The 72,089-nt window shown below is 40.4% G+C and overlaps 1 pseudogene; it reads right to left on the minus strand.

Moving 5' to 3' along the window:
• Positions 1-23,284: 23,284 nt before the first annotated feature.
• On the minus strand, positions 23,285-27,733 carry LOC148041584 (uncharacterized; annotated as a pseudogene).
• Positions 27,734-72,089: the final 44,356 nt, after the last annotated feature.

Genomic DNA, 72,089 nt, shown 5'->3' on the forward strand with positions numbered 1-72,089 from the left:
GCGAGGCGAGGAGTAGTGGAGACGGTCTGTCTCTTTGAGAAATACTTGCCCACCAGCATGCTTACGATACAAATCCACCTTCTTGTCCATCTTGTAGACAAAGTGGAGATTGTTGGACCTGTCCATACATGATGGATGTTCTTCTTGGAGTACTTCATGAAAACCCTGAAAGGCTTTATGTGACAATGAGCTCGGCCAAAAGGTAGTATGGTTGAAGGTTGGTTGGTATCTAAGGCGCTAGCGCATATTTCACAATGGCTACCAATGGTGGATCCAGACAACGAAATGCTATGGTCACTGAAGGATGATGATAGAATGACTAGAGATGTGGTGGTTGGAAATGGGGTAGAAAAAAGAATGGATGCCTCAATGGAGGAGAAGTTGAATTGCTTTTGTATGTTGCACCATGTCTCTATGGAGACGTGGCTCGCCAAGTACCAGATTGCTAGGCAAGATCGAGAGGAAGCGTGAGCTGAATTCCAACGTAGTACACATTATCGACTGATTCGATATCTCGAGGGCATGGAGGAGATGCCGCGGTTCATGTCAACGTGATGGTTGCATGGAGCTTTGACCACAACGTCTCGCGAAGGGACAGAGGTCTTAATGGAGGAGTGGGAATTCTTGAGAGGATGTAGTCCAAAGGTGATGAGGGGTTTAGGATTTTTCGTATCTAAATTTTATATACGACATCTAATTTGAGTGTTTCAATGTACAGTACAAAATATATAGTGTAGCATGGTCACACGGACGACATTTTTGCGTGGAGCATATTGACAAAATGCGCTCCACAATGGACTATGGTATCAAGGCAAGGTTCGAGCAAGAGAGCTGGCGATGAGCAACAGATCCAAACATAGTTGTGGATAAGATGGAGTATTTTGGAAACTTGCAAAGTTTTGTTACGGTGGATTACCATAGCTTCTCCATGATATTATTCGATGTGTAGTGGTACTTGGAGAAGTTGGAGCAACAGTTCAACGAGGTCCATCTCGATTTCTCAAAATAGATTCCGAAAAAAAATGGGCGGATTTGCGTGACACCTTTTTGTTACCAGCCCATTGTGAACAAGTGCATGGACTCATTTGTTTGCTAATTGTATTACGACATGGTTTATGTCACAATGGTTTGAACTTTCTTGTACGTGTTTGTGAACACGTAATCCTCTATCCAAACCCTTGACAACCTCAATGGTAGTATGTTATACCTTCAACTCCCCGAAGTGCAAGAGTATATGATCAAAGCGATGTTCTGAGCATAGATGAAGATAATATGCAAATAGAGGGGTTGGTATTGCAAGGAGTGAAGGCTACCAAAATCTTGGAGCCAGCATCGGCTAACAATGATAGAAATACAGGAGTCTAAGAATTCTTTGAGAATGAGGTGGACTCATCCTTTTGTGGTGACATGTCTATCGACCTTTCAGTATATACGAAGTTGTGTCAGGAGATTGACATGGGACCATAGAATACTTCATACTTGGAGCATCCACTTACTCAATTCGTTGACCAATTGCTTATAAGGGTACATAAGATATACATTTTAAGTGAGATATTTTTTTAAAAGATTTATATTAATGTGCTTTGTATGATTTAAATTGATTATTCTAACATCATTTTTTGTTTGTGCAGGTGACATTTTCAGGATGAGTTGAGAGATGAGCGATGAGGAGTTACAAGATATCTTTACACGCATGTCTCCAGATCAGATTGAAAGATTCAAAGATATGGTAGACCCAGAGCTGTCTCGGTCTTCTTCAGGGTGCTCTGGTAGATCTACTTCAGTACGATCGGATGCTTCAGCTTTGAGCAGATGAGCTCGACGCTCCAGACTTGGGCCAGAGGGAGGGAGTGCTTTGGGGTCGCGGTCGACACGGGATACATGTGCAACTCCTCGCTCTAGTGGCCCTTCAAGGGAGTGTGGCTCAGGCTCAGGTGGATACTGTGGAGGCACAGATGTGGTGTCTCCATCTCGTCGTTCAGCTGGAGTTGCGTCACCTTAGGGATTTGTCACACCTATGGGGACGTCTACTTCAGTTACTCCGGCTTTTGCTCAGCCATCAGGTGGCACCCCTATGGATGCCACTCTGAGAGATATTACCTTGGTCGGTACACCAGATGCACAGGGGTCTCCTAGATATGCCCAGGAGTGTGGACGCAGATGGGAGAGGACCCATCTTAGGCAGACTCCAGGGGGATATGGATATCTAGTCGATGATAGGTCAGGAGCCATCATCATGAATGATGAGGAGAGGAGGGTGATGGCTTGCATGAGAGAGTTGTGCCAACAAGTTTTTCGGCACAACGTCTTAGATAATTGGAAGAACATACCGGAGGGGAGTAAGGACTACATAGTAGCATCCTTGCTTGGGGAGTTTCCGGTTCCAGCCTGAGTAGATAGATTTTCTACAGGCTGGATGATGGATTGCATGCGTGCATATATGTTACACACACGATCCGACGTATGCAAGGCAATCAAGAGTGGGGCTGCAAAGCCTGAGTGGTTAGATGCAAATGACTGGTGCCGACTGAGGGAGGAGGCTACAGATTCTCCAGGACGTTGGAGTCAGTAGCGCAAGGCGGTGAGGACACAACTCGAGGCCGGAGTGATCCATCATCTTGGGAGTGGCGGCCATAGGATATATTTGGAGGACTTTGTAATTTTTTCTTTTGTTTTGCTTTTTTATTTTTTTGCAATATCCTTTGTACTGACAATCATGTTTCTAACAGTTAGCATTTTGTTTTCTTTGCATCACTCAATTACAAATCACGATCCGACCAGCCTTGAGACTTGATATGCAGAGAGGCACAATCTCACTTCATTGATTGACCGATTGTATAGACGCAGTGGCCCTGTAAGTCACTCATCTTGATCTTTCTTATCCATAGTTACCATGTTTAATTAGAATGCATTATGGTATGGTGAACTGATGTGTTGTTTCTTTTTTTGCAGACTCCGTTGGATGCTCCTTTGCGGCGAGATGAGCTTTCAGTGGGGGCGAGGATATGTAGCTCGCCCTTGGATTCCTGGAGCTCACACACCTTTATTTTTGGATCGCCTGATCTATGTAGACATTTTCTATGTATTAGTGATATCTTGTCATGATTGTACCAATCGCTTATTATACGATCATGTATTTATTTCATGTATCAGTGTTATGATTTCAGTATACTTTTTTTTTGTTTGCAAGCGCATTGTACACAGTGCATATACTATTTTGTATGGCTGTAATAAAGCACACAATGCTATATGTGAAGCTGCCCTGCCACAATTTTTTTTTCCTTGTTATCGTCGCTATTAGCGTCGCAAATTTTACTGCTCGGTCGTTATTTTCGTCGCAAACCGTCGCTATCAGCGTCAATATCGACGCCAATACCAACGCTGATATCGACTACTACCATCTACTATGCGTCCAACAATCTCAATGGCTTTCGAGTCGTGTACAGCAATAGCGCCACCATGTTGCAAGACAATGCTAATGGTACCGCCGTGGAGGTATGTACGTCGTAAAATTACTAGCCAAGTTGTGGTGCATTGCTTTGATATTGCTATACGTTAATAGTACGTACTAGTACATCGACTATACGTTTGTTCACTGACGACGTGGACGTGAACGACTTTGGATATTGTGGGTTGACTTTGGCTCCAACTGGGTCGCAGCCCCAACGTTGACATCTCTCTAACCGTGGGTGAGAACAAGAGCATCTTCCATCCCGACTCCAACTACAAGGGAGTGCTAGTGATGGGCGTCTCCTCTGCACATGCGCCTAAACTAAAACCCTCTAGCATGAACGGTCACGTTGTTTACCCACAAATCCTTGACTTCTTCAGCCGTCAGGGTACCCATATCGATAGCCTAGGCTTCTACATCTCCGATCCTCGCTTCAAGTAATTTATAAGAAGCCGGCTCGCCTCTTTGTATAATTATGCCCTTGTGGAGGCATGCATGAATAAATAACTTCCCTTGTCATCTTGTGAATGCTAATTTGGAATTTCTTTGTTGAGAAATCCTCAATGTTTGAGCCACCGCAATGGGTAGAATACGACAGTTGTCTTTTCACGGTTCAACGTACTAGAAACTTCTAGAGGAATTAGAGACCGGTCACGCCCAAGGCCAGTGTGGGGAGCGGGACTGCACTACCCCCCCCCCCCCCCCCATTTCCCCCACTCGTCTAAGGGTTGCAATTAGTGTAAACAATGGGAGTGGGGGTTCCTTACCCCTCTCTTCCTACCACTTACACTTGCCAAAAATTGAGTGCTAACATTGGGTTATTAGGGTTATCGCATTTCATTGGGGGATGACATGTTTGCACGGATTAGCAACCAGTCAACACACTACACTTCTGATAGAAAACGTGGGACTGATTTTGTCATTTCTCATGACTATTATATAGCTGGGACATGGTGTGACCCCTATGTGTGGGCAAGCTAGAGACATGCAATCTTTCTCTTCTTCTATGCTTCTTCACAAGCGCAGTAATAGCTTCCTTGACATGTCTCCACTCTGTTTTCAAACCTATCTCTATAGTTTGATCCTCCAGCAAATCATCAAGATTTTCTTGAAGCTTAGGATCAGCTGCCTATAGAAACAATTCAATTTTATGACTTGCAAGAGCTTGATGTTCTACAAGATCCAACTACTCAAATCTACTTTCAAATTCTCTTAGCAATTCTATAGTGACAAAACCCTTATTGGGTTGTATAACTCACTCCTGAAAAGTCTTGCGTGCAATCAAACTGGTGTCCTCAATGTAAAACTCTTCCCTGAGTGTCTTCCTGAAGGATACCTAGTCAGCATCCTACGAGTATATTTAAGTAATCTGTACTTTCAGTTCATGAACAGTAACAGGTACAAAATACTAGCTCCATGCAAATTGAGCCACTCCAAAGATTTCCATCTTCTGAGCATAGGTATGTACATATGCAGATACATTCCTACCATTAAATAACTTCACCTCACGCTCAACTGCTTGTAAAGCATTCATCACAATACTTTTTGTTTGAGTTGAAGCTTGCATCACCTATTGTTGTTGTTGTACCTATTATTGATTCCTTTTGTCTACCTAAGAAAGGTGAGGTTTATATCCTATAGTGCATTGAAACCCTCTAAAATGCTACTATCTCTTAGAATATTGGAGGGACCCATTGTGTGTAAAGCAACATATATTTTTGTGGAAATAATCGAGGGCATTCCTACATTATATCATGGAATTAAAATTAGGGAGCACCACATTACCCTCTTGAGCTTGTAGGTAGTAGATTAGTTCTTAAAGCAACCTCAATTTCTCACTATGCAACTTGATTTGTGAGCATGTAGCCAACATTCCTTGTATGCATGCGTTTCAACCGTGCTTATAGCTCATCTAATATTTTCCATCAATAAAATGCCTAGATATTGGGTGATGGAGATGGTAGAAAGGGTGTGCTACTCAATAATACTTCCTTGTACCCTCTTCTGAGCTCCTAGGGTCCACTTAAGAGAACTTTTTCAACTTTAGGTCTTTGTGCACTATTGCAATTTAGATTTGCCTCCCATCCAATTAGAGAAGTCTATGCTTCTCTATTCTATAATACAAAAGTTGCTATAGCTAGAGAGGAGCATTTCTAGGGCATTTGTTTGAGACCTACCATTAAAGCCTAAGACTACCCATTCTATTCCTTATATTATTGTTCCTTAAAAATAGTATCATTTTAAAGTACAAGGAAATATTATGTTGAAGTAAATCAATGCATTTTATATACTAAGAAAATCGAGTCTATTTATAAGCATATTTCTACATGTATTCATGGATATCTATGTATAATTATGTCCAATGTGTAGGTGCTTAGATGTGCAAATAAAGTTTGGAACATGTTTATGCATATAACTGGGGTAAAAATACAAATGAGACGCACGTGTATAAATTTACCTATAAACACAGATATAGAGGTGACCTTAAAAATGTTTATATAATCTACATCGATATCAAGAATGCATTCACTATGACATATGAGGGATAGATCAGTGAAAACTAAAAAATGGAATGACATGTAAAAAGGGATTAAAATGTCAAGTCTGATGATCAAAATGTTCATTTATTTATCAATTGGAGAGAGTACCTTAATATATTTGATGGTATAGGCATGGAAATAAGCATTGGAAAATATGCCAAGGAATATTCATGCTTACATTGATGCATATATTGACAAGTATAGAAAATTATACTATCTATAACAAATGTATACGAGGATCTATCCCCTTTGTCCACATTTGTTATCTTGTCAGAGATGGACCACTTTTTTTGCAAATATACATAATGCACAATATGATTTGATAACATATTCTTTATGTAATTAAATTCATACTAATATATATTGGCAAGATACATATAGAAAATTAAACTATTTCCCATATGCACATACATAATGCCAAATGTTGCACATGCCTTGCTAGCACCTATGAAGGTCATACTAAAGGAAACTATTGTGGAACATGAGAATCCCCTCATGAAGATGTACATGTTTTTTGTGATTTAATAAGATGACCCTCTAGGTCCTAGATTCTCTTGATAGCTCCTTATATGAACTGGCATACAAAACATGACAAGTATGAGAATCATACCAATGATAATAAACACTATCACATAGGCCTCCATGTACATATGTAAGCACCTCATAATTTAAAATACCTTAATCCTAATAAATAACATATTAAACCCTAGCTAGAATATGGTTTTAGTATTACTGACTTACTAGTCTACATTTATAATATTGTTATTAATTTTCTACTCTATACATATTTGTTCATTCATTAGTTCATAAGTCATTAGGTATATTCAATAATGTATGTTTTTATTATTCTTAGTTGTATTGAATCTTATATATTCTAATTATTATTAGAGATCATTTGACATATTCAATTTCATATTAATAGGATCAATTTTAGAGTTTGACTTAATTGATTTACAATCACGAGGTAATTTAATTACTCTAATCAATCAAATATAATATAACGTAGACTAGGAGACATAGAACTACTTGACTTATAATTGTCCTATGATGTGTTGAGGTCTATATGATAATTGACATTCCAAATTTTTATGCTTTTTCTAAGTGCATGCAATAATCAAGAACTAATTAAAACTAATTAATCTTCATTTTACCCTCCAACAAGATAAGTCAATATGAATATTACTATAAGGAATAGTTATATTACACCTAAGATTTAATAGTAGTTCACACTCACTCACACACACATAGACACACACACACACATTATAGTGGTTGTAGTTTTGTATATATATTCACCTACCTACTATAAGAGAGAGGATGGGAGAGAGAGAAGGAAAGGAGAGAGAGAGGGTGAAGAAGAGATAGAAGAGGTGCAGGAGGAGAGATAAAGACTTTAGAGAGGAGAGAAGGAGAGAGAAATGGCTGTCAGCCACCATGGAAGGACAGGAGAGAAGGTGAAAGGATAGATGTATATTACAAATTGGTACCATGCCAATGTCATTCACACCTTTTATACCTAGGTCAGTGTGACACTAGGTATTTCCCTCTATTACAATCCATCCCCACTCAAAATAAAGTTTTTGTCCTCAAAAACAAAGATTAGACTTATTGGTAGGGCCAGGTAGTGGGCTACAGAGTACTACTTTGTACAGTGTTACAAGTGGGAAAAGATAGTTGGGGGGGGGAGGGGGGGGAGGTAGGGCTGAAATCATGTATGCACTGTGAGCATGAGGGAAGGTGTCTCAGTACAAGAAGATCACTAATTCCAAACCTCGGGATCAAACGGATAACCTGCATGGTAAGCATCACCAGTGTGCAGGTCATCCATACAAGTGTGGATCTCTGCACTGCCACCGGGATCAAAAGGAAAGTGGTGATCCCTTCCATGCAGTGGATTATCATTCATGAGTGAAGCTGGAATGACCATGACTGTTGACTTTTGCATCAAGTGTCTAATGAACATCATATCATTAACCTTGGCATGTGCATGGGTGCTGTTGGAAACATACAATACTACATACTTTGAAAATTTTCCTGCATCATTCCCGATGTGTTGCATGTCCATGATCCCAGCATTCTTGGTAATTACCGGGCATACAAACACAACATCCTTGGACTGAAGGGTCTCCTCATGGGGCTATAGTGGAATGTCCACTTGATCAATGATCTGCTCATGATCTTCATGATCCACTATGTCATCCGCTTGTTCGTCTTCCTCTTCATTGTTCTCGTCATCCAAAAACTCTAAAACAATTGCTAGTTTAGCATTCCTTTCACTACATGTATCCTTTTGATTGGAGGACATAGGCTCAACACATCGGTAGCATAGCCCTTGAGCATGCAGTTGTCTTATATCAGCATGGGTGAGAATCTTTCCTCGAGTAACATCATGCTGCACTTTCCTCAAGTAACATCATGCTGCACTTTCCTCGAGTAACATCATGCTGAACATAATTTTCTCTATGGTACTTTTGATGACCTTTCCATATGCACACTGCTGCCCATGAGAGTAAGCATGAACATCATACATATAGGCATTTGGTGCTGCCCAAAACCAGATGATGGCTGCTGTTCGTGCATGGATTGAAGCCCATATGGGGGCCCTGTGCTCTCTGAATGCATTCCATACAATCCAAAATTACCAACAATAGGTGATGCATGGTTGTTATTCACACCTAATATAACCATATCCCTTTAACAAGGTGCTGCTGGAGCATTGTAATAGCCATAATAGTCTAGATGCTTTGCATGCATTCCCAATCCATCTGGCAGCATATTGCTACCTATATATGACATTCCTTTCTGCACAAAAGCAGGCTGGCTATTATAGCCGCTACTCCAATATACATGCTTCTGCCCCATGATTCTCCATATTTTGAATGATTTCCCTTCAATTGTTCTCTAGAACAAAATCAAAGCCGATAGAGCTGTACCATGTCTACAAATGTTACAAAATAAAAACTAGAAGTGTTGGATCAAAGTGAAAACTTAGCTACAACCTTTGGAAACCAAATAGTTGGGATTTCAGATTAGAACATGCAGTATGAAACCAATTTCAGTAAAACTATCTCTTAGAGGTTATCATTGGGATCAATCCAGCATTGATCGAAGTTGATAGGAAACTTCTTGCTTTGTAGTAAGAATTAAAAAAAAAAATCTAGCAGTGTGTTTAGCACTGTGTCATTATGGTCAATCTGCAGGTAGACCTATGGCAGAACCAGCTATGGTGCCTTCTGGCTATGGTAGTTTTGGTGCCAGTGGTTCAGGTTTTGCAACAATCACCCCAACTGTAACTATAGGGAGTGCTTCATGCTATGATGATATGGTTGGCCAATAGTACAAGGAAAATACCTATTACACTCCGAACCAGCAAGGAGAGGGGTCTACAGTATGGATACTCGAGTGCTATCTCCCATGTGCTGCAAACAATCAGGACCTTGAATTTTTCTGCAATGTCTCACAGTGTAATGTAGATCTGCTGCTGTAGAAGATCAAGGCCTGGAAATTTCCTGTGGCAAGATATGTGCAAAAGCTTCCGACACGGACATTATTGACCTGTGATCAATTGTAAGTGAAAATCGACCTCTCCATCTTCATTGTATAATGCCTTTTCCGTTTGTTTGACAAACCATGGCCATAGCCAATGCCTCAGATCTTCCCCTGTAGCAAAACCCTCGCCAACACTGGCATCTATATCGCTTGTGACAGCATACACAACTGCCCTATTGCCATTACATTGTTGTGCTGCTGCGCATCCGAGCAGTAAACACCTCCATTTATGTTGTGCATCTGTGTTATCTTTTTGCGTGTGTTTCATTGTGTTTGACTGCTGAATTATCTTTCCTTCCTTTTCAGTACCTGCATCCAATGTACATACTCCACTTGTGTGTTTGTGTTTGTGTGTGTTTCTGTTTGTGTACATGTTATGTGTGCGTCAGAAAAATATGAAAAGCTGATGCCAAAGGACATTATCAAGCTGTTAATTTCAATGATGAACTCCAAGAAAAGTGCAGGATATCATGGAATCAAAGGAAGCCTTGAAGACGCCTCATTAAGAAGAATAGCAGAACTTGAAGAATAGGTCATGTGGCTGCAGGCAAGGCTAGAAGAAGTAAAGGATGAACTTCAAGCTGAGAATGAACAACATGTTGAGGCTTTGATTCAGTATGAAGAGGAGAGGGTTCTCATGGAAGCTTTTACTCAGCTTTCTGTAATGGAAAGGGAATTTGACATAGAGAAGAAAAAGATTGAGTAGCTGGAGCAAGATCTGCAGTGCAATGAGAACAAGATTTTAAGGTTTTTGGAGGAAGAGAAAATGATGTAGGACAACATTGAAATGTTGAGGCAAACTGTTCTAGAAAAGGAAGAACTTGTATCTTCTCTAACAGAGGAACTTTTCCTACAGAAAGAAGCTAATAGAAGTCTGATGATCCGTTCATCTTCACTTGAATCAGATCTTTAGGCTGTGTATAATCAACTAATTATATGTGAGTCTCATGCCAACGAAATGGGTTTGACTATTGCAAATTTACAAGAAGCATTGCTCCTTGAACGTATGAAGGCATCACAGGCTGAAGAGGAAACAATACTGCAGGCTAAAAGACTTAACAGGAAAGATGAGGAATATTCACATCTGAAGATGAAATATAACACTCTCTTTTCTAAATTTGAATCGCTACAGTTAAATTTATCGGAGTGCGGAAGATAAGGAGAAGGTGATTGACAAAGAGGAGCAGAGGGACAAGCGAGCAAAAAGCTGGTTGTCATTGTTGATGTCATCGACCAGAACAGGTCACACACTAGAAATGTTTAGTTTATTGGTTTTTTTTAAGAACGAGCTGTCTCTCTCTTATATAATCAACGGAAAAAGCTAGTAAGAAGAACGTTCTCATTTGGCGATCACAACCAGCAATATTAGGTAGTGATTCATTAAAAAAAAACTGGTGCCTTCTGTGAGGAGGTGGAGGTTGAGCTGGAAGACGTCCTCTGGTGATAAGCAGTGTGGCTGGTGTAATTGTGGCCCTTGTTGTTTTGACTGCTGCATTTCATGTCACGTCACATGGCTCTCCCTCAACAGATAAAACCTTGTTGTTCCAAAATGCCAGCTATACCTGTGCTGACTATCAGAAAGCTATCAATTCTTCTTGGGATTGCACAGGATGTTTGAAGATGCATTGTGGCTTTTGTGCTACACAAACCAATCAGAATGATCCTGGATCTTGTCTTATATCCTAGTCTACAATTAGTGACGGTTGCAAAGCACAATCACGGGCATGATATACAGTCATCGTTGCTACTTCCATCTCTTCTATTACTGTAAACACGATGTCTGTCGTCATAATCATCATCATATTCAAATTCATAATCATCTCCATCATAGCTATCTCGAGTACGAGCTCCATATCTATTGGTTCTGTTTAGACTATGTCTGAATGCCTAGAGTAGTCACGATCCACATCACGACAACCCTCCCTACTGGATCGACGGAACTACCCCTAAAATCCAGGACTCATCACTGAAAAAGGAGGAATCAGCAGAAGAGGAGGAGGAGGAAAAACGAGTGAGATAAAGGAGGCATAGCACCTCTGTCCTCGGGACGTTGTGATCTCAGCTACTCAGAGGTCCAAACAGTCATTGATTTTTGAATGATGAGGATGGTCTAATGGGTCTAGAGACTGGCTGCTCTAGAAGATCGAAGAATTCAATCAAATCATCTTCTACGGTGCTCTGTGATCCTGTTGCATGTATTAAAGACTGGAAACAACAAATCAAGGTCTTGATAGAGGAAGAGGACTGTGAGTTTCCTTCACAGAGCAAATCAGCAGAGGAGCTACGCCAAATAGGTGCTGAAAAGATGGAATTTCTGAACCTCTGGCTATGGAGGATCATTATTTCTATTCCTTGAATTATATGCACTTTGGCTCTCCAAAGGCGTGGTATGGTGTGCCAAGCAGTGGTGCCCGTATCTTTGAGGAAGCTATGAAGCATCACTTGCCACATCTTTTCAAAGAACAACCTGATCTTCTTCATAAGCTAGTGACCTTGCTATCACCATCTATTTTGAGGGTAACAAGCGTTCCAATTTATAGAACAGTGCAAAGGGCTGGTGAATTTGTTGTGACATTTCCCAGAGCTTAACATGCTAGTTTTAAATGTGACTTCAACTGTGGGGAGGCTATGAATGTTGCACCTATCGACTGGCTACCCTTTGGGTAGAATGCAGTAAAGCTGTACAAAGAACAGAAACGTAAAAGCTATGATTCACATGATAAGCTTCTATTAGGTTCTTTGAAGCAAGCTCTAAGGAATGCATGCCATGGTTGACAAGACAGGAATGATGCAGTTGATAATGTGTGGCAAGAGCTCCTTGCTCAGTATGGGATTGTGTTGAAAGTCTTAAAGAATCAAGTGGATTTGGAATGTGTTAGACATTTCAGGATAGCAAGTACCATACAAACAAGGAAAATGGATACAAGTTTTGATGCAGTGGATGCAAGAGTGTGCCCTATATGCCATTATGGACTGCATCTCTCTGCAATAGGTTTCAACTTGCTGACCTGAGCAGTATACATGTCTGGAGCTTATGCATGCACTTATCAAATGCTTTATCCGTTGGACCTGGAGTTTGATCAAGCTATTTATGACTAAGTCCTGAATCTGGTTGAATTATTTGGTGCCCTGAAAACCAAGCTCATACGCTTATTGTAAAGCAGTGGACAGATTGTCATACTTTGTCATTTATGTTGACTCTTCTTTTGTAATGTACTTGAAAAGCAATATAGTGATCTTTGGCATCAAATATTGAGTTATTGACATCTTCTCGTTAGCCTCTTTCCTTGTGGTACCTTGAACCCCGTGTTTTGTAGCTCTTGCACGAACTCTACGACAACGTTGCCCAGAAAAGGGGAGGCACCAAAAGCTCAAGATTCAAATGCTGAAGATGACCCAAAAGCAAGAGTACTTTGGGCTCGAAATGGAGAAACAACAGGATGTCCCTCCAAAAGGAAACAGTCTGAGTGTTATATTTCATCTTCAGATGTGAATATTCCTCATCTTTCCTGTTAAGTCTTTTAGCCTGCAGTATTGTTTCCTCTTCAGCCTGTGATGCCTTCATACGTTCAAGGAGCAATGCTTCTTGTAAATTTGCAATAGTCAAACCCATTTCGTTGGCTTGAGACTCACATATAATTAGTTAATTATACACAGCCTGAAGATCTGATTCAAGTGAAGATGAACGGATCATCAGACTTCTATTAGCTTCTATTTGTAGGAAAAGTTCCTCTGTTAGAGAAGATACAAGTTCTTCCTTTTCTAGAACAGTTTGCCTCAACATTTCAATGTTGTCCTACATCATTTTCTCTTCCTCCAAAAACCTTAAAATCTTGTTCTCATTGCACTGCAGATCTTGCTCCAGCTACTCAATCTTTTTCTTCTCTATGTCAAATTCCCTTTCCATTACAGAAAGCTGAGTAAAAGCTTCCATGAGAACCCTCTCCTCTTCATACTGAATCAAAGCCTCAACATGTTGTTCATTCTCAGCTTGAAGTTCATCCTTTACTTCTTCTAGCCTTGCCTGCAGCCACATGACCTATTCTTCAAGTTCTGCTATTCTTCTTAATGAGGCGTCTTCAAGGCTTCCTTTGATTCCATGATATCCTGCACTTTTCTTCGAGTTCATCATTGAAATTAACAGCTTGAGAATGTCCTTTGGCATCAGCTTTTCATATTTTTCTGACGCACACATAACATGCACACAAACAGTAACACACACAAACACAAACACACAAGTGGAGTATGTACATTGGATACAGGTATTGAAAAGGAAGGAAAGATAATTCAGCAGTCAAACACAATGAAACACACGCAAAAAGATAACACAGATGCACAACATAAATGGAGGTGTTTACTGCTCGGATGCGCAGCAGCACGACAATGTAATGGCAATAGGGCAGTTGTGTATGCTGTCACAAGCGATATAGATGCCGGTGATGGCGAGGGTTTTGCTACAGGGGAAGATTTGAGGCATTGGCTATGGCCATGGTTTTTCAAACAAACGGAAAAGGCACTATACAATGAAGATGGAGAGGTCGATTTTCACTTACAATTGATCGCAGGTCAATAATGTCCGTGTCGGAAGCTTTTGCACATATCTTGCCACAGGAAATTTCCAGGCCTTGATCTTCTACAGCAGCAGATCTACATTACACTGTGAGACATTGCAGAAAAATTCAAGGTCCTGATTGTTTGCAGCACATGGGAGATAGCACTCGAGTATCCATACTGTAGACCCCTCTCCTTGCTGGTTCGGAGTGTAATAGGTATTTTCCTTGTACTATTGGCCAACCATATCATCATAGCATGAAGCACTCCCTACAGTTACAGTTGGGGTGATTGTTGCAAAACCTGAACCACTGGCACCAAAACTACCATAGCCAGAAGGCACCATAGCTGGTTCTGTCATAGGTCTACCTGCAGATTGACCGTAATGACACAGTGCTAAACACACTGCTAGAGTTTTTTTTTTAAATTCTTACTACAAAGCAAGAAGTTTCCTATCAACTTTGATCAATGCTGGATTGATCCCAATGATAACCTCTAAGAGATAGTTTTACTGAAATTGGTTTCATACTGCATGTTCTAATCTGAAATCCCAACTATTTGGTTTCCAAAGGTTGTAGCTAAGTTTTCACTTTGATCCAACACTTCTAGTTTTTATTTTGTAACATTTGTAGACATGGTACAGCTCTATCGGCTTTGATTTTGTTCTAGAGAACAGTTGAAGGGAAATCATTCAAAATATGGAGAATCATGGGGCAGAAGCATGTATATTGGAGTAGCGGCTATAACAGCCAGCCTGCTTTTGTGCAGAAAGGAATGTCATATATAGGTAGCAATATGCTCCCAGATGGATTGGAAATGCATGCAAAGCATCTAGACTATTATGGCTATTACAATGCTCCAGCAGCACCTTGTTAAAGCGATATGGTTATATTAGGTGTGAATAACAACCATGCATCACCTATTGTTGGTAATTTTGGATTGTATGGAATGCATTCAGAGAGCACAGGGCCCCCATATGGGCTTCAATCCATGCACGAACAGCAACCATCATCTGGTTTTGGGCAGCACCAGATGCCTATATGTATGATGTTCATGCTTACTCTCATGGGCAGCAGTGTGCATATGGAAAGGTCATCAAAAGTACCATAGAGAAAATTATGTTCAGCATGATGTTACTCGAGGAAAGTGCAGCATGATGTTACTTGAGGAAAGTGCAGCATGATGTTACTCGAGGAAAGATTCTCACCCATGCTGATATAAGACAACTGCATGCTCAAGGGCTATGCTACCGATGTGCTGAGCCTATGTCCTCCAATCACAAGGATACATGTAGCGAAAGGAATGCTAAACTAGCAATTGTTTTAGAGTTTTTGGATGACGAGAACAATGAAGAGGAAGACGAACAAGCGGATGACATAGTGGATCATGAAGATCATGAGCAGATCATTGATCAAGTGGACATTCCATTATAGCCCCATGAGGAGACCCTTCAGTCCAAGGATGTTGTGTTTGTATGCCCGGTAATTACCAAGAATGCTGGGATCATGGACATGCAACACATCGGGAATGATGCAGGAAAATTTTCAAAGTATGTAGTATTGTATGTTTCCAACATCACCCATGCACATGCCAAGGTTAATGATATAATGCTCATTAGACACTTGATGCAAAAGTCAACAATCATGATCATTCCAGCTTCACTCATGAATATACAATATTGAGGAAAACTGTTCTAGAAAAGGAAGAACTTGTATCTTCTCTAACAGAGGAACTTTTCCTACAGAAAGAAGCATTCCACTGGCTTTGCACGACACCTTTGTGTTGCCGGCCCATTGTGAACAGGTGCATAGAGTCATTTGCTTGCTAATTGTAATACGACATGGTTTATATCACAATGGTTTGAACTCGCTTTGTGCGTGTTTGTGAACAGGTAATCTTCTATCCAAACCTCCGACAACCTCGATGGTGGTATGTTATACCTTCAACTCCTCGAAGTGCGAGAGTATATAATCAAAGCGATGTTCCGGGAATAGATGAAGATAATATAAAAATAGAGGGGTCGATATTACAAGGGGTGGAGGCCACCGCAAGCTTGGAGCCCGCATCGGCTAACAATGATGGAAATACAGTAGTCCACGAATTTTTTGAGAACGAGGCAGACTCGTTCTTTTGTGGTGACATGTCTATCGACCTTCCAGTGTATGCAGAGTTGTATAGGAGATTAACATGGGACCATAGAATACTTCATTCTTGGAGAATGGTATTACTCAATTAATTGTTTAGATCTTCCATAAAGGTACATAAGATATGCATTTTAAATGATTTATATTACTGTGCTTTGTATAGTTTAAATTGATTATTCTAACACCATTTTTTTTCTGTGCAGGTGACATTTTCAGGATGAGTCGAGGGATGAGCGATGAGGAGTTTCAAGACATGATGGCATGCATGGCTCCAGACCAACTCCCGAGATTCGGAGAAATGGCAGACCGGGAGCTGTCTCGTTCTTCGTCAGGACGCTCTACTAGATTTGCTTCAGCGCGATCAGATGCTTCAGCTTCGAGCAGACGACCTCGACGCTCACGACTGGGGCCAGAGGGAGGGACTGCATCGGGATCAGGGGGTGCTATTGTGGAGATACGGATGTGGTGTCTCCGTCTTGTCGTTCAGGTGGAACTGCGTCACCTCAAGGATTTGTCACACCTATGGGGACGTCTACTCCAATTACTTCGGCTTTTGCACAGCCGTCAGCAGGTGGCACCCCTTTTGGTGGCACCCCTTTTGGTGGCACCCCCTTTGGTGGCACCCCTTTGAGTGCCACTCTGAGAGAGGTTACCCCCGTCAGTACACCAGATGTACAGGGGTCTCTTGGATATGCCCAGGAGCATGGACGGAGATGGGAGAGCACCCATCTTAGGCAGACTCCTAGGGGTTATGGATACCTAGTTGATAGTAGGTTAGGAGCCATCATCATGAATGATGAGGGGAGGAGGGTGATGGCTCGCATGAGAGAGTTGTGCCAATAAGTTTTTGGGCACAACGTCCTGGATCATTGAAAGAGCATACCGAAGGGGAGCAAGGACTACATAGTAGCATCCTTGCACGAGGAGTTTCCGGTGCTAGCTATAGTAAATAGATTCTCTACGGGCTAGATGATGGATTTCATGCGTGCATACATGTCACATAGACGATCCAACGCATGCGACGCAATCAAGAGTGGGGCTGCAAAGCCCGAGTGGTAAGATACTGACAACTGGCACCGACTGCGGGAGGAGGCTACATATTTGCCAGGACGTTGGAGTCAGTAGTCAGTGGAAGGCGGCGAGGGCACGACTCGAGGCCAGAGTAGAAGTCAACAGACATTGAAATGTTGAGGCAAACTGTTCTAGAAAAGGAAGAACTTGTATCTTCTCTAACAGAGGAACTTTTCCTACAGAAAGAAGCTAATAGAAGTTTGATGATCCGTTCATCTTCACTTGAATCAGATCTTCAGGCTGTGTATAATCAACTAATTATATGTGAGTCTCAAGCCAACGAAATGGGTTTGACTATTGCAAATTTACAAGAAGCATTGCTCCTTGAACGTATGAAGGCATCACAGGCTGAAGAGGAAACAATACTGCAGGCTAAAAGACTTAACAGGAAAGATGAGGAATATTCACATCTGAAGATGAAATATAACACTCAGACTGTGTCCTTTTGGAGGGACATCCTGTTGTTTCTCCATTTCGAGCCCAATGTTGATGAAATATTTCAGCATTCAGAGTTTGGGGCTGTTTCTATGCAGTCCATAGAGCAGAGGGCTGAGAATATTCAGCCATTGGAGTGCAGAATTGTTGATTTACAGCAAGGTTTATGTAATGCAGAAGAGTATAATGAAGCCAGGGTTGACACGAAATACAAAACTGTGGATAAGAAGGTGAAGCCGGTTGCTGTACCGCTTCCACTTGACAGTGACTAGCAAATAGAGAGGGCTGCTAAACAACAAATTTTGAGGAATCCGGAGCATATTGGTCATAAATTTTCAGCAGAGACACTTGCTGAATTGAAAATTGGAAATGGTGATTTCTTGCTACCCATAGAGAAGCAATGCTTTCAGGATATGCTTGAGCGTCATGGAAGGGGATTTGCTTTTGTCCCACATGAGATTAGATGTGTGAATCCTGATATTGTTGCACCTATGGTCATTTTTACTATTCCTCATGTCCCATGGAATCTCCGACCTATTCCAGTGCCTAAAGCACACTTGCCAAAGTTGATTGATTTATTGAATGAGAAAATCAGGATGGGAATCCTTGAGCCTTCATCTGCACCATACTCAAACAGGTGGTTTACAGTTCCAAAGAAGAATGGTACTCTCCGATTTATTCAGGACATGCAGCCAGTGAACAGAGTTACTATCAGGAATGTTGGTATAGGTCCAGTTGTGGATGAGTTTGCAGAGGCATTTGCTGGACGTGCCATCTATTCTTTGGGTGATTTGTATTCAGGTTATGATCAGTTTCACCTGGCTTTGGAAAGCAGGGACATAACCACCATGAGAACTCCTATTGGGCTTGTCAGGATGTGTACCTTGCCTCAAGGTGCCACTAATTCTGTTGCGCATATGATGAATGCCATGTATAAGGTCCTTTGTGATTACATACCTCAGCTTACTATGCCTTTCTTGGATGATGTGCCCATTAAGGGGTGTGCAGAAGAAGAGAAGAATGAGAGCCTAAATGAGCAGGGATGCAGATACTTTGTGGCTGATCATATTTCAGCATGTGAGAAGATTTTGGCCAGGTTAGAAGAAGTGAACTTGACACTTTCAGGGCAAAAATCTATTTTTGGAGTGAATGAGGTTGTTATTGTTGGGCATATGTGTGGATATTATGGCAGGAAACCCTCACCTGATAAGGTGAATGCTATAGGCAAGATTGCAGAGTATTGTTCTACTACTTCAGAGGTACGGAGATTCATTGGTGCTTGTGTGTTTTATATGATTTGGATACCTCATTTTGCACACATAGCAGATTGTTTGTATCAGCTGCTTCGAAAGGGGCAGAAATTCTATTGGGATGAGAGCCACACTAGAGCCATGCGGAAATTGAAGAAGTTATTGCAGAATGCTCCTACTCTCAGGAAAGCGGATTATAATTGTGATAGGCCTATTGTATTGACAGTTGACACTAGTCCAATTGGCATAGGTTGGGCTGTGGGTCAAGATGATGCAGATGGAAATAGGTATGCTATTCGGTTTGGGGCGAAAGTCCTAAATGAGAGACAGAGGAGATATCCGCAAATCAAGAGGGAGTTATTGGGGATTGTCACGGCTCTCAAATGTGACAAGGAGTACTTTATAGGAGCTTCAGTTGTGGTAGAGACAGATTGCTTGCCATTGATTGGTATGATCACGAGTTGCTCTACTCCGGATATAGCTATGTTAAGATGGATTGCATACATCAAGTCATTAAATCCGGAATTTAAACACATAGCAGGGAAGGATAATCCAGTGGCAGATATGTTGTCTAGAGCCAGATATGATGATGAGGAGACTCTACTTGCAAAAGACGATGATGCAGAAATTTCAGCCACTATGGTTGATCATGTTTGTCATGTCTATGATATTGTGGCTTTCATAGAAGAACTTTATGTTGGAGATTGGTTGCAGATTGGCAGGTACCTTAGTACACTAAGCAAAAGAGATGAATGGACAAATAAAGAGTTCAAGAAGATCAGAAGGAAAGTCTATGGTTATTTTCTCAAGGACAGATTTCTTTGGAAGCATCCGAAGAAAAGAGGCGGATTACCTTTGCGGGTTGTCTGCGATAGAGAGACACAGTTACAGGTGATGAGGGAGTTTCATGAGAGTCCTTGGGCTGGTCATAGAGGAGTGTGGGCTACTTATGAGAAAATCAAGGAGAAATATTGGTGGAAAGGCATGTATAGAGATGTTTCTCACTTTGTTGAGACTTGCAGAGATTGCCAGATGTATTTAGTAGTGCGTCATAGAGATGAGCTTCATCTGACCTATCCGCTATGCATTCATTATAAGTGGGTAGTTGATTTGGTTACCATGCCTATGGGTCTATGGCAGATGAGATACATTGTTTTGGCTAGAGAGGATCTTACCAATCATGTTGAGGGTAGATCTTTGAGAACGAAGACCACTAGTGCAGTGTGTAAATTCTTATTGGAGGAAATTTTCTGTAGGTATGGTTGTGTGGGTAAGATCACTGCGGATCGTGGTGAATTGGATGCAGATGAAGCTAGGGAGTTTTTCTCTCAGCTAGGAATCAAGTTGGCTCTAACCACAGCATATAATCCAGAGGGAAATGGGAAAAGTGAAAGAGGGCATCCGCCGATAGTGAAAGCATTAGCCAAAGCATGCAGAGGACGGATTGGAGAATGGCCGAGACTTCTACCATTTGCTTTGTGGGCTGATCGTACGACTCATAGTGTTACCACAGGATATATGCCTGCAGAGTTGATGTATGGTCAGAAACCTGTTATGCTGATTGAGACTTGTGCTTTGACTTGGTCAGTTTTACCTTGGCAGGAGGATTTGATGAGAGAGGAGCTCTTAGCTCTTCGAATTCGACAGTTGGAGAGGAGACCTGAGGATATTCAGCTAGCTATTGACAGGTTGAAGGTTGCTTGACTAAGAAATAAGGATAGGTTTGACAGCAGGCATCGCTTGCGACCTAGAGCAATAGAAGAGGGAGATTGGGTTTTGGTCTTTGATAGCAGCCTTGAAAATCAGCATACTGCACTTCGGAAGATGGTGAAAAGATGGTTTGGGACGTACATAGTCAGACATGTCTTTGATAATGCAACATATGAGCTGACTGAATTGGATGGGACAGTGCTTAAGTGCCTATTGCTCGAAAAAGAATCAAGATTTTCAAGAAAAGAGATGATGAGGATTCTGCTTTGGAAGAATTTTCAAGAGAAGAGCAACGACAAGAAATTCCAATGGAAGAGACAAATGATATGACAGATAATCTTGTTGATCTACCGGAAATGCATAACGAAGAGATTGATCTGTTTGTGGATCTTGATGATAATGATCATGGGTAGTTGGCCCATCCGGAGGATGTGCAGGATTAGAGGGGGTGGATGTCGTATTGCTGCGCATTCGAGGTGTGAAAACCACCCAAAAATTGTGTGTGTGATTTGATACTTTGTATATACTTAGTTGTTGTGATTACATTTATTTTCTGCGCATGAGTATAGTGAGGAGGAGTTAGAGGCATAGTGGTGAACATGATGAGATGCTTTCAGCCTATGTTGATACATGTTGCTGCAAAAAGGTCTGGAACCATTGCTTGCCAAAATCCATCAACACTATTGCTCGTAGACTCAGCAGAGGGGAGCCATTGATAGTAGGACGGATTCACGGTTTGAGCTCAATGACTGAGGCTACTCCATCTGTGGCAAGACATGTTGTGGCAGGGCTGAATTACTTGATGACATTGTTCAAAGTTGCTTTCCTGTTGCTAATTGAGCTTGGAGTGTTTCCTTTGATGTGCGGGTGGTGGTTGGACATATGTACTCTAAGCCTGTGGAATGGGATTTAAGGAACACATTGTGTCAATTTCAGATTGTGGTTATTCTGTTCAGTATTTTCATGGTGACCTTTTGGTGTTGCATTGTAACAGAAACCGATTGTGTTGTTGTGGATGATAAGGATCTTATTCCATGGCAGGCGGTATGAGGAATTCAGGAGTCTTATTAAATTTGCTCCATTGAGCTATGCCTATATTGGGCTGTCTTGGAATAGGCAAAAGTAGCTTACTCTGCGCTGGACGGAAGGAAGGGAGAAGAGCTTTTTCAATGGAAAGGAAAGGAGGAGACTAAAAAAAAGAAAAGGGGTTTTCAAAAGAAAAAGAAGGAGGGAACTACAGAAAGAAAGGGGGAACGAGAAGGAAATAGAGGAGAGGAGAATGCAGGATGAACAGGACAGAAAAAGAGGTGGGATTACGCTAATCTGAAAAGGAGGGAAGACAATGTCAGAGACGAATGTGCAGGGGACGTCGAGACACGAATTTGAATATCGAGATGCGGAGTAGTGATCGATGGAGCTTGAATAATTCTATCTGAGGCGACAGAGAGGAGATTGGATGACGTGGACGGTGCTATGAAAGAGGAGCTGGTTGAATGAGGATGCTGTGGAGGAAGACCGACAGTAGCTGAAGAAGACGAGGGGGAAAGGGCATTAATCCATCGAAGTGGCAGCAGAAGTTCAGGGGGAAGCTTCGGCGAGCTTGGGGAAAAAGACTGCAACAGGGTGCTAGAAGGTGAAGAAAGCAGCTGTAGATATTGTCCAAGGTTTGACTGGTACTGAAGAAGTTCTGAAGACCCTTGCAAGCAGAGCCAGTAAACTTTGTTGCCCATTGTTGCGTGAACTATTATCTAAACAGGAGCTTTCCCAACCAGCCTGCAGAGGATTTAGTGAATCTTTCTCAAGAGCCTCAGTTTTCTGAGGCAATCATTATATCTGGAGGTATAGAACAAGCGATGGATCTGCTAGGAGGACCAGGTCGTGAGGAGGAGGAGGACGCCAGTAACAACGAAGAAGGTGGAAGATAACAAGCTCTTTTGGAAGTAGAAGGGATGCATGAAGAAGAAGCTGAAGATCAGAACGTGATGATGAAGAGCAAACGCTGCTGCGACATCACAATCAGAAGAGATTAACAACACTGCATGATTGAGTAAAGATGACCAAAAACGACGGACTGAGAATGTGGAAAAAGAAGTGGTTGTCATCAGCATGCGTGATTTGTATCAACGGAATCTGTAGTAAACCATAAAGATGTTTATCTTAAAGATAACTTTAAGAAAAAGCTTGCTACAATGGATGTGGAGAGCATTGAGGAAGCTAAACTGGCATATAAGTTTGGTGGCCTGGAGGTTGAACTCGCAATAATAGCACACTGGTCTGTGTGACAAAAGTATAGCGCAGGCACCCAGGTGGCAAGGACGACAGTTATTTTGGTCGTGCTTTCTCCTCTTCAATTCTGCTTGGATGGTTATGGGATTCATGATGATATCATCAAGCTCAAGAACCATGAATACATGGGTTTTCTGAATTTGTGTACAGCAAGATTATCAAATCCTGGCACCTTTCCATGGACTGTAATCTTATATGCACATTCCAAGTTTGGTCAAGACAAGCAGGTTATCAAACTGTTTCATTTGATAAGACAATTTGGTGAGAAGATAGATGTACATGCGATTGTTGCAACCCTTAAAGCCTGCGGTGGCAATAAGTCTCTGCAACAGGGAAGTTCTGTGCTGAGATTGCCCATAATGTCTCAACTCTCAAGAGGAAGTCCTTTCTATGCTTGTCATTCTTACTTCTGTAAATTAAAGAGCTATCTGCACTTCTAAGTGGCAGAATTCTGGCAAAAGCTTCTGGAGGAATTGGAGAAGCTACGCCCAGTGATATTTTAGAGATGTTGTTGAAAGACTCAAGTACCTTCACAAGCAGAATGTCATGCATGGTGATATCAAGCTCGAGAATCTTCTACTACCCTTTTATCGATGATATTTTGTAGGATGTACCAGAAGCTTCAAATTCAAATGTAATAAACATTCTTTCAAATTGATTTGTGATCTCGCTTGATTGATCTTCTATCCTGAAATTAGTCAAGGTCCTCTGTGGTCGTGACTTTGCTTTCGAAAACCCTTCGACACCGCGTCTATACAATCAGTCGATCAATGCATTGAGACTGTGCCTCTCTGCATTTCGAGTCTCAAGGCCTTGCGGATCCTGATTTGTAATGAAGTGCTGCAAAGAAAACAAAATGCTAACTGTTAGAAACATGATTTTCAGTACAAAGAATATTTCAAAAAAACAAATAAGCAAAACAAAAGAGAAACTTACAAAGTCCTCCAAATATGTCCTGTGGCCGCCACTCCCAAGATGATGGACCACTCTGGCCTCGAGTCGTGCCCTCGCCGCCTTCCGCTGACTACTGACTCCAACGTCCTGGCAAATATGTAGCCTCCTCCCTCAGTCGGCGCCAGTTGTCAGTATCTTACCACTCGGGCTTTGCAGCCCCACTCTTGATTGCGTTCCATGCGTTGGATCGTCTATGTGACATGTATGCACGCATGAAATCCATCATCTAGCCCGTAGAGAATCTATTTACTACGGCTAGCACCGGAAACTCCTCGTGCAAGGATGCTACTATGTAGTCCTTGCTCCCCTTCGGTATGCTCTTTCAATGATCCAGGACGTTGTGCCCAAAAACTTATTGGCACAACTCTCTCATGCGAGCCATCACCCTCCTCCCCTCATCATTCATGATGATGGCTCCTGACCTACTATCAACTAGGTATCCATAACCCCTAGGAGTCTGCCTAAGATGGATGCTCTCCCATCTCCGTCCACGCTCCTGGGCATATCCAAGAGACCCCTGTACATCTGGTGTACTGACGGGGGTAACCTCTCTCAGAGTGGCACTCAAAGGGGTGCCACCAAAGGGGGTGCCACCAAAAGGGGTGCCACCTGCTGACGGCTGTGCAAAAGCCGAAGTAACTGGAGTAGACGTCCCCATAGGTGTGACAAATCCTTGAGGTGACGCAGTTCCACCTGAACGACAAGACGGAGACACCACATCCGTATCTCCACAATAGCACCCCCTGATCCCGATGCAGTCCCTCCCTCTGGCCCCAGTCGTGAGCGTCGAGGTCGTCTGCTCGAAGCTGAAGCATCTGATCGCGCTGAAGCAAATCTAGTAGAGCGTCCTGACGAAGAACGAGAGAGCTCCCGGTCTGCCATCTCTCCGAATCTCGGGAGTTGGTCTGGAGACATGCATGCCATCATGTCTTGAAACTCCTCATCGCTCATCCCTCGACTCATCCTGAAAATGTCACCTACACAGAAAAAAAATGGTGTTAGAATAATCAATTTAAACTATACAAAGCACAGTAATATAAATCATTTAAAATGCATATCTTATGTACCTTTATGGAAGATCTAAACAATTAATTGAGTAATACCATTCTCCAAGAATGAAGTACTCTATGGTCCCATGTTAATCTCCTATAGAACTCTGCATACACTGGAAGGTCGATAGACATGTCACCACAAAAGAACGAGTCTGCCTCGTTCTCAAAAAATTCGTGGACTACTGTATTTCCATCATTGTTAGCCGATGCGGGCTCCAAGCTTGCGGTGGCCTCCACCCCTTGTAATATCGACCCCTCTATTTTTATATTATCTTCATCTATTCCCGGAACATCGCTTTGATTATATACTCTCGCACTTCGAGGAGTTGAAGGTATAACATACCACCATCGAGGTTATCGGAGGTTTGGATAGAAGATTACCTGTTCACAAACACGCACAAAGCGAGTTCAAACCATTGTGATATAAACCATGTCGTATTACAATTAGCAAGCAAATGACTCTATGCACCTGTTCACAATGGGCCGGCAACACAAAGGTGTCGTGCAAATCCATCCATTTTTTTTCGGAATCTATTTCGAGAAATCCAGATGGACCTCATCGAACTGTTGCTCCAGATCCTCCAAGTACCACTTTGAACCACTGCACATCGAATAGTATCATGGAGAAGCTACGGTAATCCACCGTAATAATACTTTGCAGGTTCCCAAAATACTCCATCTCATCCACAACCGTGTTTGGATCCGTTGCTCGTCGCCGGCTCTCTTGCTCAAACCTTGCCATGACACCACAGTCCATTGTGGAGCGCATTTTGTCAATACGCTCCACGCAAAAATGCCATCCGCACGACCACGCTGCACTATATATTTTGTAGTGTACATTGAAACACTCAAATTAGATGTCGCATATAAAATTTAGATACGACATATTCTAAACCCCTCATCACCTTTGGACTACATACCCTCGAGAACTCCCACTCCTCCATTGAGACCTCTGTCCCTTCGGTGGATGCTGCGGTCAAGGCTCCATGCAACCATCGTGTTGACATAAACCGCGGCATCTCCTCCATGCCTTTGGGATATCAAATCGGTCGATGACGCGTACTGCGTCGAAATTCAGCTCGCGCTTTCTCTCGATCTTGCCTTGCAATCTGGTACTTGGCGAGCCATGTCTCCATGGAGGCATGGTGCAACATACAAAAGTGATTCACCTTCTCTTCCATTGAGGAATCCATTTCTTTTTCTACACTCCCCCTTCACCACTCGACTGCGGCCAAAGCGCCTCCATCTTACCTACCTCCTTCAAATCCATTCGTGACCCTATAGTATCTCTCTTTCCTGTGATGTGGTCCCATAGCAAGTTGCCCACATTCTTGAAAATATGCATGGGATCCAACAAGTGGTTGACCTATAAGTGGGTCCAATATGGCAACTCGTAGAAAACTGAGAACCATCGCATTCCATTTGGATGTGATTCCGGGTTTACCATTTTTAGCTCGTACCAGCTTGCAGCGTTCATACGTGTTGGAGGTCGTCCAAGAAAACCTTCCCTGAGTTCATGATCCTCCGGCAAGAAAGCGGCGTGTCCTTGATATACCATCTTCTTCATGGTTCGTGATCTTTGGGAGTCTAACTGTGGCCCACACAATGGACATGCATGATAACCTGAGGTAACCAGACCTGTAAGGCGAGCCACGACCTAGTGAATACTTGATTGAATGAAATAAAATATAGATATTACTAGCGAGAAGGGAGGTCTGCTCACCTGAGTACTCTCCGAATCCCAGAAAGTCATGCATCGTCCACATGAGAATGGCTCGAATGTTGGTTGACCGTCGACCATCACGCCTACTCATATCTTGCACAGTGACCCCCTCCTCCCACAAAATCTTAAGCTCATTGACTAATGGACGAAGATACACGTCGATATTTTTTACTTTGTAGCGGCCCGAGATGAGCAAGCTAAGGATGAGATGTCCTTTCTTTGTAGAAAGCCATGGAGAGATGTTGTAGTTGACAAGCACTATAGGCCACACACTGTAAGAGGTCGAGCGCAGACCGAACGGGTTCACACCACCCATGGCGCGACCGAGCCGAAGATTCCTTGGCTCTCGCGCAAAGCCTGGGAAGGTAGAGTCAATGTGGCTCCATGCGCGCGAATCTGCTGATATTCATTGAACTCCATCCGTGGACCTATTCTGCACATGCCACGTTGTCAAGCTTGCCATGCCAGACGTGCAAAACATGTGGTTTATGCGGGGGATGAGCGGAAAGTGTGTAAGAACTTTTTGAGGGATGGTTTGCCCTTGCAAGTCCTGTCGATACTTGTGAGCACCACACTTTGGACATGTCTCCATAGTCTCGTATTCATCTTGAAACAGTATGCAGTCGTTGATACATGCATGGATGTTATTGTAGTCCATGCCAAGCTTCCGTAAAACATGTCGTGCATTATCACGAGACTCAGGCATGGTATTTGCAGGTGGTAATATATGATATTTCAATAACCTGAAAAAAATCATAAAACACCTTGAAAAAGCACAAATGTTTACAATAATACTGTAAAAAATAAAAATCAATGAAGCCTATGTGCAAGTTACATGAATAACTTAGTCACACTCATATCGCTCCAACCATATTTTGCTTGCACAATTAAGAGTGCAAGCAATGTCTTCAACCGAGATACTCGGCACCCATCATATAATGGTATGGATGCTTCCTCTCTAAGCAGGTCAGATGTCTCAACATCCATGGGAATCAATGCATCGATCATTGCCTCCATCTCAGGCTCCAAGATTGTAGGTAGGTCGAGAAGGTTGTCTGTCTCCTCTGGCATTGACGGTATAGATGGGCCTTAAGAGTGGTGGATTGGCTCCTGCAATCCATCCATCGCACATCCACGAACTCTTCTAATTGGCCACAAAGGGTGCACTCCCCCTTGGGTCGAGGCATCACCCCCCTAGATAGAAAATTTGCCAACAAGACCCAATCTTATTGTGTATGGTTTTCAATTAGATTGTGAGTACAATGCATGATTAATATGAACTTCAAATTACCGTTTGTTGAAAATCTGCAATCTCCTGATCAATGATCTCAGATTGAAACTCGCCAAATCGTCGTACGTGTTCTATAAACAATCGGCGTTTTCGTCTAATTTCCAACTTGCATTGAGAGCAAGGACATGGGACACACTGATTAAGATACATCTCGCGATCTTGAACAATAAGACCTTCTTCATTTTCCATCTTATCTACATTACAGCAAACGAGGCTTAAATGGATAGCTTTATGGAGATGTACGTCAAGTTGTAAGTTGACCATAAATCTTGCATTGTACATAGTAGTTGAGAGATTTTTTTATGTTATATCTCGGCCTTGTATCATGCTCAAGGATTTGTTTGTCCCGGTAGATAATTATTCGTTATTGTAAAAAACTGCACTAAAGGGCTTTGAGTATAAGTAATCCATTTATGAGCATCATTGAGGATCTCTTAGTCTAATAATAAATCAGTCTCAACAAAAAACATCTTAGAAATGTGGTTTTTTTGTCCTAGGATCGCGTATTAAAATTAATGCCATCTATGAAATTTATCAACTATAGTAATAAAATTTATTTCAATCAATTCTACTCATAGTCATAAGACCTGAGAGAAAATATCATATACTCAATTTAAGGGATTCTTCTTCTATAACAATACTTTTGAGTTCATTTTGATGGAGTACCGTAATGACCATTAGCTAGGGTATCATTTTCTTTTAGTCCTTCCATTGACTAGTTGGCATGATTTCTAATTTGTTATGCCTATAAAGTTAATACAAAAACAATGAATTATGCATATCACAATTAGATCCCCTACTTGGACATTATGAAGGACATGACCAATTTTAAGCAATCTTAAAGAGTCACCAATGTACGTGGCCCATGGCAAAGCACATTGCATACCTTTATCGATAAGTCTATTGTCGTGCATCTTAGAACTCCTAATTAGACTTTATAAATGGTATAACTAAATTTTAGCCCCCTTAAGGAGTCGATGTAATGGTACCCATAAAAAAAGTAAAGTGGATACCATTACCATAATCATGGATATGCTATCATTCCAATATATGTTATCTTTCTCTTTCTCTCGTATTTCCTCTCCCTCTCACAATATATCTTAACACTCTCCAAAAGCAAAAGGGAGAGGGAGAGAGAGAATGCACTCTCCCTCCCTCTCCCTCTCCCTCTCTTTCTCTTTCTCTCCCTCTCTCATTTCCTTCCCCTCCCTCTCCCTCTCTTTCTCTCCCTCTCTCTCCCTCTCCCTCTCTTTCTCTCTTTCTCTCTCATTTCCTCTCCTAAACAAGCAAAAAAAAAAAGTGATTCAAACATTAAACAAGCAAGAGGGAGAGTGAGAGAGAGAATGCACTCTCCCTCCCTCTCCCTCTCCCTCTCTTTCTCTTTCTCTCCCTCTCTCATTTCCTTCCCCTCCCTCTCCCTCTCCCTCTCCCTCTCTTTCTCTCCCTCTTTCTCTCTTTTTCTCTCATTTCCTAAACAAGCAAAAAATAAAGTGATTTAAACATTAAACAAGCAAAAGGGAGAGGGAGAGAGACAATGCACTCTCCCTCTCTTTCTCTTTCTCTCCCTCTTTCATTTACTTTCCCTCCCTCTCCCTCTCCCTCTCTTTCTCTCCCTCTCTTTCTTAAACAAGTAAAAAATAAAGTGATTTAAACATTAAACAAGCAAAAGGGAGAGGGAGAGAGACAATGCACTCTCCCTCTCTTTCTCTTTCTCTCCCTCTCTCATTTCCTTCCCCTCCCTCTCCCTCTCCCTCTCTTTCTCTCCCCTTGTTTCTCTCTCATTTCCTCTCCCAAACAAGCAAAAAATAAAGTGATTTAAACATTAAACAAGAAAAAGGGAGAGGGAGAGGGAGAGAGAGAATACACTCTCCCTCCCTCTCCCTCTCTTTCACTTTTTCTCCCTCTCATCCCCTCCCTCTCCCTCTCCCTCTCTTTCTCTTTCTCTTTCTCTTTCTCTTTCTCTTTCTCTCCCTCTCTCTCTCTCTCCCTCTCCCTCTCCCTCTCTTTCTCTCTTACTCTCTCGTTTCCTCTCCTAAACAAGCAAAAAAGAAAGTGATTTAAACATTAAACAAGCAAAAGGGAGAGGGAGAGAGAGAATGCACTCTCCCTCTCCCTCTCTTTCTCTTTCTCTCCCTCTCTCATTTCCTCCCCCTCCCTCTCCCTCTCCCTCTCCCTCTCTTTCTCTTTCTCTTTCTCTCCCTCTCTCTCCCTCTCCCTCTCCCTCTCTTTCTCTCTCATTTCCTCTCCTAAACAAGCAAAAGAGAGTGATTTAAACCTTAAACAAGCAAAATAAAGAGAGAGGGAGACTCATCGATGAGATATGGTGAGCGTGGGGCGGCTCCTCTTTGCGATGAAGGCTCCTCCTCTCCTTCCGAACAATGGTGGCGGCGGCGGCAAGTCTTCTTCCTCTCCTCTCATGACGGTCACTCTCTCCCTCGCTCTCGCTCTCAAAACTCACAAGCCGCAAACGCGAAATGAAAATTGCGCTCGGTTTCGGCCGCTTTTTTTCCCTATGGAGCGTCGCTATTTGCGTCGCATTTGCGAGGCATTTGCGACGCAAATAGCGATGCCAATAGCAACGCCGCTATCCGTCGTCACTAATCGGCGTCGCTACTAGCTCAAATCCTTATAGTGATGTCATAACACCAATATCGCTCAAAGAAAACTAGCAAAATAAGAATATACGCTTTACTAGAGCATTCTCCATAACCTGGAAAGTCATGCATGGTCCACATAAGAATTGACCTTATAGTTGCGGATCGCCTACCAATATGTTTGCTCATGTCCTCCACTACAATTCCCTCCCACAACTCCTTTAGCTCATCAATTAGTGGAGAGAGGTAGACATCCATATTCGTGACTTTGTATCGTCCAGGCACAAGCAAGCTGAGCAAAAGGTGTCCTTTCTTGGTGGAAAGCCATGGCGGTACATTGTAGTTAACAAGGACCACAGGCTATATACTATAGGAGGTGGAACGTAAACTAAAAGGATTTACCCCATCCATGGCAAGACTGAATTGTAGATTCCTCGCCTCCTTTGCAAAGTCAAGGAAAGTCTCGTCAATGTGATGCCATGCTTCTGAGTCAGCTGGTGTATGCTGTACACCATTAGTGGATCGATTTTCTACATGCCATGTAGTCAACTTTGCAAAACTCTTGGTCCAAAAAATGTGACAAACACGCGGTATCAGTGGAAAGTGCCTCAAAACCTTCTACGGAACAGTCTGTCCTTACAAGTCATTTCGATATCTCTGTGCACTGCACTTGGGACATGTGGTGAACAATTCAAACTCTCCCCAGAAGAGAACACAATCATTGGGGCAAGCATGAATGCAATTATAATCCATGCCTAGCTTTCGCAGCACTTGTCTTACATCATCATGAGACTCAGGCATCGTGTTTTGGATAGGCAAAATGTATGATTTCAATGTTCTACAAATTGCAATGAAGCACGTTATTAGAGTACTACATAGCACATTTAATGGCTTTCAATAAAGAATCATACACATCATAATATACTTGAATAGCTCTGTCACACTCGCATCGCTCCATCCATACTTTGTTTGTATGTTCAACAATGCAAGAAGTGTCTTCAAATGGGATACCCGACTCCCATCATACAATGGAATGGAAGCCTCCGCAATTAAAGGATCTTGGGATTTTGAGTCCGTCAAAAGCAATGATTCGATCATGTCCTCTAACTCGGGCTCCAAAAAAGCAGGAGGATCGTCCATGTCTCCAACATTCTCACCCATAGAAGGAGGTTGATAGTTATCACCTTCTATGAGACAATTAGTTATCTCGGATGGAATTTGTATAGAGCGCAGACGAACCCATCTTACTAGATGCAAGAGATCTACGGACTACAATGTATCAACATGGCCCTAACCCTGTAAAGGATGTTAAGGAGCTAACTTCTAAGATAACCCCAAGCTGTTATACTTAAATCAATTACATGTCATATATTAATGAGAGAGAACTTACCGCAATCTCGTAATTCAAGACTGCTTGGTCGATTATCTCAACTCGAAACTCTCCATACCGTTGCACATGCTCTATGGACAAACGACATTTTCGACAAATGGCCAATTTGCATTGCGTGCATGGACAGGGGACACATTGATTGAGCCAAGCCTCATTATCACCACCATGTTGGTCGTGAGTGCTAGACATCTTGACTGCGATGTAATGGAATGATAATTTAGTAACGATTCTATATTGTATATTAGGACCACTCCACTATATATATTTCAGGTCTTTTTTTTTAAGTTTTCGTACCTATCTCTTTGAGTTCGGCTCTAAACTTATCTATCTTTGACGTCGGCTCTAAACTATGCTCACACACATACATTTTTATAACAGTTATTGATCTTGCACTATGCCTTGAAAGGCACAACTCCTTTTGAAGCCTTTATTGGTCAAACGCTAGTAGTGAGTTGTTTGAAAGTTTTTGGAAGCATTACTTATGCTCATAGAAAGAAATTAGACTCTAAATCTCTCAAACGTATTCTCATGAGTAATAGTAACATCACCAAAGAATTTTACTTTTATGATCCTAAAAAAAAAAGCATTTCTACATCTAGAAATATCATTGTGGATGAATATGTAGTTTAGAAAGATCTTGCAAAAGATATAATCCAAAAAAAACAAGCATCTCATTTCTCTTTGTCTACATCTCTATCTCTCTCACTCTCTCTCTAAAATTATAATCAAGCAAAACAAGAATCCCCCTTCACACTCCTTTCCATTTCTCTTTCTTTCAACACTTCCTACCCTATATACATTGCAAAGATTGAAGAGAACCAACACAAGAAAAAATATAAAAATACTCTCTTCCATTTCTCTCTTTCAACACTTTCTAACCTACATTGCAAATTAAAAAAACACAAAGATTGAAGAAAAACCAACACTTTCTAACCTACATTGCAAAGAATAAGAACCAACACAAGAAAATTTTTGAAAACACTCGCTTCCATTTCTCTCTCTTTCAATACTTCCTAACCTACATTGCAAAGCAACACAAAGAAACACAAAGATCGAAGAGAAACCAACACTTTCTAACCTACATTGCAAATCAAAACAAAGATTGTAAAGAAACCAAAACAGGGCATACCGTCGTGCTCTCTTCTTCTTCCACAACCTCTTCGTGCGGGCGACGCTCCTCTCCCCGCGTGCAGCTCGCGGCTTGCTTCCTTGCTCACCTCCCTTTCTCTTTCTCTCCGCCTTCGCGCACGCGTTTGAAAGAAACATCCGGGTTTCCGCGAAATGTTACCAGAGTAAGTCGTCGCTACTAGCATCACTATTTACATCGCTATTTGTGTCGCTAAATAGTGACGCTAATAGCGACGTTTTTAGCAACATAGATAGTGACACTAATACCGACGCATTTTTTGAATTAAAATATTTCGAGGATTAGTGACATAAATAGGGACGTCGAAAAAAAAAACGTCGCTACTTAGCGTCACTATATGTGTGTACCCTTGTAGTGTATGGCCAAAGTGCCTCCATTTTACCTACCTCCTTCAAATCCATTCATGCCCCTGTAGTGTCTCTCTTTACTATGATGGGGTCTCATAATAAGCTGTCCACATTCTTGAAAATATGCATGGGATCCAATAAGTGGTTGATCTGTAAGTGGGTCCATTACAACAACTCCATGTGGAATATTTTTAACTGATACTAGCTTTGGGCATTCATTCGTGTTGGAGGTTATCCAAGAAAACCTTCCCTCACTTCATGACCCTTCGGCAAGAAAGCGGTGTGTCCTTGATATACCATCTTCTTTATGGTTTGTGACCTTCAGGAGTCTAATGTGGCCCAAACAATGGATATGCGTGATAACTTGAGGTAACCAAACCTGTCCCAACACCCTATTTAGTCAACACAAACTTGAACCAGTTATGTTAGCTATCTCCAATGAGAACATAAATGTACTTACCTGAGCACTCCCCTAAATTCGAGAAAGTCATGCATGGTCCACATGAGGATGGCTCATATATTGGTGGACCATCAACCATCGCGCTTGCTCATATCTTCCATGACGACCCCCTCTTTCCACAAAATCTTAAGGTTATCAACTAATAGACAGAGATAGACGTCCATATTCTTGACTTTAAAGCACCCAAGGACGAGCAAGTTAAAGATTAGGCATCCTTTCTTTGTAGAAAGCCATGATGGGATATTGTAGTTAACAAGGACTACATGCACACATTGTAAGAAGTCGAGCGGATAACAAATGGGTTCTTGCTATCCATAGCAAGATCGAGCCGAAGATTCCTTGGCTCTCGTGCAAATCTTAGAAAGGTAGCGTCAATGTGGCTCCATGAGTGTGAATCTACTGATATTCGCTGGACTCAATCCATGGATCTATTCTATGCATGACAGGTTGTCATGCTCACCATTCTAAATGTTCGAAACATGTGACATATATGCAATATAAGTGAAAAGTTTCTAAAAACTTTATTGAGGTAACCAAACATGTCCCAACACCCCTATTTACTCAACACAAACTTGAATGATCCTTGTTAGTTATCACCAATAAGAATGGAAATCTACCTACCTAAGCACTCCCTGAATCCCAGAAAGGCATGCATGGTCCACATGAGAATGGCTCCAATCTTGGCGCAGACTATCAACCATTGTGCTTGCTCATATATTCAACGATGACCCTCTCCTCCTACAAAATCTTAAGCTCATTAACTAATGGACAGAGATAGATGTCAATATCCTTGACTTTGTAGCACCCGAAACGAGCAAGCTAAGGATCATGTGTCATTTCTTCATAGAAAGCCATGGCATGATATTGTAGTTAACAAGGACTACATGTCACATAATGTAAGAAGTTGAGCAGATACAAAATGGGTTTATGCCATCCATAGCAAGACCAAGTCGAAGATTCCTTGGCTCTTGTGCAAAGCTTAGAAAGGTAGAGTCAATGAGGCTCCATGTGCATGAATCTACTGATATTCGTTGGACTCCATCTTTGGATCTATTCTGCACATGACATGTTGTCATGCTCGCCATGCTAGACGTACGAAACATTTGACGTATATGTGGTATAAGTGGAAAGTGTCTAAGAACTTTCTGAGGGATTGTTTGTCCTTGCAAGTCCTGTCCATATCTGTGAGCACCACACTTTGGGCATGTTTCCATAGTCCCGTAGTCTCCTCAAAAAGCACACAATTGTTGACACATGCATGGATGCTATTATAGTCCATGCAAAGATTTTGTAAAATAGATTATGCATCATCACGAGCCTTGGGCATGGTATTTCCAAGTAGTAATATATGATACTTTAGCAACCTGAAAAAACACTTCTTATCAGACTGGAAATCACAACAAACTTGTAAAGGATATAAGAGGTTTCTTCTTCTTCTTCATCTGTATCTCAACATAAAACACCTTGAAAAAGCACAAGTGTTTTTTATAATGGAGCTAAAAAGATCAACAGAGCAAACATAGAATATACTTAAACAACTCAGTCACACTTGCGTCCCTTCACCCATATTTTGCATGCACACTTAGGAGTGCAAGCAGTGTCTTCAGGATAGATACTCGGTATCCATCATATAATAGTATGTATGCTTTCTCTCTTACTGGATTAGATGACTCGGCATCCATGGGCATCAATGAATCGATTATTACCTCCATCTAAGACTCCAAGATTGGAGGAAGGTCTGAAAGGTTGACTGCCTCCTTCGATATCCACGGTGTAGATTGAGTCGTGCCTTCCAAGTGGTGGATTGACTCAGGCACTCCATCCATTGCATACCCACAAACTCTTCTAACTAGCCACAATAGGTGCATTGCTCCTTGGGATGAGGTGTCACCTTCCTGTATAAAATTTATGAGCATGTCTCATGTTTTTGTATATGATATTCAATTAGTTTGCTAATGTAAGGCATGATTGATACACACTTTTCTTACCATTTACTCAAAGTTGATCACTTTATCAATGATCTTCGATTGGAACTCACCAAAGTGTCGTACGTGTTCTATAGAGAAGTGACACTTTCATCCAATTGCTAGCTTGCATTGAGAGCAAGGACACATGACACGCAGATTAAGATATGCCTCACAATCTTGGACATCACGACCATCATCATTTTCCATTTTGTCTACGTTATGACAAACAATAGGTTATTGTTCTCTTTCTCTTTTTCTTTTTTTATTTGCCTACTTTCATCCTTATTTACTTCTCTCTCCCGCTCTCTTTCTATAAATGTTTCTTTATCCAACTACCCTGTCACTTTCAAGCAATAATTTGTAGACGCCTCTTTGAATCGGCATCAAGCGTAGAAGTCCAAAGTTCACTTGGTAAGCCCACAATGAAAAACTCACATGGCAACATCGGTGTGGATTATAAGTTGGAGTAGTAGGAGCATGATAAGCTCATAGAGAATATGGCTGGTTCAAAAGGAGAGGGTCGACATCGACAGACATGTTAGTACAATATCATCTGATCACGAGCTAGATAATGCCTTTGTCTTTATCTAAGTTGCTTTTAACCTTCATGCCATCCAAATGAATAACAAGACTTCGATGCATAGAGAGACTAGATTTGATGATTACACTATCCTCTAGCCTTGCGAGAAGGGTAGAAATAAACTTGCTCTCTTGAAAGGACATACTTTCAATTTTTTACAAAGAAATTGAGGTTATAGTCCCGCCCTAGAAAATTTTGCTTATGAAGATGACATTTTCTTCAACTATGGTCCTATTTTGGATATCTCTATTAATGATGAGATAGGACCCGATCAATTATCGGGCCTTTTCTCGAAACATGCTTGATATGGCAAGTGATGGTTAGTATGGGTGATGCAAAGAGTGGCCAAGACCCATTTGCCTTTGTTATCTTGGACCCATAGGTTTATCACACAACACATTATGCGTACACCTCTTGCTATTTATGTAGGAGGCATGGGTCACAATCTAATGCATTTAGTTTAGGGTAGGAGCCCTATTTCCTCCTTGGGATGGAGTATCTTGTTGTATATTAATAAGATTTTACAAGGGGGAAAAAATATATACGAGCTATTTTTTTCGATTTCATTAGACCAAGAGAGCCAAGGCTTTTAGGGTTTTAGTACTTGATTTTCATAGGCCCAGAGGGCCAGTTTTTATCGTGTTTAAATGATTTATTGCTTTAGGCCATGAGGGCCAGTTTTGTTGGGTGTGAACTGTGATGTTTGTTTGGTGTAGGTATGTTTAATAATTTTCAATTTTAATGAATTGAATCACATAAGTTGATGAAGTCATTGGAGGGAGGCTTTGCTATGGAGGAGCTTCTTGTGGCCATTCCAAGTGGTTTCGCCTCTTTTCCAAGTCTTTTTTCATGAAACAAATAATGTTATATGTGTATGTAGGGGTTAATTTATTTTTGTTTATTGGGGACCAATAATCAAGGCATGAAATCCTAAGGTTTGGTCAGGTATATCTACGGGAGATTTAAGTAGTGGTTCTCCTCCTATTAGGACATTGTAAAGCATTAAAAGACCTATTTTAGAAGGTTGTTCCAATGACCCTATCATTCTTGCTTGCTAGGTAGCTGTCCTAGGAGTCCCTGTTAGGGTGAGGCAGTTAGAGAAGCTTACCAAAATATTTAAAGAAGAGAAAGTTTTGAATCTATCTTTTAAAAAAATTATAGACGTGTGTAAATGGGGGTTCTAACCCCTCAATAAGAAAAGGAAAAAGAAAAAAGAAAGTTCCTATAAGTAGTTGATTATCGCCTTGCGGAGGCTTGGTAGGTTCCTGGGGATGAGTCAGGACTCAGGACCAGGACCTAGGGCCGATGCCTTGTCTTCCCAGGGGTAGCAACTAGTGGAAGAGAAAAGAAAGGAAGGTTGGAGCGAAAATAAAAGTGAACGTTAAAAAAGGATTAAGTGTCACCTTACTAGTGCTTGGTAGGTTCTTGGATACCAAGTTAGGAGTTGAGGCCGATACCCTGTTCTTCTTGGGTCACAGTACGCTTAGCTCCCTTCTTTTTAGACACCTAAGTATGGAAACCCTTAATGGAAAATTTGTCATAAAAAGAAACTATGATGACCAGGCTATAGGAGTCCTTGCTTAGTAGGAATTCTTGGTCCAGTTGTCCTAAGTTAGATAGGTAGTTTAGATCTCCACTAGGATGACCTCTTTGATGGGCTTTTTATAGCCAGTCCATGTTAGAGCAGTTGGTTAGAGACTCACTCTAGATTTCTGTTGGATTATGCTCGGCCTATCCCTAGTAGATTTCCATGCATTGATGTTATCAAGGGGTAGGACAAGAGCTGTGATGTGTGTTTTTTCTGTATCAGCTTGATGCACTTTATTATTATGCAGATGCGGATTATTTCATGGGATTCCATGGACTGAGTCACCCTATCCCATGGTTGCCAATGGGAGTTGGATTTTAGGAACCGCTTTTGATCTATGATTGAAGTATTTGAGGCCGTTTTTGGAGCAGAAAAGTGCATAGGAGATGCCAAAGACCAAATTTTTATGAAAAGTGAAACAATGGCAGATGGTCGAGCTAGAGTTTTCTAGAAACATTTTGACGTCAAGAATCCAAAGTAAGTCTCGGTCCGTCTATCGAAGGTTATTTAATCCCCCATTTAATTTGTACAAGGTTTAGTGTTATAAAGCAGCTACTAGATTTGGGGGACTAAAAAGAGTACGATAGAGACAAAGCTGATAGATTGTGATGCTACAAAGCCACCTGTCCAGACAGATCTCGAATCCAGGTCCGTTTGCCCACCCTAAATCGAAATATCGACTTGTAGGACAATGTGAACACAAAGAGATGAGCTGATTATTTTAAAATTTTTAGCCTTAGGCTTATTAAAATCCTAAACAAGTAATAAAAGTTTAATGAACAAAGGGGGGGGGCACAAATTTTTCTAGGCCCCTTCCAAATCGCTCAATGCCTCTCCGATTTACATCCATTTGGAGAGAGAGAGAGCGAGAGAGAGAGAGAGAGAGAGAGAGAGAGAGAGAGAGATTCTTGATCAGGACAGAGATAGGAAGGAGATAACTGTAATCTACCTAATTTTTGTGGAGGATTAATAAATTTAATTTTTTTGTTTCTCTCTCCTCTTTCCTCTCTCCTCTTAGCAGTTATTCATATGTATCAATTCAAGAGACAAGGGGGAGGGTTGTGATGAAGAATTCGGAGCAAATGATGATGCTAGAGCGATGGAGGATGTAGATCAGGCTGAGAGAGTGTGTCAGCGACAACAAAGAAGCGTCAATAGCCTTCCATCTACGAGAGCTATGAGCCTCAGAATCACAGTTTTTATGCATAAGTGAGCGATTCTTTTGTTTTTATGAGAAATAATTAGAGAAAGTGCTTGATTTTGATTGTTTTTTATTTTCTATGTTGCATTCTCTCTAAAACATGAAAGAAAACCAAAAATATAATGATATAATAATTTCTCGCAAAACACGCAAAAACTGTAAGTTGCAATTTTTATAAGAACAATGGAAATTGGGATTTCTATTTGGTGTTTTGGGATCATATGGGATAAAAATGGATATCAAAATAATTTTGAGTGTCCTTGAATAGTAACAACTAATAGTTTTAGAATATCTCATGTTTATGAAGAAATAAATGGAAAAAATATAAAAAATAGGGAGATTTTTTTTTTTTTGCTTGATCCTTCTTGATACTTGCGATGACTGAATTGGATATGTAGTCCTTCAAATTTTCACCTCTTGGAGTACTTATAGTAGGGTTTTGGAAAGCCTCTGTAATTAGTGAATACACTGGTTGAGGTGATCCAGAGGGTCCTTTGTTTTTATTTTGATTCAAAGCTTTTGTTGAGACTGGGGGTTGTTCATTTCAGTTGGTAGGATTCCACTATTGTTGAGTCGCCATTGGGGGAACTGTGTGAGGCCACTATGGATTTGGCACACCATACTATGAAACTATTTTCATTTGCATTTCATATTTTTGAACGTATAACAAGGCTAGAGCATGAGGATCAAGCCTGACTCAAAGCCTTGTTTACATGTTATAGTGTGTTTTTATTACTTTTTATATAAAAATTATATATAAAATGAACCCTAAACCTACTCCACGAATGTAAAATATAAATGGTAGGAGGGAGAAGGTTTGGAAAAGTGGTTAGTTCTTGAAAATGATTCAAAATATAACCTATTTGTCTCTGCACAACATATAGGATAGATTATCGTTTGAATTAGGGAGACTAATAGCACGAAGAAATTCGGTGCTAGTCTTTAATAACACCGCACGTACGCTTAGTTGGAAAATCATTGAAGGGTTATTTTTGCACTTCACCTAGCTGGTTTCAAATGATAAAATGCTTGATCACAATGTCATCCATATTTTCATTGAGAATAACATGGTATCAAACCTGGATGCATTGCAATTTCTTTCCAAATATTGACCTACGTGGAGTGTGTAAGGAAACCCGAGCTATAGGGTAGAGGAACGGGTTCTTGGGAAAGCTTGGTAAGGAAATATGAAATCTCTTGGATCGTTCAAAGCATATAAGAGTGGAGACTCTTTGTATATTCTTTATGTTAGATGAGCACATCGAGGGCCAATCCTCTTGGTGTAGGAGAGCTGCAGTAGAGCCACTGCATTTGGTCTCGGAGGGGTGTCTCCTCTATGTGTGTGTTATGCGGTATATTATAGTAAGATGTGTTGGATCTCCCTTTGAGGAGTAGGGAAGGGTAATCATTGGACTACAGTTCATTACAAACACAATATCTTTAGTAGTGATTAGGGCAGCATATCTTTGGATGCTCCTGGTGGCCATGTGGGGTTGCCTTGTGAGTGTTATAGAAGCCCGGATACTACCTATAGCGAGTGTTAGGCCCATTTTAAGTCCCAAAATTTGACCATGTGGCTAAATCTTAATCTTTTTTAAACATGAAACTTGGTACTATCATCTATATAGTATCTAGAAAAAGTTTCACCTTCAAGGAAGGGGGTAACAATTTGACCATGTGACCAAATATTCACCATCTTGTAAATTCCCAAACTCCCTAATACAGTGTTTAGTCAAGATCGCACACTTAGTTGCATGTTTAAAAGATCTTCCAAGTACAATTTCCTTCCTGACATTCTCTCTATTAGGGAGCACATAAAACATAAATGGCCAGCTTTTGGATACATGTGTGTATAGTCAGATGCACATGCATAGATGGATGCACACATGTATAGTTAAATGCTCACACGGATTCACATGTATGTGAATCCAAAAATTTTAGTAAGCCAATCTATGGTGGCCAACTATGCATGATGATGTTTGCAAGTGGATCTAGTATTGTGATTCCTATCAACGAGCCAAAGATCTCTTACCATTCCAACAAATCCTACCCCTCAAATCTTTTAAGAAGTGGGGATTGGACTTTGTTGTGGTCCCATCTCTCTGGTTGCTACCTACACTCACAAAAAGTACATATATTGATGGAAATTGACTATTGTACCAAATGGGTAGAAGATGATGGATAGAAGCTATACAATACCACCAAGTCAGTAGCTAAATGTTCATTGTGGGATATCTTTACTAGGTATGGCATGCCAATAAATTTGTTTAGTGATCAAGGTACACACTTTGCAAATAAAGTCATCAAAGAGCTCACCTCATTCTTTCTAATTATACATTAAAAACTGTATCCTTACTATCTTCAAGCCAATGGTTTAGCAGATCCACCAACAATGTTCTATGCAAGATCTTAACCAAATTGGTATATTAGAATTGAGAAGATTGAGATAGTAAGATTCCCACTACACTTTGGGCCTTCCAAATATCCTTGAATATTGGAACCAGTATGACTCCCTACAAGCTAGCCTTTAGGTTGGAAGCCATTATACCAATGCAATTTATAGTCCCTAATTTTTTATTGGTGATATGAGATTGCCTCATTCTAGAGGAATCACTCCCATTCTAGATGGAAGTCATCACCTAGCTCAAAGAAAATACCAAGTCAATCGACTATTCAAGACACTACAAGATAGAGGCCTTATATCGACGTTAAAAGCGACGAAAATGTTCATAAAAAAATTTGCCCCCATCGTCGCAAAAAATTTCGTTATTGGCGATGCCATAGAGTAGTTGGTATTAGCGCTGTTATCAGTGACGTTATTTGCGATGGTATTAGCCGATGCAAATAGCAACGCTGATACCCAAACAAATAGCGATACTGATAATGACGCTTTGCGATGCATTTTGCAATGCTAATAGTGACACGTGCAGTAAATGTGCGATGCTAATAGTGACACTAACAGGGAAAAAAAAAATTGTGGCAGGACAATAAGCTGCCGTGCCACATATAGTACTATGTGCTTTATTTGCGCTATACAAAATAGTTTTAGTAATGTGTACAATGCTCATGTAAATAAAGGTAAAGTGTACTTAAATCATAACACTGATACATGAAATAAATACATGATCGCATAATGAAAGCGACTGGTACAATCATGGGAAGATACTACTACTACATAGAAAATGTCTACATAGATATCACGTGACCAAAAAGAAGGGTATACGAGCTCCACGGATCCAAGGGCGAGCTATAGATCCTCGCCATCCAAAACCTCATCCTGCCGCAAAGGAACGGATTCTGCAAAAAAAGAAACAACTACACATTAGTCCACCATACAATAATGCATTCTAATTAAACTTAGTAACTACGGACAAGAAAGATGAGTGACTTACAGGGCCGTCACATCCATATAATCGGTCGACAAATACAGTGAGATCGTCCCTCTTTGCATATCGAGTTTCAAGGCCGATGGGATGATGGTTTGTGATGGAGTGCTGCAAAGAAAAAAATTACAACTATTAGAAACATAATTGTCAGTACAAAGGATATTGCAAAGAAATAAGCAAAAGCAGAACAAAAGAAAAACTTAAAATGTCCTCTAGATATGTCTTGTGGCCGCCACTTTGGCCTCTAGTCGTGCCCTCACCGCCTCGCGCTGCTGTCTCCAATGTCCTGAGAATCTATAGCCTCCTCCCTGAGTTGGCGCTAGTCAATTTCATCTAGCCACTCAAGCTTTGAAGCCCCACTCTTGAGTACCTTGCATGCATCTGGATCATCTGTGTGACATGTATGCACGCATGCACTCCATCATCCAACCTATAGAAAACCTATCTGCTGCGAGGCTGGTACCAGAAACTCCTCATGCAAGTATGCTACTGTGTAGTCCTTGCTCCCCTCCGATATGTTCTTCCAATGATCTAAGACGTTGTGCCGAAAAATTTGTTGGCAGAACTCTCTCATATGAGCCATAACCCTCCTCCCTTCATCATTCATGATGATGGCTCCTAACCTATCATCTACAAGGTAGGCATATCTCTCTGGGGTATACCTAAGGTGGGTCCTCTCCAACCTGCCACCACACTCTTGGGCATATCCAGGAGACCCCTGTACATCTGGTGTACTTATCGGGGTAGTATCTCTAGCAGTAGTACCCATAGGGGTACCACTTGTAGACAGCTGTAAGAAAAAGCCGGAGTAAAAGCTGGAGTGACTGGAGTAGATATCCCCATAGGTGTGACAAATCCCGGAGGTGACACAACTCTAGTAGAAGGATGAGACGGAGACACTGTGTCGGTACCTCCACAGCAACCACCTGAGCCATGCTCTCTAGAATTGCCATGAGAGTGAGGAGTAGCACTTGTATCCTGAGCTGACCATAGGCTTACTATATCTCGATCTCCGCAGCATTCCCCTAAACCACTCTCTCCATCTGGCCCAAGTCTGGAGCGTCGACCTCATTTGCTAGAAACTAAAGCATCAGAGCACGCCGAAGTAGATCTAATAGAGCGGTCTGATGGTATTCGAGACATCTCATGGTCCGCCATATCTCTGAATCTCACCATCTGATCAAGAGACATACGCATAAAGGTCTCCTATAGCTCCTTGTCTCTCATCCCTCGACTCATCGTGATGATCTAAATATCCACAAAGCCACCTGCATAGACAAAATTTGATGTTAGCATAATCAATATAAATCATATAAAGCACAATAATATAAATCTTTAAAAAATGATCTTACTTAAAATGCATATTTTATGTACCCTTATATGTGATTCGTCAACGAATTGAGTTGGTGGATGCTCCAAGTATGAAGTACTCTATGGTTCCATGTGAATCTCCTGACACAGCTCCGCATACACTGGAAGGTCCATAGACATGACACCACAAAAGGATGAGTCCATCTCGTTCTCAAAGAATTCTTGGACTCTTGTATTTTCATCATTGTTACCCAATGTTGGCTCCTCTACATGCTCTAAGCTTTTGGTGGCCTCCACCCCTTGCAAAATGGACCCCTCTATTTGCATACTGTTCTCATCTATGCTCGGAACATCACTTTGATCATATACTCTCACACTTCGGGGAGTTGAAGTTATAACGTACCACCATCGAGGTTGTTGGGGGTTTGGATAGAAAATTATATATTCACAATCACATACAAGAGAGATTTAACTATTGTGACATGTCTATGTCGTAATACAATCAAAAAACACATGAGTTCATACATCTTTTCACAATGGGCCGGAAACACAAATATGTCACGCAAATCCTCCCATTTTTTTTCGGAATCTATTTCAAGAAATCCAGATGGACCTCATCGAACTATTGCTCTAGCTCTTTCAAGTACCACTTTGAACCACTTTAGCTCCTTCAAGTACCACTTTGAATCACTGCACATTGAATAGGATTATGGAGAAGGTACGGTAATCCACCGTGACAATACTTTGCAAGTTCCCAAAATACTCCATCTCATCTATAACCATGTTTGAATCCATTGCTTGTCATCGGCTCTCTTACTCAAACCTTGCGATGATACCACAATATGTTGTGGAGTGCATTTTTTCCATATGGTCCACTCGGAAATGTCGTCTGCCCGATCACGCCGCACTATATATTTTGTACTATACATTGAAACACTCAATTAGTTGTTGCATATAAAATATAGATACAACAAATCCTAAACAAATTATCACCTTTGAACTACATTGCCTCGAGAATTTTCACTTCTCGGTTGAGACCTCTACCCCTTCAAGAGACGTTGTGGTTAAAGCTCCATGCAACTATCACGTTGAAATAAACCACGACACCTTCTCCATGCCCTCGGGATATCAAATCGGTTGATGGTGCGTACTACATCAAAATTCAAATCCCACTTCCTCTTGATCTTTCCTAGCTTGGTGGTACGTAGTGAGCCACATCTCCATAGAGGCATGGTGCAACATACAAAAGCGATTCACTTTCTCCTCCATTGTAGCAACCATTCTTTTTTCTATCCATTTCCAACCACCACATCTCTGGTCATTCTATCATCGTTCTTCAACAACCATAGCATACTATTGTCTGAATCTACTGTTGGTAGCTATTCTGAAATATACACTAGTGCCTCAGACACCAACCAACCTTCAGCCATGCTACCTTTTGACCCAGCTCGTTGTCGCACAAAGCCTTTTAGCTTTTCATGAAGCGCTCTAAGAAGAACATCCATCGCGTATGGATAGGTCCAACAATTTGTACTTCATCTACAAGATGCACAAGAAGGTGGATTTGTATTGTGAGTAGGCTAGTAGGCAGGTATTTCTCAAAGAGACAGACTGTATCCACTGCTCCCTGCCTCATGGATTTAATAGAGAACATCTTAGTCTCCTTCTATGAGATCCATTGCACTAAAGTCAAGAACCTATAAATTGTTGAGATGGCAAGCTCAACACGTGCGGACATTGATGATGGACCGCCTGGCTAGATAGGTCCGCACATCTACACTTAGCACGTTGGTGGTCATTATGACACTCACATAGCCACTGACTTATCACTTATTATATTTAGGTTGTTACACCTACCTACAGCTGCAAAGATATAGCGCCAGCCGATTAGTATAGTCGTATGCACTGTTTGACTTAGAAGGCCACTTTCCTTTATATTGTATCTTATCTATACTTTGTGTACATTGTATAGTGTGTGGAAGAAGAAGAAAAAATCAGCAAGAAAACGTTTTTGGCCTCTATATTTCTTCTTGATTTCTTGAGTGAGCTTCCTCTTGTGTATAGAATGTGTGTTTGGTGCAGCAACTCAAGTAAATCCCCCCATCACGCGATTATTGACATGGTATCAGATCCGCACCACTGAGAAAGGCTGATTTAAAGGCTAAAGTGAAGGAGAAGAAGCAAGGTTCGAGCAAGCAACGAACGTGTAAGAAGCTCTCCCATTCTTCCACTCTCTCTCTTGGATAGTGCCTATGGAGGCACCAGAATCAGGGTAGAGCGAAAATCTCAGATTGCTGTGAGATTTGATGTGTGAGCAGAGAATTGTATATTTTGGGTGTATGAGGCCATTTCAGGCCCCATTTTAGAGTCACAAGGTTGCAGACAATAGTTTCAGGGTACACTGTGATTTCAACTATATTAACCGAAAGTGGGTGCACAGGTTACAAATTTCGAATCTGTAATTTTTGAGGTGTTTGTAAGAAGCAAAATAAGGTTTATTTGCAAACCGGTTGCAGATTACATGTACTATTGAGCAATCAATGAAAGAGGTTACTTGGTGTATTACTATGCACGTGTTGTGAAAGATTACAGAAGACTAGCTTGCTATGTTATATCCTTGTTTGTGATAATGGGAGAAAACAATGGAAGTCCCATTATTGAGAAAATGGATAAGAACAACTACCCTTCATGGAAGTTTCGTGTGACGAACTTCCTTATTGGAAAGGGCCTTTATGAGTTTATTTTAGATGAAGAAAAGGATCCAAAGCTTGGTATCCCTATCCGACTGCAAATGATTTAAAAGCATGGAAAGAATGGAATGCGAAAGACAAAAATGTGATGTACTGGTTATTAGCAGTCATTGATAATACGATGTTGCGATATATCAGGAATGCAGAAACTTCAAATGCAACTTGGATACATTTTTAGAACATGTTTCCAGTAAATACAAAGGCACGAAATATACAACTCAAGCAAGAGTTCAATGCCTTGAAGAAAGGAAAAATGTCTGTCAATGAGTATGTTTTGAAGGTGAGAAGCATTGTCGATGCTTTAGCAACAATTGATGCAATACCTGATGATGATGATTTGGTTTCATCCACTTTAAGTGGCCTTAATAATTAGAATGCATGGAAATCATTTGTTACTTCAGTATACGTGCGGAAGCCATTTTCAGATTTTGATGAGTTGATCTCTCTCATGATTACCGAAGAGATCAATATGCAGGGTGACCCATCTAAAAAAAATGGTGAACAAGTTCAAGCATTTTACTCAAGTTCATGAAGGAGACGTGGTAAATCCTCTTCGAGAGGCTGTAGTATGGGATGTACTGGCGATAATCAGTTAAACAGGTTCAATCAGCAATTTAGTGAAATACAGGTTTCAGGAGGCCGAGGAAACTTTAGAGGCAAGGAAAGCTCGAGAGGAAGAGGTGGATGGCAAAATAGAGATTCTCAAAATTTTACTATTGTTTGCCATTATTGTGGCAAAACATGCCACATTGCAGCCCATTGCTATACTAAGAAGGATGATATTCACAATGGTAAATTGAAACAAGAAAACTATGCATCGTCTTCAAGACAAAATAAAGACAAAAATGAGCGTATGTTTGTTATGCAGTTATAGGAAAGGGGAAACATGATGATGTATGGTATGTCGATTCAAGTGCATCTAATCATATGACCAATCATGTTGTATGGTTTGGAGAGATGTAGGACTTACAAAATCTAGGCTATGTGCAGATGGGTGATGATTCATACCACCCAATTTCACACATTAGAAAGGTTCCTTTGTCCTTGTATGATGGCCAGAACAAGTAGTCTTATAGATGTATTACATGTGCCATCAATCACAAAGAATCTAATGTCTGTTGGCCAAATGGTAGAGCCGAGATTGGAGGTTCGATTCAACACAAAAGGTTGTTTTGTAGAAGACATTAATGATAAGTGCAGGTTGATTGCAAAAGGAAGTAGAGTTGGCCGAATGTTCACTTTAGATGCTGAAATTCCTGCAATGGATGCTTCTATGTATGCTAAAGAAAAATGAGTAGTTGTAGATATTGAAATATGACATAAATGTATTGGATATGTAAATGTGCAAAGACTGAAATTAATGTAGTCCAGAGGATTGGTTACAAGGTTGCCTTCTTTTAGAGTTGCAGAATTGCACAAAGTCTGTGAAGCATGCCAGTTTCATAAGCAGGAGGCAAGAGAACACTTCTCGCATGACAGAGAAGTGAGTAGAAAAATACTTGATATAGTGCATATAAATGTTTAGGGGCAAATAATTTGTCACATTTATTGATGACTATTCAAGGAAGCTATGGATATACTTCATGAAGGAGAAGAGTGATGTGTTTGAGCACTTCAAATATTTTAAGCCAGCTGTTGAAACAGAAATAGGCTTAAAAGTGAAGTGCTTGAGATTAGATGGAGGGGGAGAGTACCTCTACAATGAGTTTATTGGCTTCTTGAGGAGTCATGGGATCAAGAGGCAATTTACTTGTAGATATACCCCACAACAAAATGGGGTTGTAGAAAGAAAAAAATGCATATTGCAGAAGTTACATGTGCATTAATGAGTGAAAAGAATATGCCCAAACATTTTTGGTCTGAGGCTGTCCATACTCTTGTCTAAATTATGAATAGAACTCCCACAGTTGTAGTTCATGGGATGACTCCTGAAGAATGCTTTACTAGCAAGAAGCCTGATGTATTACACTTGAAGGTATTTGGTTGTATTGCATATGTTCATGTGCTAGATGAGCTACGGAAGAAGCTTGATTCAAAGGTAGAACAATGTATTTTTATTGGATACTCTTTAGAGCAGAAGGAGTATCACTATTATAACCCTGTCATCATAGGTGAGTTCAAAGTGAGCAAGGATGTTATCTTTGATGAGATGAGCAGCTGTTACGCACTTGCTGTGGTGATGTATTATATGATGATAATGATCAGGACAGCTATGTGCAGAAAGAAAAACAAGAATCAGGGAGTCTTAGTGTACCAAAAACATCATCTAGTACTATATCTATAGTGAGCCCTTGGTCTAGGAGACTAAGGACTAGCCCCACATCTTTAGGTGGATCTATAAGTGTTGTAGGGAAGGACAAAGGAAAGAAGAAAGTGTTAGATGGTAATGATGTATCTACCATTCATTTGGGATTTGATGGAGATTGTAGTGGTTCAGAGATTTTGGATGATGAGCTTGGTATTCCTTCAGTCAGGACACTAGGTGTACAGAGAGCTCATAGTAATGTAAAGTATGCAAATCTAGCAGGGTCAGATACCCTATTAAAAGATTTGGTTTTTAAGGTTATGCACCTCACCATTATGCTTATATGGTGAAACTAGTTGAGGATGTTGAACGTACTTGTTTTGAGGATGTTGTTGGTCATGCTCATTGGGATGCAGCAATGGATGAGAAGATGGCTGCATTAGAAGCCAATAGGACTTGGGATTTTATACCCTTACCTAAGGGTAAGAAAGCTATAGGCTGTAAGTGGATTTACAAAGTCAAGCATAATATAGATGGTTCAGTTAGCATGTATAAAACTATTTGCAAAAGGCTATGCTCAAACATATGGCATAGATTATGAAGCGACATTTAGTCTAGTTGCTAGGATGGCAACTGTTAGATGTGTGATTGTCTTGGCACCAGCCAAAGGTTGGAGTTTGCAGCAAATGGATGTTAAGAATGCCTTCTTGTATAGTGAATTCCAAAAAGAAGTCTATATGGAGTAGCCAGCAGGTTATGAGGATTTAGAGCATCCCACATATGTGTATAGGTTAAAGAAGGTGCTCTATGGGCTAAAGCAAGCACTAGAGCATGGTCTGACAAGATTGGAGAGTATCTTATCAATATTGGATTTTGTATTTCTGATGCTGATCACTCACTTTATGTGAGAAAGGGAGATGCAGGTTTAGTCATCATAGTCATCTATGTGGATGATTTGATTATTACAGGTGGCAATGACAATGGGATTGCTGAAGTTAAGGAATTCTTGAAGAAGAAGTTTGAGATGAAAGATTTGGGTGAGCTGAGATACTTTCTTAGTATTGAGGTGATCAGATGTGATGATGGTATCTGGCTATCCCAAAGGCAGTGGATATGGACAGCATGTAAGCCTCTTTCAATACCATTGGAGAAAAATGTGAAGTTGAGTACCGACTTTGGGGATGAGATAGAAGACCCTGCTATATTCAGGAAGATAGTAGGGAGTTTGATTTACATGACTATCACAAGGCCAGACTTGAGTGTTGGCCTTATTAGTCAGTTTATGTAGATGCCTAGAAAGCCTCATTTGGATATAGTTAGATGTATATTGAGGTATGTGAAGTCCACTTTACATTATGGACTTTTTTATAAGGCAGGTAAGGACATATAGGTCTCTGGATACACAGATGAAGATTGGGCTGGTAGTATGTCAGACAGAAGATCTACTAGTGGATTCATGTTTTCCCTTGGTGGTGCAGCAGTTACATGGAGCAACAAAAAGTAACCTACAGTTGCTTTATGGAGTACATATGCTGAGTATAGAGGTGCTAATATGGCAGCATGTGAGGTGGTATGGCTACAAAAGTTATTAGGAAATTTAGACATACAGGGAGATGGTCCAATTGTCATTCATTTTAACAACATGAGCAGCATACAACTAGCTAGGAATCGAGTGTTCCATGCTAGAACAAAACACATTGAGGTACACTACCACTTTATGAGAGAGAAGATACTTGTAGGAGAGATTGACTTGGTATATGTCAGCACACAGGATCAATTAGTTGACATTTTCACGAAGGCATTGGGTGCAGAGAAGCTTCAAAAGTTTCGAAGCTTAGTTGGAGTTGCAAAGATAGAGTTGAGCTTGAGGGGGAGTGTTGAGATGGAAAGTGCAACATGTGCGGACATTGATGATGGACCGCCTGGTTAGATGGGTCTGCATGTCTAAATTAGCACGTTGGTGGTCATTATGATACTTACATGGCCATTAACTTATCACTTATTATATCTAGGTTGTTACACCTACCTAGAGCTAGTAAAGATATAGTGCCAGCCGATTAGTGTAGTCGGTTATGCACTGTTTCACTTAAAAGGCAACTTTCCTTTATATTGTATATTATCTATACTTTGTGTACATTGTATAGTCTATGGAAGAAGAAGAAGAAATCAGCAAGAAAACGTTTTTGGCCTCTTTCTTTCTTCTTGTGTTCTTGAGTGAGCTTTCTCTTGTGTATACAGTGTGTGTTTGGCGCAGCAACTCAAGCAGATCCCCCCATCACGCGATTATTGACATAAATTTCCCCGCGTATTTTCGGAGTAAGGCATCATGCGATCACAATTATTAACATAAATTGCCCCACGTATTTTTGGAGTAAGGCATCATGCGATCGCGATTGGTAGTACAAACTGCCACAAACAAGGAAGCATTATAAATAATGACTACACTCCAAATACCAAAATACGCAGGCCACTTACAATCCATTTGTAGTACAAACGTGACATATCTTATGCCAATCATGGGATTTTTGCCCTGATAGTTGGTCATCTTTAGAAAACATGGACTTGAGAGAATGTATCATACCCGTTGGAGTGCAGATAGGCTTGACTATTTGCTTCACAATGCGCTCTTCCTTAGTGGACAAGCCCAAGGAGCGCGAGGTAGCTGCAAGTGACCATCAGTACTCGACTGCGGCCAAAGCGCCTCCATCTTGCCTACCTCCTTCAAATCCATTCGTGCCTCTACAGTGTCTCTCTTTCCTGTGATATGATCCCATAGCAAGCTGCCCACGTTTTTGAAAATATGCATGGGATCCAACAAGTGGTTGATCTGTAAGTGGGTCCAATATTGGCAACTCGTAAAAAACTGAGAACTGTTGCATTCCATTTAGATGTGACTCTATGTGGACCATTTTCAGCTCATACCGGCTTTGGGTATTCATACGTGCTAGAGTTTGTCCAAGAAAACCTTCCCTGAGTTCATGACCCTTTAGCAAGAAGGCGACGTGTCCTTGATGTACCATCTTCTTCACGATTCGTGACCTTCGGGAGTCTAACTATGGCCCACACAATGGACATACATGATAACGTGAAGTAACCAGACCTGTCCCAACATCTCTATCCAGTGAATACAAACTTGAATGAGCTACGATAGATATTACCAATGAGAACCCAAGCCTACTTACCTAAGCACTCTCCGAATCCTAGAAAGTTATGCATGGTCCACATGAGAATGGCTCGAATATTGGCGGACCGTCAACCATCACGCTTACTCATATCTTGCACGGTAACCCCCTCCTCCTACAAAATCTTAAGCTCATCGACTAATGGATGAAGATACACATCTATATTTTGTCAAGAATGAGCAAGCTAAGAATGAGATGTCCTTTTTTCGTAGAAAGCCATGGAGGGACATTATATAGTTGACAAGGACTATAGGCCACACACTGTAAGAAGTTGAGCATAGACCAAATGGGTTCACGCCATCCATAACAAGACCGAGCCAAAGATTTCTTGGTTTGCGAGAAAAGCTTGGGAAGGCAGAGTCAATGTGGCTCCATGCGCGTGAATCCGCTGATATTCATTGAACTCCATCTGTGGATCTATTTTGTGCATGCCACGTTGTCAAGCTCACCATGCCAGACGTAGGAAACATGTGGTTTATGTGGGGGATAAGTGGAAAGTGTCTAAGAACTTTTTAAGGGATGGTTTTCCCTTGCAAGTCTTGTCAATACTTGTGAGCGCCACACTTTGGACATGTCTCCATAGTCTCATATTCTCCTTGAAACAATATGCAATCATTGATACATGCATGGATGCTGTTGTAGTCCATACCAAGCTTTTGTAAAATATATTGCGCATCATCATGAGACTGAGACATGGTATTTGTAAGTGGTAATATATGATACTTTAGTAACCTGAAAAAAAATCATAAAACACCTTGAAAAAGCACAAATGTTTTTAATGATAGTGTTGAAAAGAAATCAAGGAAGCGTACGTACAAGGTACCTAAACAACTCGGTCACACTCGCATCACTCCACCCGTATTTTGCTTGCACACTTAGGAGTGTAAGCAGTGTCTTTAGGCAAGATACTTGGCACCCATCATATAATGGTATGGATACTTCCTCTCTAAGCGGATTAGAAGTCTTGACATCCATGGGCATCAATGCATCGATCATTGCCTCCATCTCAGGCTCCAAGAATGTAGGTAAGTCTGGAAGGCTGCCTATCTCCTTTAGTATTGATGGTATAGATTAGGTAGTACCTTCCAAGTGGTGGATTGGCTCAAACAATCCATCCACTGCATGCCCATGAACTCTTCTAACTGGCCACGAAGGGTGCACTCCTCCTTGGGACAAGAGGTCACCTCCCTGGATAGAAAATTTGCCAGCCACACCCAATGTTTTTGTGTATGGTATTCAATTAGCTTGTGAATACAATGCATGATTGATATACACTTTTCTTATTGTTTGCTCCAAATTTGAGATCCCCTGATCAATGATCTCAAATTTAAACTCGCCGAAGCATTGTACATGTTCTATAGATAATCAATGTTTTCATCTAATTGTGAGCTTGCATTAAGAGCAAGGACATGAAACACGTTGATTAAGATATGACTCGCGATCTTGAATATCACGACCTTCATCATTTTCCATTTGGTCTACGTTACGACAAACAATTTGTTTTTTTTATCATTCTTTTTTTCTTTCTTAAATTGTTTGAGAAGGGATTTCTTCTCTTGTAACTCAACAAAATTAACATATGTAAATTCTCCACCCACCCACAAATTAACGTATGTCGGAGTATTTTTGGTCTCGTGGTATTGCACCGCCACTACTCTCTCTTTGTTTTTTATCCATTCATTCTCGTCTCTCCTTCCATCTCTCTCTCTCTCTTCTCTTTCTTTATTATGTTGTATGTTTATTCTCTCTCTCTTGTTCCTTCTTTCTTTTTCTCTTCCTCTCCCTCTCTCATTTCCTTTAACAAAACATCTCTCTCTCTCTAGTACCAATTTTCTTTAACAAAACATCTCTCTCTCTCTACCACTACCACTACCACTACCACTACAATAAACAAGAAAAGAAGAAAAAACAATAACTACTACTACTACTACTACTAGTACTACAACAACAACAAACAAGAAAAGAATAAACAACAACTACTACTACCACTACTACAACAACAACAACAAACAAGAAAACTAAACAATAATAACCAAGAAAAAAAAAACTACTACGACTACAAGAAACAAGAAAACCACCACTACTACTACTACTACTACAAACCACTACCACTACCACTACCACTATCACTCCAATAAACAAGAAAAGAAGAAAAAAAAAAACAACTACTACTACAATAACAACAAACAAGAAAAGAAGAAAAAAGTACTACTACTATTACTACTACTACAATAACAACAACAACAATAAACAAGAAAAGTAAACAACAATAAACAAGAAAAGAAAAGAAACTACTACTACTACAACAACAACAAACAAGAAAACTACTATTACTACTACTAGTACTACTACTACGATGACTACGACCACGAGTACGACTATCAGAACAACAACAAATAGGAAAAGAAGAAATTAAATAACAACAACTACTACTATCACTACGGTTACTGCTACCGCTACCGCTACAAACAAGAAAATAAGAAATTAAACAAGAGCAATAAACAAGAAAATAAGAAATTAAACAACAACTACCGCTATCGCTACTGCTACTGCTACCACTACCACTACCACTACTGCTACCACTACCACTATTACCACTACCACAACAACAACAAACAAGAAAAAAAGAAAAGATGAAATAAAAAAACAACAACAATAATAACAACCTCTCCCTCCCTCTCTCCCTCCCTCCCTTCCTCCCTCTCCCTCTCTTTCTCTATTTCCCTATTATGTTTAATGCTTTCTCCCTCTCTCTCTCGTTCCTTCTTTCCTTTTCTCTCTTCCTCTCCCTCTCTCATTTCCTCTCTTTCTCTCTCAATATACATGGCTTTTAACAAAAACAAGTAAAAGAAAAAGAAAAAAAAAAACAAAGAAAGAAGGAACAATGCACTCACTGCAAAGGCCCAAGGATGGATTCAACGGCTCCTCTTTGGACGGCGGCTCCTCTTCGCCCTTTGTACACTTCCTCCTCTTCTTTACAAATGGTAGCGCCAGTGGTGAGAATCTTTCCTTCTCCCTCTTTCTCTCTTTCTCTCCCTCTCCCTCTCAAATGCAAGATGGAGTTCCCTCTCCCTTTCGCTCTCTCTTTCGTTTGTTCGCGCAAAATAACGTGCTCGGGTTTTGGCTTGCATTTTTTAATTTGAGAACCATCACTATTTGCATTTGCGATGCAAATAGCCACGGCGCTATTTTGCGTCGGAAAGCGCCATTGCTATGCCTACATATCCTTGTAGTGAGAATTTGCATAGGACCTACATCCAATCCTTAGTCTAAGCTTAGTAAAAATACCAAGTCAATTGACTGTCCTAGAATCCATTGTTCTACAAGGGCCAACTCGACTTGGTTTTCAAAACCCGGATGGGAATAATCCTCGGCAAGCTCACATTTTGGTGGAGTGGTCTTTTTAGGTATTTCATGACTTTGATACTAATTTGTTTTATCTAATTGACTTAGAAGAAAAGTTGAAGTAGGAGGCCCAACCCTATCAAGGAGCTCATGGAAGGCAAGGAAGGACAAAGAATCAAAGATGAGGTCCCGATTGCCATACAAAGCATCAAAGAAGAAGTCCTAAAAAAGGAGGATCTATCAAAGAGTGACCCTCAACAAAAAGGCCACCACCCAACAACAGCACCCATAAAGCCACCTCAAAATTTTCCTTGCCTAAGAAGGCCACCTTTGCCACCAACATCTCCACCAAACACTCCCTTTTGAAGTCAAAGGGACAAAAGTGCCTACATGAAGAAGACCCCCAATAGGGGAACAAGCCCCTTGCCATAGCAATAAAAAATCCCATAGGCCATAGCACCATCCTTATTACTACCCACAGTCCCTCCCCAATATCAGGCCTACATCCTTGATCCTCATCCTCTAAGAGTTCAATTAGGAAATGGCTCTCTAGTCATTGAAATTCATCAATTGGTTCTTTACTTGGTAGCAACACTAGTGGTAGGAGCTCATCATTGACATTGACCCCCTAAAAAAGGTGAACATTTCCCTCTTGGGGTAGCTTACTAGAGAGATGGTACCCTCCATGACCATCGGCAATGGTTGAAAGCATGCCAAATTTCCCAACTCACCTTTGTGAATGATGCTGGAGAGTAGAACCCAATAGTAGGAGAGAATGTGTTTCTCCAAGCTTGAGTGGTTGGAGGGAAGAATTCAAGTAGTGTGATCCCACTTGCCCTAGAGATCATTAAGGAAATCTAGTAGAACTATGAGCGGGAGTGGATCGACCCACTAGAAGAAGCTAAAACATGAGCTCTACGCCGCCATGACAGACTCTTGCTCCAAGCTCCCATCTCTATCATGACAAACTAGATGAGCTGGTGGACTTCGCTAAGTTCCTTTCTCCCAAACTATTTTTTATCTTTATTCTATCTATGATCTCATCCAACTCAAAAGATTTGGCTTTCATTGGCTATTGTTGCATTTCTTCTTCTTCTTTTTTGAGATGCTCACCGTATCAATCTTTTGGAATACCATCATGTATGATGACTATTCTCTATCTTTATCAAAACCTTAGATTATTTAGCTCTTGTGTTAGTTGAATCTTTGATACTTCATTGCCAAGTGTAGGAGCACCAAAACACTGAGGAAGAACAGTGGATTCAAGTCCTACAACAAGTTGTTTAGACTTAAATCATGACTCGAAGGTAGAATTTGATCTTCTTTGGTGGAACATCCCAAAGGAATAGTGAGTCAGAGTAGCTTGGGAGAGATGAAGAAAGTTGATATCCCTTGGCTGGCGGTCTTTGATTCAGTCAAGACTCTTGCTCTCCACCAAGCACCATCCGAGTGCTCACCTCTATCCCAAGCTTAGGATCAAGCACAAGCCACACACTGATTAAGGGGGATAGACCCCCCCTGATCATTAGGATTTGGGAATAAATCTCCAAATCCTAATGATCCAAGCTAGGGTCAAGGAGGTGAAGATCCTCACCTTGATGACTTGTTGTTTAAAAACACCTCTACTCCCACCCATGACATAATGAAATTAGCCACTAATGCTTAGCTTTAGGCTTAATTGATCAAATTCAAAGCCATCTCCCTCAAGTGATCGCACCACATTCATGCCCTCCATAGTATCGAGCACAAGCAGATTTGAATGGCATGCATGCATGCCTTACTCGAGTGTCCTTTGAGGTACGGATGGCCAATTAGCAAAGATTCTCTTCATGTTCTCTCTCTCTTGCAGGAGTCTTTCTTTTCTTATTTCCTTGTTTGGGGTTTGCGGAAGGTAAACTTCCCTCGCCCCTAAACACTTTGTTGATCACATATAACGTTCCTTCACTACAAGCTATAGGCCTCATACCGACGTTCAAAGCAACAAAAATGTTTATAAAAAATTTTCCCTCATCATCGCTAAAAATGTCAGTATTAGCAATGCCATAGAATCGTCACTATAAGCATCACTATAGGTGTCACTATTTGCATTGCTATCAGTGTTGCAAATACGACGCTGATAGCAACGCAAATAAGGATGCCCATAGCAATGATTTGCAATGCTAATAGCAATGCATGTAGTAAATTTGTGACACTAGTAGTGATGGTTATAGAGGTTTTTTTTTGTGGCAGGGCAATAAGCTACCCTACCACAAATAGCACTATGTGCTTTATTTGGACCATACCAAATATTTACAGTAAAGTATACAATACTATGTGTATAGAGAGTATATGGTAATGTTAAAGCTCCACTAAGTGATCCAGTGGTGCATAGTTCTAGTAAGAGATCTGGTTTTGAAGGTTATGTAGCTCACCATTATGCTTATATGGCAAAGGTACTTAAGGATGTTGTGCCCACTTTTTTTGAGGATGTTGAGTATACTTATTTTGAGAATGTTATTGATGATGCTCATTGGGATGTAACAATGGATGAGGAGATGGCTACATTAGAATCCAATAAGACTTGGGATTTAGTAGCATTGCCCTTAAGCAGCATAAGGTAGATTATTCTATTAGCAAGTATAAGACTAGGCTAGTTGCAATAGGCTATGCTCAAACACATGGCATAGATAATGAGGAGATATTCAATCCAATTGCTAAGATAGCAACATTTAGATATGTGATTGCTTTGGTAATAACCAAAGGTTGGAGTTTGTAGCAAATGGATATAAAGAATATATTTTGGCATGGTGAATTGCAAGAAATGTATATGGAGTATCCAATAGGTTATAAGCATTTAGAGCATCCCATATATTTATATAGGTTAAAGAAGGCACTCTATGGGTTGAAGCAAGCACCTAAAGCATGGTTTGACAAGATGTCAATATTGGCTTTTCTGTTTGATGATGATCACTCATTTTATGTGAGAAAGGAATATGCAAGTTTGATTAGCATAGTCATCTATGTGGATGACTTGATTATTACATGTGATAATGATAGTGCGATTGTTGAAGCTAAGGACCTTTTGAAGAAGAAGTTTCAGATGAAGGATTTGAGTGAGCTAATGTACTTTCTTAGTATTGAGGTTATCAAATGTGATGATGGTATATGGCTATTCCAAAGGTAGTATGGCTTGGATATATTGTCCAAGTATGGCTTGATTGCGTGTAACTAAAATCTCTTTTAGTACCATTGGAGAAAATGCGAAGTTGAGTATTGATATTGGGGATGAGATAGAAGATCCTACTATGTTCAGGAGGATAGTAGGGAATCTGATTTACATGACTATCATAAGGACAGACTTGAGTTATGTTGTTGGCATTGTCAGCCAGTCTATGAAGATGTCTATAAGGTCTCATTTGGATGTAATTACACACATATTGAGATATGTCAAGTCCACTTTGCATTATAGACTTTTTTATGAGACCGGTAAGAATATAGAAGTGTCTGAATACACAAATGCAGACTGTGCTAGTAGCATGTCTAATAGAAGATCTATAACGGATTCATGTTTTCTCTTGATAGTGTAGCAATTATGTGGATTAGAAAAAAGAATCCTATAGTTGCTTTATTATCAAATGTAGAGGCTAAGTATAGAGGTGCTACTATGGTAGCATGTGAGATGATATGGCTACAAAGAAATTATTTGGTGATTTGGATGTGTAGGGAGATGGTCCATATGTCATTCACTGTGACAACATGAGCAACATATAGTTAGCTAGGAACCCAATGTTCCATTCTAGAGGAAAACTCATTGAGATGCATTAACACTTTTAAGAGAGAAGGTACTTGTGATTTGGTATATATCAATACACAAGCTCAAATAGCTAACATTTTCACAAAGGCATTGAGTATAGAGAAGCTTCAAAATTTCCAAAGCTCACTTAGAGTTGTAGAGCTATAATGGAGCTTAAGGTGAAGTGTTGAGATGGTAAGATCAATACATGTCAATATACCATCTAGTTAGATGGCTTTACACATCTATACTTATCATATTGGTGGTCGTTATGATCCTCACATGGCCATTAACTTATCACTTATTATATTTAGCTTGTTGTACCTACCTATAATTAGCATAGTTATACTGCTAATTGATTAGTGTAGTTAGTTATACATTTTTTTACTTAGTAGGCCACTTTTCTTTATGTTGTATCTTATTTACACTTTATGCACATTGTATTGGGTGTAAAAGAAAAAGAATAAACCAACAAGAAATTTTTTTGGTCTCCATCTCTCTTCTTGTGTTCTTAAGTGAGATTCCTCTTGTGTGTATGGTGTGTGTTTGGTGGAATATCTCAAGCAAGTCCCCCCACCAAATGATTCCCAATATTCAAAAGGGCTTGTTCCTTTATGGATGTGATCTCTATCATAGCTAAAGGTGGTGACAATTGAGATTCATAGCTAGTTGTGTTGTTTGAGGTTGATTACTTTGTCAAATCCTTACCCTAATTGGGTATGTTAATATATGATCCAGGTTTTTTACAAATCGAATTTCTATAAAAAAAATTGGCCAAAACCCCTATCAAGAGCATTGCCCATAGCTTAAGCCCTACATATTATCACTTTGGGTTTACTCTTCAAGCACTAGGTATGCTACATTGCTTCTTGGTTATAATAACTCTATCAAGTGGGAAAATCAGTTCTTAGAAGAGATGTCAATGTAGAGGGTAAAAGTGATGGGTTATCTTAGTGAAGATGGAAACGGATTACACCTAGGGATTGAGTGAGTGCATAGATTTTTTCAAAGGACTAACCTCTAACTACACTTGGCTTCCACCTGCATCACCAATATTTGAGATCTATCACCATCATTAGAGGACACCTCAACCTTGTACACAAGTCAATGTCCACATCATGGTGTCATTTGAATCTTACACAAAAGCTTACAAGCATCCACCCCCTCTATCACATGCTTATATGCATTAAAGTCAAAGCAGCTTTTGGAAAAAGTTTTAAATAATTTTAATAAATCCCACTAAAAATCAAATTTCAAGAAAATTCACACGATTCCCGACCGGCTTCGACCTGATCTACAAAGTTGTAGAAAATACTTTTTTCAGATTCTTCACCGATTTGAAGTTACAAAGGCGCAGACTATTGGCTTGGCTGCATCCAATTTTCTTTTCTCTTTCACCCTTATCACATCAACTTTCCATTTTATCCTTCTTGTAAATATATTATAATAATGTGATTTAGGCACCCACCTCTTGTAATCTAGCTCTCTTTCTCTATCTTGTCTACCACCACCCTTGGCTTCTTGCATGATAGCCAAGGTGGAGACTTGTCCCATCCACAATTCTCCATATTATCAGTTGCCATATATCATCTAGGATTATGTTAATCAAGAATATTATCTTAATCTAATCTCTCATGAAAGCTATATAAGGTGCCCATGGAGATATAAAAAATACACAATCACAAGCAACACACAATCACAAGCACATGTGAGCACTCTAGATTACCAAGCCCAAAGGGGAGCCACTAAGAGCACATTATGCAACACCCTCATGCTAGTCCATCTCTTGGAGGTAAGCTATGAGTGAGTCTCTTTTTTTAATGTAGCATTCCATGAATACATAATGGCAAGCTTTCTCTACATCTTCTCCTCTTGTCTCATTCTCTTCTCATCTCTCTCCCTCTCTCTCATATTCTAATATGATGTCTAGATCATATGCACTTTCTTCTAATTCTCCCTTTACATTCATACGTAAAATTATTAAGTAAGACTTGCCATATGATCTATTGGTGGGGAATCCTTATTTCCTCATGTTATATATATGTTCATGGGAGAAATCAGGAGCCATCACCTCTCTTAACTTTCCATTATCTTCATTTCCCTTAAGATGGGCTACAAATTCTCTCTTGTGAAGTTATGTTTTGGCTCTTTCCATTCACTTAGGAAAGGGATGTCCTAGCCCATTCTCCCTTTGGCTAGGTGGTGACCTTCTTTAACTCTCTTAGTAAGGATTGGAGGTTGGGTGGGTAAGAGGCAACTCACTCATGTTTTCAGCTCTCAATATACTTGATTGATTTTTGTGAGTCCATTTTGCATAGGTTGAGTATCTATATGAGGTTGCTACTGTTTGGCTTCCTATGTTAGCTTTATATGAAACATTCTTAGGAGACTTGGGACTATTTGATACCTCTAATGGCTCCTCATTTCTTCTTGATGGTGCGATTCTTTCATCTTTTAAACATTCTTGTGCAACTAGAATATTATCATGGGGTGGACACTCTGATTTCTCTTTTAGGTTTACTATCCTATGAGGTATTACCACCATCTCGTGGATTCAATAACTACATTTCATGGTTGCACCTCAATGCAGTGCTAATTCTTCTTTAGTCTAGCTTTTTTCTTTCTCTTGTAGCTTGCTCAATTCATGAGATGGTTTGTATCCTAAACTATTGTTCATATTTAAGTTGTTTCCTTTGTGTCCTTACTTTGAGTAAATTATGTGCTACTACTGAAAGAGGTGGTGATGCATGAAATTTGGGTATGTGTAGGAACCTTGAGCATGTAGCAATGCTTTGGGAATCCATTATGTCATTGTACTAACTCTCCATCAGTGTTTATGGTGGTATCCCCAATATATTTGTCTCTTTTTCGTGGGGATCTATTTTTGTCAAGATTAGCAATGAGATGGGAGTTGTTAGATTCTTGGATTTTCTCATTATAGGACTAGGGAATGTTGCACTCAGAGGCATTTGCTTCCTGTCTTCTTTTTCTAGTAGTCCTCTAAGAATTGCATTACTCCCTGTCATTGAGTTTCTATCTAGGGTAGAAACTGATTGCTTAACCTTATCTTGAGCAATGATGAGGTTGCTTTTGCTAAAGATTGTTACGATCTTAACTATAGGTAGGGACAAGTGGACTCTTTGTGCCTCATAATATAGTAACACTATATTGTAGAATTCAAGAATCTCCCAAGTTCCACTCTCAAATTAGAAATAAAGATTGGATGAGAGCTAGATTTTAGAAGACACTTTTGAGCCATGCTAGTGTGGAATGCATTGTAGACTTTAGGGTTATTCGGTTCAGAGGACGGCCAAGCTATCAAGTATTATTAAGAAGGCCATGGATCTTGCAATCGGGCTGTCAAGTGGATATACCTAATGGTCAATTGATACTTGGGAGAGGTACAATTGTGTGGTAGTAAACACTCTCAAAGCGAGAGAGATTCTCTATTCTCTACGAAATTAGAGACGCTACAAGGTGTATATGCTAGTGATATGTCATCGAGTGATGAATCAAAAGAAGGGTCCACTAGAGAGGACAACTATCAAATAACTCTAAATGAGCCAATAGAGACCCAAGATAGGATAAGAAATTCAGATGTGATTGAGTTGGATCTTGGTACGCCAAATGATCTACGGCCAATTAAATTAGGATCCATGCTTAGTATGGAAGAAACGGAGGACTATGTATCCCTTATCCAAGAGTTCCACGACATTTTTACCTAGAGTTATGATGAATTGAGGGGTATTCCTCCCAGCCTGGCTCTTCATACCATTCCTCTAAAGGAAGGTAGCCATTATGTGCGTTAGAAAGTAAGGCGTATGCATTTCAAATTGAGGGAGGGGTTATTTGAGGAGTTATAGAAATTGCAACAAGCTGGTTTGATTTTCTATATTGAGCACACTGAATGGCGTTTACCTGTTGTTATCGGGAAGAAGAAAATAATCAAATCTGGCTTTGTGTAGACTTTAGAGAGCTGAATAAGCAAACAATTAAGGACTACTACTCATCGCCCTTTATTGACCTAATTTCGGAATAGCCTAGCATGTAGGGAAATACATTTGTTTATGGATTGCTTTGTGGAATACAACCAGATGGAAATTGCAAAAGAAGATAAGCTGAAAAAAACTTTCATTAATGTCTTTGGTACCTTTGCATACCATGTGATGGCCTTTGGTTTATGCAATGCACCCATTTCATGGCAACAAACAACAAACAAGACCTTTGGTGGCATCTACCCAAAAGAGTTGAAAGTATTTATCGATGACCTAGGGGCAACCACCATAAGAGAAAGATAATTGATTATTTTAAGGAAGTGTTTTGAGCACTGCAAACAATTTTTCATAGCTCTTAACCTACGAAAGTGCATCTTTGGGGTGCCTTATGGCTATTGCTAGGCCATGTGGTCAATTTAGTAGGGATCGTGGCTGACCCTAAAAAGATCACGGTCATAGTTGCCATGAGTCTGCTACGCACTCTGAAAGAAGTACACAACTTTCTATCATTTGTAGGATAGTACCAAAGATTCATAAATGCCCTGGTAGAAAGAAGGTTTCCACTAACTAATTTGTTATCCTTTAACTGTCTATTTGAAAGGAATGACCCTTGTAAGGTAGCTTTTAATGATGTGAAATAGGAGCTAGTAAAAGCACAATTTTTAAAAGTACCTAAAAGGGGTGAAGTATTCTATATATTTTCAACAATCACCATGCATAGTATCAGCTACTACTGCTTGTCCCAAATCTAGGAGGAAAAATGGTCCGACTGCTTTTGCTAGTCGAAAGTTGGGCATATAAAAAATCAACTACGCCTACATGGAGAAGTTGTGCCTTGCAATGGTATTTGCAACTAAAAAATTCAGGCACCACATCCTCTATGAGAATTTAGTTTTCTATATGAAGGCGGAGGGGCTTAGATTGCTTATGAACAAGATACAACCGCATGATCATTTAGCAAAGTGGTTAATTACTTTGCAAGAATTTGATTATGAGATTAGAAATAAGCCACCAAAGCTTCAGGGTATTGTGAAATGTCTTGTGGATTTCCGGGAACCGATTAAAGAGACTTTAGTTTTAAGGAAGTGATATCGAGGAAATGTTAAAAAATTGATACGGCCTCTATCCCAACTTGATATACTACTATCACTATCAACAAGAGAGACTGGAGCCGATTTATCAAAATCAAAAAGAGGAACATTAGACAATCGGCTTAGAAAATTTCCTTGATCGTAGGAACACTATATCAAAAGGTGGTTGATGATATCTATCACTGATGTGTGATGCTTGATGAGGTTCCATTCATTTTGGAAGAGTGCCATGACTCCGCTTGTGGAGGGCATTTTGCTAGACGACTAACTGCCCAAAAAGCTTTTCGAGCTAGATATTGGTGGCAATCCATTTTTCAAGATACATTTGAGTATGTTAAGAGATGTAAAACTTGTGAATGACATGATAGTAGGGAGAATAGGAAGTGACCACTTACTCCAATTATGGCAATACTTCCATTTGAGAAGTGGAACTTAGATTTTATGGGTCCTATTACCCCATCCTCTTCTATGTAGAAGACATATATCATAGTGGCGATTGACTATTTTACAAAGTGGTCAAAAGCACGAGTGACAAGGAAGGACAATGCAAAAGAGATTGTGAGTTTCCTATTAGAGCAGATTATATGCTAATTTGGTCCGCCAAAAGAATTAATATCGGACCGTGGAACCCATTTCCTAAATAAGGTGATCAAAAGCGTGAATGAAGCATGGAAAATTAAGCACAATAAAACAACTCCTTATAACCCACAAGTAAATGGGCAAGTTAAAATTACTAACAAGTAGCTTATTGGTATTTTATCAAAAATAGTGTCCAAAAAGAAGTGAGACCGGGATAAGAAACTATATGTGGCAGTGTGGGTGTATAACACAATGTTTAAATGATCCATTGGCCACACCCCATTCAAGCTAGTCTATGGGGAGGAGTGTGTTTACCCTTAGAGATTGAGTTGCCAACTATAAGATTTGCAATCAATCATTCTTCGGGTAATGAGGATGTCCTTTCCTAGCGCTTTACAATCTTATCCCACTTGGATGAGCTCAAATTGTAGAGTTTGTTACACTAGGAAGTGGCCAAGCGTCAGATGAAGCAGTTGCATGATTTAAAAGTAAAGAAATATACCTTTAAGAAGGGACAATTGGTTCTACATTATGATGCACCTAGAGAATTCTTTCCAAGAAAACTTGAGCCCAAATGGGACAGCCTCTACAAGATCATAAGGATAGGGAAAAATAAGTCCACAACATTATTTGTTGATCTTGAGAGAGGGGAATTTAAAAATAAGGTTAATCTTAATAAGATTAAACGTTATTATTTCTAAATGCACTAATGAAATAAATATCTTCCAGGTCAATGCGAGGCTAATGCAAAACTTGCAAAAGAAAATATTGGTTGATGGGGTGGCTTATTCCTTACTTGGAACACCCATACTTGAAGTAGCGATATCATCAGGGAAAGCTTATGTGATGGAGTAAAGGATATAAAGTGATTGAGCAAGAGGACATATCATTTATCTAGGAAATCAAAGTCTTCTATCATCATTTCTTACAAATTTTGACAAGCATCCTTATTATATTCAATGAAGAAGGTGGGATGGAACCTTCAGGACATCCTATGAATATACTAAAATTTGACTATCATAATTATGGGTAGAGGTGACGATGGCTGGCTATGTGAATCCATTGTGGACATACACATTATACATTGATAAAGTATCTAAGGGTCCCAACAAGAAACGAAGTATAAGGGTAGTTATTAGAGATCCCCGACATAGAGTCGTGATGAAATTAGCTATTTATCTCTCGGTTGGATCTACTAATAACATGGCGGAATAAAAAGCTTTAATCATGGGCCCGAATATTGCTAAGAAGGGTGGTATCTATCATTTGTTAGTAAAGGGGGATTCCCAATTGATATTGAACCAACTAAATGGAACTTACAGAGTAAGAAATCCCATTCTTTCTATGTACTATCACACTGCTATGACCGTGCTCGATGGTTTTGAGAGTGTCTCCTCAATTGGTTCCACGTTATTGGAATCAATTTGCAAACTTGTTAGAAAACTTTGCTTATGAAGAAGACATTGTCTACAACTGTGGTCCTAGTTTGGCTATCTCTATCAATGATGAGATAGGACCCGGTCGATTATGGGGCCTTTTATCAGAACATGCCTAATAGCATGTGATGGTTAGTATGGGTGATGCAAAGAGTTTCCGAGACCCATTTGCCTTTGTTATCTTGGGCCCATAGGTTGGTCAGATGACACGTTATGCATACATCTCTTGCTATTTATGCAGGAGGCATGGGTCACAATCTAATGCATTTAATTTAGGGCAGTAACCTATTTTGTCCTTGGGATGGAGTATCTTGTTGTATATTAATAAGATTTTACAAGTGAGAATATATATATATAGGACTTTTTTTGTTTTATTTCATTAGGCCAAGAGGGCCCAGGTTTCTTAGGATTTTAATACTTGATTTTTTAAGGCCCAAAGGTTAGTTTTTGTCATGTTTAAATCATTTATTGCTTCAGGCCATGGACTAGTTTTGTTGGGTGTGAACTGTGATATTTTTTAAGGCCAAGAGGGCCATATTTTTGTTTGGTGTAAATACATTTAATGGTTTTCCATTTTAGTAAATTGCATCACACAGGTTGACAAAGTCACGAGAGGAAGCCTTTGCTGTGGAGGAGCTTCTTGTGGTCATTCCAAATGGTTTCATCTCTTTTTCGAGTCTTCTTTCCTTAAAAAGATACTGTTATATGTTTATGTAGGGGCTAATATTTTTTTGTTTGTTGGGGATCGACAATCAAGGCATAAAGTCCTAGTGTTTGGTTAGATATATTTGGGGGATATTTGAGTAGTCATCTACCTCTTGTTAGGACATTCTCAGGAATTAAAAGACCTATTTTAGAAGGTTTTTCTAATGAACCTATCCTTCCTACTTGCTAGGCAGTTGTCCTAGCAGTTCCTGTTAGGGTGAGGCAGTTAGAGAAGCTTGCCAAAATATCAAAATAAGAGCAAGTTTTGAATCTATATTTAAAAAAATATTACAGAGGTGTGTAAAAAGGGGTTCTAACCCCTCAATAAGAAAAGGAAAAGGGACAATAAAAAGTTCATATAAGCAGTTGATTATCACCTTGTGGAGGCTTGGTAGGTTCCTAGGGATGAGTCAACCAATGCCTTATCTTCCTAGGGGTAGCAGCTAACAAAAGAGAGAAGAAAGGAAGGTTGGAGTGAAAATAAAAGTGAGCGTTAAAAAAGGATTAAGTGTTACCTTGCGAGTGCTTGGTAGGTTCTTGGGTACCAAGTCAGGACGTGAGGCCAATGTCCTATTCTCCTTAGGTCACTCTATGCTCATCTCCCTCCTTTTTACATGCCTGAGTATGAAAACCGTGAACAGAAAATGTGTTATAAGAAGAAACTATGACGACTAGGCTATAGGAGTCCTTGCCTAGTAGGAAGTCCTAGTCTAGTTGTCCGAAGTTAAGTAGGTAGTTCAGACCTCCCCCAAGATGACCTCTTTGGTGGGATTTTTAGCTAGTCCGTGTTAGAGTAATTGGTTAGAGACTCACTTTGGATTTTTGTCAGATTATACTAGGCCTATCCCTAGTAGATTTTCATTCCTTGATAATATCAAGGGGTAGGAAGAGAGTTGTGATGTGCTTTTTTCTTTTGTATCAGCTTGATGCTCTTTATGATTATGCACATTAAGATTTATTCATGGGATTTGATGGGCTAAGTCACCCTATCTTGTGGTCGCCAATGAGAGCTGGATTTTAGGAGCCGGCTTTAAGCTGTGCTTGAAGTGTTTGAGGTCATCTTTGAAAAAAGAAAGTGTTCGAGAGGTGTCAAAGGTCAAATTTTCATGAAAAATCAAATTGTGGTAGATGGCCAAGCTGGGAGTTTTTTAGATGCATTTCAACGTCAGGAATCCAACGCAAGTCTTGGTCCCTCAATCGGAGGTTGTTTGACCCCCGCATTTAATCCTCATAAGGTTTAGTGTTATAAAGTAGCTACTAGATGTGGGAGCCAGAAAATGAGTGAGGGAGACCAAGTTAATAGATTACAATACTATAAAGTCACCTGTCCAGATGGATCTTGAATCCGAGTCCATTTGCCCAACCCAAATCAAAATATCCACTTGCAAGGCAATGTGAACACAAAGAGATGAGCTGGTTATTTTAAAATTTTTAACCTTAGGCCTAATAAAAGGCAAAGAAACTCATGAAAATTTAACCAATAGAGGGGGAGGGGGACGCAAGAAATCTTAAATCTCTTGGATCGTTCAAATTATATAAGAGTCGAGACTCTTCGTATGTTCTTTATGTTAGAGCAACGCATAGAGGGGGCCAATCCTATTGGTGTGGGAGGGCTGTAGTGAGGTCATGTCATTCAGTCGAAGGGGTGCCTCCTCTATGTGTGTGTTATCTAGTATATTATACCAAGACATGTGGGATATTCCTTTGAGGAGTAGGGAAGGGTAATCATTGGACTACAGTTCATTACAAACACAATATCTTTAGTAGTGATTAGGGTAGTGTGCCCTTGGATGGTCTTGGCCATGAGGCCATGTGGGGTTGTCTTGTGAGTGTTATAGAGGCCCAGCTAGTGCCTATAGCTAGTTTTAGGCTCGTTTTAGGTCCTGACATTTGACCATGTGGCTAAATCTTAATCTCTTTTTGAAGATGGAACTTGATACTATCACCTATATAGTATCTAGATAAAGTTTCACCTTCAAGGAAGGGGGTAACAATTTGACCATGTAACCAAATATTCACCATCTTCTAAATTCCCAAAGAATATGAAAATTCCTAAACTCCCTAATATAGTGTTTAGTCAACATCACAAACTTAAGTTACACATTTGAAAGATATGCCAAGTACGATTTCCTTCCTCACATTCTCTCTATTGTAGGGAGCACATAAAACATAGATGACTAGCTTTTGGACACATGCGTGTGTAGTTCGATGCCCATGCATAGATGGATGCACACATGTGTAGTTGAATGCTCACATGGATGCACATATATGTGAATCTAAAAAATTTAGCAAGCCAATCTATGGTGGCCAACTATGTATGATAATGTTTGCAAGTGGATCAAGTACTGTGATTCCTATCAATGGGGTTGAGCTAGAGATCTCTTACCATTCCAACCAACCCTACCACTCGAACCTTTTGAGAAGTGGGGATTGGACTTTGTTGTGGTCCCATCTCTCCAGTTGCTACCTACACCCACAAAAAGTACATTATGATGGCAATTGACTACTGTACCAAATGGGTAGAAGCTGATGGATAGAAGCTACACAATACCACCAAGCCAGTAGCTAAATGTTCATTATGGGATATCTTCACAAGGTATGGCATGCCAATAAATTTGTTTAGTGATCAAGGTACACACTTTGTAAATAAGGTCATCAAAGAGATCACCTCATTATTTCTAATTATACATTAAAAATTATATCCTTACTATCTTCAAGTCAATGGTTTAGTAGATCCACCAACAAAGTTCTATGCAAGAGTCTAAGCAAATTGGTAGATTAGAATTGAGAATATTGGGATACTAAGCTTCCCACTACACTTTGTGCCTTCCAAACATCCTTGAAGATTGCAACCAGTATAACTCCCTACAAGTTAGCCTTTAGGTTGGAAGCCATTACACCACTGGAATTTATAGTCCCTAATTTTTTTATTGGCGATATGAGATCACCTCATTCTAGAGGAATAACTCCCATTCCATGTGGAAGTCATAATCTAGCTCAAAGAAGTTTGGACCTATATCCAATCCTCAGTCTAAGGCCAGTAAAAATACCAAGTCAATCGACTATCCAAGAATCCATTGTTCTGGAAGGGCCAACTTGACTTGGTTTTCAAAACCCAGATGGGAAAAATCCTGGGCAAGCTCACATTTTGGTGGAGTGGTCTTTTTAGGTATTTCATGACTTTGATACTAATTTGTTTTATATAATTAACTTACAAGACAAGTCAAAGTAGGAGGCCCTCAAGTTCTTATTCGAGCATCTCTACTTGCAGGCCAAACTCCTTCAGCATTTTTAGGAAGGTAGGCTTTCTCTTTTTTTTCCCTTCTTCTCCTATTGAACAACCCCCATAAAGCCACCTCAAAATTTTCCTTGCCTAAGAAGGCCACCTTCGCCACCAACCTCTCCACCAAATAAGCCCTTCTGAAGTCAAAGCGCTAGAAACGCCTACAAGAAAAAGACCCCCATTAGGAGAACAAGCCCCTTGCCATAGCGATCACAAATGCCATAGGCCATAGCACCACCCTTATTATTACCCACAGCCCCTCCCCAATATTAGGCCTACACCCTTGATCCTCATTCTCTAAGAGTTCAACTAGGAAATGACTCTCTAGTCATCAAAATTCATCAGTTGGTTCTTTACTTGTAGAAATACTAGTGATAAGAGCTCTCTATGCACATTGACCCCCTAAAAAAGGTGAGCACTTCCCTCTTCAAGCAGCTTACTAGAGAGATGCTACCCTCCATGACCATCGAAAATGGTTGAAAGCATGTCAAAATGCCCACCTCACCTTTGTCAATGATTCCTGAGAGTAAAACCCAAAAGTTGGAGAGAATGTGTTTCTCCAAGCTTGAGTGGCTGGAGTGAAGAATTTGGATAGTGTAACCCCACTTGCCCTAGAGATAATTAGGGAAATCTAGTAGAAGTACAAGCGGGAGTGGATCAACCCACTGGAAGAAGCTAAAACATGAACTCTAGGCCACCATGATAGACTCTTGCTCCAATATCCCATCTGTTTCATGATAAACTAGATGAGCCGGTGGACTTTGCTAAGTTTCTTCCTCCCAAACTATTTTCTCTTTTCATTCTATCCGTGTTTTTTACAAAATTGGATCTCTACCACAAAATTTGGCCAAAACCCCTATCAAGAGCCTTACCATATCACTTTGGGTTTACTCTTCAAGCACTAGGTAAGCTACATTGCTTCTCGATTATGATAACTCAAGGAAATGGGGGAAACAAGTTCCTAGGACAGATGCCAATGTAAAGGGTAAAAGGGATTGTTATCTTAGTGAAGATGGAAATGGATTATACATAGGAGTTGAGTGAGTGCATAGATTTTTCAAAAGACAAGTCCCCAACTACACGTGGATTCCGCCTACATTACTAAGATTTGGAATCTATCACCATCATTAGAGGACACCTCACCTTAGTACACAAGTCAATATCCACATCATGGTGTCATTTGGATCTTACACAAAAGCTTACAAGCATGGACCCCTTCTGTTACATGCTTAAATGTATTTATATATATTAAAGGAACTAAAGTCAAAGTAACTTTTGGAATCCATTTTTTATAATCTCAATAACTGTAACGTGTCCGCTAGAATCATCCCGGACACGTCTTAGCAGTCCATCGGAAAGGCTGTCTAGAGAACTCCACCCGGCACTCCCATGGAATGTTACGGGTTTTGCAATCTAGGTCTTTCCGCGTCTGCCACGTAGCGGAAGTGTCCTGGCCGTTTCCCACTTAGGATCGACCGGAATTAAGGTTTTCCTATTTGGTCATTAGCTAGCAGCAACTAGCGTCAGACCCGAGCGAACTACTTTACGCAGAAACGCCAGGTCCGAAGTGGATTCACGCTGCACTTGGTTCAAGGAGAATGGGAAACGAGAGGGATGCAATGCTCAACCTCTCTGCCATAAGGCATAGTCCCATTCCGTTCCCCTAAAACAGCATGAATCGGGTAACAGGTAATACTAAGTCATCCTTCTCGTTATTTGCTCGGCAAT

This window comes from Lygodium microphyllum, chromosome 1 (genome assembly GCF_053477565.2).
Source record: "Lygodium microphyllum isolate KBCC chromosome 1, Lygodium_microphyllum_v1.1.10, whole genome shotgun sequence".
In the NCBI taxonomy this organism is placed as follows: Eukaryota; Viridiplantae; Streptophyta; class Polypodiopsida; order Schizaeales; family Lygodiaceae; genus Lygodium; species Lygodium microphyllum.